The following is a 72,089-nucleotide window of genomic DNA, read 5'->3' on the forward strand; positions in this document are numbered from 1 at the left end:
CCCACTCCACTGAATAGCAGGCTAGTGATTGCTTTGCAACACTTGCAGTTAGCCACTGATTCCTTCCAAACCACTCATTGTTGAATTTGCGATTTCTAACTTGTTGTGTAATGTATATATCCAATGGCCGATGAGCACCGATACGTTTTATCTATCATTTCTCTTCATATGACAAGGATTTAAAAGGATGTGCCAGTAGATTGTCGACTTGATTCATGATGATGACTGCTTGTCTAGCTTGCTAGCTAAGATTTTGAAAGTATGATGTTGACATGATCAGTCCAATCAAAGCTGCGGTAGATATAACATAATTTGACGTCAATTTATCTGTGGCCAATGACCTTGAGCCTTCTTGGATGGGCACTTCTAATGTAACTCTATGGCACACCCAAGGGGCTTGATTTTTCAAGCTCTCCCCGTAGAATTTGCTGTGATGTAGTGTCCCCATGAGTAACAGAACACTGAGCCAATCAAGGCGCAATTAGAGAACATTACCAACCCCAACACTCCGTATTTTCCGCTGGCTGCCCCACCACCACAGAAAGCACTGAGCTAACCTTAAACTGTTTTCATACATTTTTATGATATAGCCAATGTTGACTTTGTGGCTGTGCTATCTAGTGGAAACCTGTAGCAAGGTCAAAACCTTGGATCGCAATTGTCTTAAAGTGGTAGCGTCCTATTTTGAGAAATAAAAAAATATTCTAAAAATTACATACTTTAGAAACAAAACTGAATGTAATTAATACAATTTTTCAAAAAATAGAGTAATGACTTACATTGCTAAATTATATTAAACAGCTAATACATATCATAATAACCAAATATAGCCTATTAATAACTGCATATAGAGAGAATGCATGCCAACCTATAGAGCTTGCCAACCTATAGAGCTCGACAGCTTGTAGTCCTAAAAACCAGAAATGAGTTACCTCTGGTTCGTTCAGCCATCCCTATAGGGAAAATGTATGGGGAAAGAATAGGGTTTTGGCATAAACGCCGAAAAGAATGTCTGAGGTTAACACCTGCTTAAGATATCTTATACCTTTTGTTCTATGAGATAATATCAGTCAGTTAATATGACCTTTATGCATTGTAAAGCCCAGTGGAGGCTGCTGAAGGGAGGACGGCTCCTAATAATGGCTGGAAAGCATCAAATGGAATGGCATCAAACTCACTAGTCATCCCCAAAGCCAACACCTCCTTTGGCCGCCATTCCTTCCAGTTCTCTGCTGCCAATGACTGGAATGAACTGCAAAAATCTCTGAAGCTGGAGACTCTTATCTTCCTCACTAACTTTAAGCATCAGTTGTCAGAGCAGCTTACCGATCACTGCACCTGTACACAGCCCATCTGTAATTAGCCCACCCAACTACCTCATCCCCATATTGTTATTTATTTTGCTCATTTGCACCCCAGTATCGCTATTTGCACATTATCTTCTGCACATCTATATAATATAATATAATATGCCATTTAGCAGACGCTTTTATCCAAAGCGACTTACAGTCGTGCGTGCATACATTTTTGTGTATGGGTGGTCCCGGGGATCGAACCCACTACCTTGGCGTTACAAGCGCCGTGCTCTACCAGCTGAGCTACAGAGGACCACATCTATCACAATCTATCATTCCAGTGTTAATACTAAATTGTAATTATTTTGCACTATGGTCTATTTATTGCCTTACCTCCATAACTTTCTACATTTGCACACACTGTATATAGATTTTCTATTGTGTTATTGACTGTACGTTTTGTTTATCCCATATGTAACTCTGTGTTGTTGTTTTTTTATCGCACTGCTTTGCTTTATCTTGGCCAGGTCGCAGTTGTAAATGAGAACTTATTGTTTTCAATTGGCTTACCTGGTTAAATAAAGGTTAAATAAATAAAATAAAAACACATAGAAACCATTTGTTTGATACCATTCCACAAAATCCGCTCCAGCCATCACCACTAGCCGTCCTCCCCAATTAAGGTGCCCCCAACCTCCTGTGGTAAAGCCTTTATGTGTTTTATGTGCTTTATTTAATTACATAAATGCTTCAAAATTCACATAGCTGATTAAGATGATCACATAGAACAAAACGTATTACCACAGACCTTATTTTTCGGCTTTTATCCAAAAACCCTACAGAAACTCCATTATTTTCCCCATGGGCCTTGGCCAACAAGCCGTGGCAGAGTTAGTGCCTACAAAAAGACGCCATTACTATTGCGCTCTATAGGCCCTTCATGACCCCAATGCATTAAATTAAAAAACAAAAAAAACATGTCAAGGCCAGTAGAAATTGTGTTCGGGCCAATGAGAAAAAAAGTTAACATTGGACCCTGTCATAGCTTATGAATAGAACCCAGAGTTTTACCTGACCAGGTCAAGAGATCAGGAAAAACACCCCGAAAAGACGTATGAATTTTGCCACACCACTTTTGAACCTGTGGTGCCGGCTCTGAGTCGGTTGCTTCAGCCTTACCACACAAACGAGCACATTGATTACTCTTCTTAAAATTGGGTTTTAAAACTAACCCTAACCTCAACCACACTGCTAACCTTATGCCTAACCCTAACCTTAAATTAAGAACAAAAAGCACATTTTTGTTTTCATAAATCTTTACGATATAGCGTATTTGACTTTGTGGCTGTGGTAACTAATGGAAACCATTGGTATTGCCATTGGTATTTTTCTCTGCTCCACACCCACACTGTTTAGCCCAATGAAAAATCTCCAAATCAACCGTAACTATGGCGTTTCCAGGAAGTGATCCTCAACCGGAATTATTCCGACCGCCTCCCCAACATGACATGAGGCCCCATCGCACCATGCGTACTAGCAAGAACAAACCGGCTTGAGTAGATCTCAACAACGTCAGGGCTGACAACAACTAGCTAAATAGCTGTCATTTGAGAGATAAAGTGCAGACCGAACGGCGCTTTGGGGCAAGTACAGTTGCGTGTTTTGGTGTGGTCATTTTTAGGGATTTGGTCCATATGCATCATTATGTTTCTAATCACTTTGACATTATTCAGCAATATTTGAGCAGGTGGACTCTAGGGCCTGAGTAGGATTTAAAAGCCAGAGGATTTTCCAACCGAGACAGGCACACCACCCGGTTGCTTACTAGACCAGTTGGGCCAATATTATCGTCCTTGCTATTGTGGAAATAGTTCGATAATTTTTATGTTGCTATATTTGTCTTGAGCCTTACCACAAGCTGCCCGTGTTAACTCGTTATCGCAGTCCATATTTTCATGCTGCTACTACTACTGTTCCAGGTCCTGAATAGACACAGCGCCAGCGGAAGAAATGGCGGACGACCCCAACGCAGCGGATAGGAACGTGGAGATATGGAAGATAAAGAAGTTGATCAAAAGTCTGGAAGCTGCTCGGGGGTACGTATGGACATGACAAGTGCATGGGGTTGTCAGTGACTTTCTTCATCACATTGAACCACTAAACAAGGGGCTAGCTATTGCTAGCTTAGTAGCTAACTAGCTACTACCTATCTGGAAGCTATTACAAGGCCCGTACAAATTAACATTAGCTAGCTAGCAAGTGGCGTTAATAGTTTTAGTATTTATTTCAACGCATAACTAGCTAGTTAGCTAACCAGCTAGATCACTTGGCATTGATCTACGTTTCGTAACGTTAGCTAGCTTGCTATTAGTTGTGTAATGGCTTCTTTACATTCAGCAACCAAGCTTGCAATACGTACTAGTGGTATCTGACATTCACAGCTAGCTAGCTGATAATACAATCCGAATCTACATTTTAGTCATTTAGCAGACGCTCTTATCCAGAGCGACTTACAGTTAGTACACGTTGTTTTGATATAACAAGCACATAACTGATGCCCAACCATATCTAGCTAGTTTTTATATTACATTTATTTGAGTGACAGTGGACAAACGTTTGCTGCTTTAAAGTAAAATGTGATGTACTTTCGTGGCAGGTTTTCACTGACGGTCTTAACCAGTCAGTGTCGCTTAAATAGGCCTTTAATAGCTGGGAATAGACCTGTCACTCAGCCAGAGTTGCTGATGATGTAGTTCATTTTAGAGCAAAGGGTCAAGCAATACCTAAGCCTTACTTCACCTGCTTGACCCTGCATCAAATTTTCAGGTACTTCACTTAGCTACATTCCACACCTGTCCTGTGCATGAGCACTCTTTCGCCCTGGGTGGTTATCTATATAGTCCAGTGGGTCATATTGTTTAATGAGTTAAGTCAGTGCACAAACTACTGTGACCTTCACCCCCTTGACTAGGAACAGCAACAAGTTTGTATTGTCAACATGATGGTCAAAACAAAAAGGTGGAAATATGAAGACGGGCAAGGTCACACTCCCATTAGGCCTGTAGTAATGTCCTCATCTGAACCTGTCATAAGAGCTTGCCTTAGAGCAGTCGGGTTTGATGCTATAGTTGTATGAAAAGGACATGCTTGGGTAAACAGGTCATGGCCTGTGGTTCCTGTATAGTCCAGTGGGTCAAGTTGTTTAATGAGTTTACTCAGTGCACAAACTACTGTGACTTTAACCCCCTTGACTAGGTACAGCGACAAGTTTGTATTGTCAACATGGTGGTCAAAACCAAAAAAACTTGGAAATACTACTTGGGCAAGGTCACACTCCCACTATAAAAAACTGCCATATTTTCTTATAATCGGGGCCAAGTCTTAATGCCATGTATGGTTTTGTAGGTATGTGTTAGTGCTTTAATACAATACTAACAAGTAATTGTTCAAATACCTTTCATGCCAAAAAATCTCTGCTTGGTAATGGAGTCACAGCCAGTTAACATCTATTTTGGGGTGGGGGGGTATATGCAAACCTGCATAACATGCGGTTCTTTAGTGATAGTCCATTAATGTAACATATCAGCTAATAAAGTACTTAGTTGATGATATCAACACCAATTCTGGTATAATTTAATGCAATATTTCATCATGAAAATACAGATCATCCAAAGATGTCCGGTAACTGAGTTGGCTGGTAACTGAGTTAAAAACGTGCAAAATAGCATATTGCAATAAAGTGATCTCTGGATCCTGATTGGGACTCAAAATGCATCAATCTTATGTAAAGGAAGATATTGTTTCATTTCTGGGCAGCTGTGACTCCATCACCAAGCACAAATATTTTTTTTTGCATGAAATATATTTAAACAATTATTTGTTAGTGTTGCATTAAAGCACTGACAAATACCTACAAAAAGACTACATGACCAAATGTATGTAGACACCTGCTCATCGAACATCTCATTCCAAAATCATAGGAATTAATATGGAGTTGGTCCGCCCTTTGCTGCTATAACAGCCTCCACTCTTCTGGGAAGGCTTTCCACTCGATGTTGGAACATTGCTGCGGGGACTTGCTTCCATTCAGCCACAAGCATTAGTGAGGTCGGACACTGATGTTGGGCGCTTAGGCCTGGTGAAGGTCACAGTAGTTTGTAAACTCATTAAACAACTTGACCCACTGGACTATACAGGAACCACAGACCATGACTTCTCCAGTCAACTGAAGTGCTGTTATTGTGAAGTGGAAATGTCTAGGAGCAACAACAGCTCAGCCGCAAAGTGGTAGGCCACACAAGCTCACAGAACGGGACCGCCGAGTGCTGAAGCTCGTAAAAACCGTCTGTCCTCTGTTGCAACACTCACTACCGAGTTCCAAACTGCCTCTGGAAGCAACGTCAGCACAAGAACTGTTCTTCGGTAGCTTCATGAAATGGGTTTCCACGGCCGAGCAGCCGCACACAAGCCTAAGATCACCATGTGCAATGCCAATCATTGGCTGGAGTGGTGTAAAGCTCGCTGCCATTGGACTCGGGAGCAGTATAAACATGTTCTCTGGAGAGATGAATCATGCTTCACCATCTGGGATCTGATGGACAAATCTGGGTTTGGCGAATGCCAGGAGAACATTACCTGCCCGACTGCACAGTGCCAACTGTTAAGTGTGGTGGAGGAGGAATAATGGTCTGGGGCTGTTTTTCATGTTTCGGGCTAGGCCCCTTAGTTCCAGTGAAGGGAAATCTTAACGCTACAGCATACAATGACATTCTAGACTATTCTGTGCTCCCAACTTTGTGGCAACAGTTTGGGGAAGGCCCTTTCCTGTTTCAGCATGATAATGCCCCTGTGCACAAAGCGAGGTCCATACAGAAATGGTTTGTCGAGATCGATGTGGAAGAACGTGATTGGCCTGCACAGAACCCTGACCTCAACCCCATTGAACACTTTTAGGATGAATTGGAACGCAGACTGCGAGCCAGGCCTAATAGCCCAACATCACTAATGTTGTTGTGGCTGAATGGAAGCAAGTCCCAGCAGCAATGTTCCAACATCGAGTGAAAAGCCTTCCCAGAAGAGTGGAGGCTGCTTATAGCAGCAAAGGGGGACCAACTCCATATTCATGCCCATGATTTTGGAATGAGATGTTTGACAAGCAGATGTCCACATACTTTTGGTCGTGTGTGTATACATACATGGATACATACAGTACCAGTCAAGTTTGGACACACCTACTCATTCAAGGGTTTTTCTTTATTTTGACTATTTTCTACATTGTAGAATAATAGTGAAGACATCAAAACTATGAAATAACACATTTTAGTCATTTAGCAGACACTCTTATCCAGAGCGACTTACAGTTAGTGAGTGCATACATTTTCATACTGGCCCCCTGATTCTTCAAATAGCCACCCTTTGCCTTGATGACAGCGTTGCACACTCTTGGCATTCTCTCAACCAGTTTCACCTGGAATTATTTTCCAACAGTCTTGAAGGAGTTCCCACATTTGCTTAGCACTTGTTGGATGCTTTTCCTTCGATCTGTCATCCGACTAATCCCAAACCAGCTCAATTGGGTTGAGGTCGGGGGATTGTGCAGGCCAGGTCACCTGATGCAGCACTCCATCACTCTCCTTGGTAAAATAGCCCTTACACAGCCTGGAGGTGTGTTTGGTCATTGTCCTGTTGAAAAACAAATGATAGTCCCACTAAGCCCAAACCAGATGGGATGGCGTATCGCTGCAGAATGCTGTGGGAGCCATGCTGGGTAAGTGTGCCTTGAATTCTAAATAAATCACAGACAGTGTCACCAGCAAAGCACCCCCACACCATAACACCTCCTCCATGCTTTACGGTGGGCACTACACATGCAGAGATAATCCATTCACCCACACCGCGTCTCACAAAGACACGGCGGTTGGAACCCAAAATCTCCAATTTGGACTCCAGACCAAAGGACACATTTCCACTGGTCTAATGTCCATTGCTCGTGTTTCTTGGCCCAAGCAGGTCTCTTCTTCTTATTGGTGTCCTTTAGTAGTGGTTTCTTTGCAGCAATTCGACCATGACGTCCAGATTTACACAGTCCCCTCTGAACAGTTGATGTTGAGATGTGTCTGTGACTTGAACTCTGAAGCATTTATTTGGGCTGCAATTTCTGAGGCTGGTAACTCTAATGAATTTATCCTCTGCAGCAGAGGTAACTCTGGGTCTTCCATTTCTGTGGTGGTCCTCATGAGAGCCAGTTTGATCATAGCGCTTGGTTTTTGCGACTGCACTTGAAACTTTCAAAGTTCTTGAAATGTTCTGTATTGACTGACCTTCATGTCTTAAAGTAATGATGGACTGTCATTTCTCTTTGCTTATTTGAGCATTTCTTGCCATAATATGGACTTGGTCTTTTACCAAATAGGGCTATCTTCTGTAAACCCCCCCACCTTGTCACAACACAACTGATTGACTCAAACGCATTAAGAAGGCACAACTGTTAATTGAAATACATTCCAGGTGACTATCTTATGAAACTGGTTGAGAGAATGCCAAGAGTGTGCAAAGCTGTCAAGGCAAAGGGTGGCTATTTGAAGAATCTCAAATAAAAAATATAATTTGATTTGTTTAACACTTTTTTTGGTTACTACATGATTCCATATGTGTTATTTCATAGTTGTGATGTCTTATATTATTCCACAATATAAAAATAAAGAAAAACTCTTGAATGAGTAGGTTTGTCTAAACTTTTGACTCGTAGTGTGTGTGTGTGTGTGTATGCATACATACATCTATCTGGGGGGAGATCGCTGCTGGGCTTAGCTATGTTCCCTGCAAGCTTGATCTGATTGATGTTAATTATCTTGTGTTGAGTGCACTTTCTGTAGACCTACCTGATTTTTAAAAGCGTTTGCAGAAACCAGAATATTAATACTGCTCACATTCTTATGTTGAGAGCATTTGTAACTCCATAAAAATGTTTGTTAATGTAGATGCTAGCCATGGCGTGACCTTCACCTACTGTAGTAATGTCCTCATCTGACAACCTGTCATAACTTGCCTTAGAGCAGTCGGGATTGATGCTATACCTGTATGAGAAGGACATGCTTGGGTAAACAGGACACATCTACATGAAGGGCAGGTTAAGCAAGCCATAACCTGTGGTTCCTGTTTTTACAAAGTTGTCTCAATGTGTGGTGTTTCAATAAATCGCTTGCAGACATCATTTCGCCTGAGTTACTGAGCAACTTAGTTTACAACTCAAAGGAAGTGCTAGAATATGCCTTGTGCTTTTAAAGTGGGTTTAATGCAATTGATCTCCTCTCAGGAATGGCACAAGTATGATCTCCTTGATCATCCCACCTAAGGACCAGATCTCCAGAGTGGCCAAGATGTTGGCTGATGAGTTTGGCACTGCATCCAACATTAAAAGCAGAGTCAACAGGCTCTCTGTGCTTGGAGCCATCACCTCTGTACAGCAGAGACTCAAACTCTACCATAAAGGTGTGTGTGTGAAGTCATTAGTTACACCCTATCTCTCCTGTATTAAGTAATTTGGGGTGGTCCTGGCTGGGTTATTTTACATTTACATTTTAGTCATTTAGCAGACGCTCTTATCCAGAGCGACTTACAGTTAGTGAGGGCATACATTATTTTTTTCATACTGTTAATGGTTATGGCCATTTCTCATTTCATTCTAGTGATCTCTGAGAGCTAACTTCTTTTTTTTACCCTGCAGTGCCTCCCAACGGCTTGGTTGTGTACTGTGGCACCATTGTGACTGACGAGGGCAAAGAGAAAAAAGTCAATATTGACTTTGAGCCTTTTAAACCCATCAACACTTCTCTGTATCTCTGTGACAACAAGTTCCACACAGAGGTAAGGTTGTTCAATACCCCTCTGTCCATTATTTTCCCACCTCACTAGATCTTTCCCCATGGGCTTATTTGACTGGGAAATCCTGAGTTTTGGATTGCATTGCCCTATTGGAACAAAACACTTCTGATGGTATGAAGATTCTGTGTTGCTTGTTTTTGTGTTACTTGCCTTTGTGTGTGTAGCGTGAAGTTAGGCATAGTCAAAATATTGACCACATTTCTAATTAGATAGCATTTTTTTTGTCTCTCTCCCAGGCTCTTACAGCATTGCTCTCAGATGACAGCAAGTTTGGTTTCATTGTGATTGATGGAAGTGGTGCCCTCTTCGGAACTTTACAGGGCAACACCAGGGAGGTGCTGCACAAGTTCACTGTGGACCTACCCAAGAAGCACGGTTAAAAACCTTACATTCTCATACAATATACACTCATGAACAGAATTACAGCCAGCCTGTCCACACACAACCATGTATAACAAACGGTTCTCTTTCAGGCAGAGGAGGACAGTCTGCCTTGCGTTTTGCTCGTTTGAGGATGGAGAAGAGACACAACTACGTGCGAAAGGTGGCAGAGACGGCGGCCACGCTTTTCTTGTGCAACGACAAGGTCAACGTAGCAGGCATGGTCTTAGCTGGTTCAGCTGACTTCAAGACGGAGCTCAGCCAGTCAGACATGTTTGACCCGGTCAGTATCTCCAGACCCACCATTCCAGGTCTTTCTGGTGCCATTGTCAGCATTGCCATTGTAGCGTTATATGGCTTATATGTGATTTGTTTGTTGACTGATTATGTCTGACTCGTGTCCATGCAGAGGCTACAAGCAAAGATCCTGAAGCTGGTTGACATATCATATGGTGGGGAGAATGGGTTCAACCAAGCCATTGAACTGTCCGCAGAAGTGCTTACCAATGTGAAATTCATCCAGGAGAAGAAACTAATAGGTACTTGCATACAGTACAGCTGATCTGTTGTTCATTTGTGTGAATGTCTACTCCGATACAGTGAGGGGAAAAAAGTATTTGATCCCGTGCTGATTTTGTACGTTTTCCCACTGACAAAGAAATGATCAGTCTATAATTTTAATGGTAGGTTTATTTAAACAGTGAGAGACAGAATAACAACAACAAATCCAGTAAACGCATGTCAAAAATGTTATTAATTGATTTGCATTTTAATGAGGGAAATAAGTATTTGACCCCCTCTCAATCAGAAAGATTTCTGGCTCCCAGGTGTCTTTTATACAGGTAACGAGCTGAGATTAGGAGCAGACTCTTAAAGGGAGTGCTCCTAATCTCAGCTTGTTATCTGTATAAAAGACACCTGTCCACAGAAGCGATCAATCAATCAGATTCCAAACTCTCCACCATGGCCAAGACCAAAGAGCTTTCCAAGGATGTCAGGGACAAGATTGTAGACCTACACAAGGCTGGAATGGGCTACAAGACCATCGCCAAGCAGCTTGGTGAGAAGGTGACAACAGTTGGTGCAATTATTCGCAAATGGAAGAAACACAAATGAACTGTCAATCTCCCTTGGCCTGGGGCTCCATGCAAGATCTCACCTCGTGGAGTTGCAATGATCATGAGAACGGTGAGGAATCAGCCCAGAACTACACGGGAGGATCTTGTCAATGATCTCAAGGCAGCTGGGACCATAGTCACCAAGAAAACAATTGGTAACACACTACGCCGTGAAGGACTGAAATCCTGCAGCGCCCGCAAGGTCCCCCTGCTCAAGAAAGCACATATACATACATGCCTGTCTGAAGTTTGCCAATGAACATCTGAATGATTCAGAGGAGAACTGGGTGAAAGTGTTGTGGTCAGATGAGAAGAAAATCGAGCTCTTTGGCATCAACTCAACTCGGCGTGTTTGGAGGAGGAGGAATGCTGCCTATGACCCCAAGAACACCATCCCCACCGTCAAACATGGAGGTGGAAACATTATGCTTTGGGGGTGTTTTTCTGCTAAGGGGACAGGACAACTTCACCGCATCAAAGGGACGATGGACGGGGCCATGTACCGTCAAATCTTGGGTGAGAACCTCCTTCCCTCAGCCAGGGCATTGAAAATGGGTCGTGGATGGGTATTCCAGCATGACAATGACCCAAAACACACGGCCAAGGCAACAAAGGAGTGGCTCAAGAAGAAGCACATTAAGGTCCTGGAGTGGCCTAGCCAGTCTTCAGACCTTAATCCCATAGAAAATCTGTGGAGGGAGCTAAAGGTTCCAGTTGCCAAACGTCAGCCTCGAAACCTTAATGACTTGGAGAAGATCTGCAAAGAGGAGTGGGACAAAATCCCTCCTGAGATGTGTGCAAACCTGGTGGCCAACTACAAGAAACGTTTGACCTCTGTGATTGCCAACAAGGGTTTTGCCACCAAGTACTGAGTCATGTTTTGTAGAGGGGTCAAATACTTATTTCCCTCATTTAAATGCAAATCAATTCATAACATTTTTGACATGCGTTTTTCTGGATTTTTTTTTGTTATTCTGTCTCTCACTGTTCAAATAAACCCACCATTAAAATTATAGACTGATCATTTCTTTGTCAGTGGGCAAACGTACAAAATCTGCAGGGGATCAAATACTTTTTTCCCCTCACTGTATCTGTCGAGTGCTTGAGTGTCATTCTGGGATAGACATTATCCATGCTGTTGTCATATTGGTAACATAGAGGACCTTTTCTCCCAGGACGATACTTTGATGAGATCAGCCAGGATACGGGGAAGTACTGCTTTGGGGTGGAAGACACACTGAAAGCCATGGAAATGGGTGCTGTTGAGATCTTGATTGTCTATGAGAACCTGGATACCATGAGATACATCCTACGATGCCACGGAGCAGAGGGACTTGCTATGGCGGAGAAGGGTACAGGTATGTAAATGTGTGCGGCACACACTATACAAAATGCATCCAGTTGAGGGATGATATGATGGCACTGGAGAAGATGGCTGCCTTTTTACTGCCCTCTAACCAATTGTACTATTATGTGTGTTTTTTCCCGTTATTTGTAATTTATTCTGTACATAATGTTTCTGCCATCGTCTCTTATAACCAAAAAGCGCTTCTGGATATCAGGACAGTGATTACTCACCTCGTATTTGAAGAATATTTTTTTTTCAACGAGGCGGCCGCGAAGGATATCCTACAGACACCCGACAAGGCCCAAATCCCTGTCATTCGCAGGAGAAAGAGACTGATATAACGTGGACGTAGGTCGGGGTGCCTCGTAAGGATCTGACGGCGAGCGAGTAAACTGCCTTTTCCATCAATCCTATTAGCCAATCTTCAGTCATTGTAAAATAAATTAGATGACCTACGATTGCGCTTATCCTACCAACGGGACATTAAAAACTGTAATATCTTATGTTTCACCGAGTCGTGGCTTAACGACTACATGGACAACATACAGCTAGCGGGCTATACGCTACATCGGCAGGATAGAACGGCTGACTCTGGTAAGACAAGGGGTGGCAGTCTGTGTATATTTGTAAACAACAGCTGGTGCACAAAATCAAATACTAAGGAAGTCTCGAGGTTTTGCTCGCCTGAGGTAGAGTACCTTATGATAAGCTGTCGACCACACTATTTATCAAGAGTTTTCATCTATATTTTTCATAGCTGTCTATTTACCACCACAAACCAATGCTGGCATTAAGATTGCACTTAATGAGCTGTATAAGGCCATAACTAAACAGGAAAACGCTCATCCAGAGGCAGTGCTCCTAGTGGCCGGGGACTTTAATGCAGGGAAACTTAAATCCGTTCTACCTAATTTCTACCAGCATGTTAAATGTGCAACCAGAGGGGAAAAAAAAAACTCTAGACCAGCTTTACTCCACACACAAAGATGCATACAAAGCTCTCCCTCGCCCTCCATTTGGCAAATAACTCTATCCTCCTGATTCCTGCTTATAAGCAAAAACCAAAGTAGGAAGCACCAGTGACTCGGTTAATAAGGAAGTGGTCAAATGACGCTGATGCTAAGCTACAGGACTGTTTTGCTAGCACAGACTGGAACATGTTCCGGGATTCTTCAGATAGCATTGAGGAGTACACCATCAGTCACTGGCTTCATCTATAAGTGCATCGATGACGTCGTCCCCACAGTGACCGAACGTACATACCCCAACCAGAAGCCATGGATTACAGGCAACATCCGCACTGAGCTAATGGGTAGAGCTGCCACTTTCAAGGAGTGGGACTCTAACCCGGATGCTTATAAGAAATCCCGCTATGCCCCCCGACGAACCATCAAACAGGCAAAGATTCAATACAGGACTAAGATTGAATCGTACTACACCGGCTCTGACGCTCGTCGGATGTGGCAGGGCTTGAAAACTTTTACAGACTACAAAGGGAAGCACAGCCGCAAGCTGCCCAGTGAGACAAGCCTACCAGACGAGCTAACCCACTTCTATGCTCGCTTCGAGGCAAGCAACACTGAAGTATGCAAGAGAGCACCAGCTGTTCCGGATGACTATCTGATCATGCTCTCCGTAGCTGATGTGAATAAGACTTTTAAGCAGGTCAACATTCACAAGGCCGCAGGGCCAGAAGGATTACCATGACGTGTACTCCGAGCATGTGCTGATCAACTGGCAAGTGTCTTCACGGACATTTTCAACATGTCTGTAATACCAACATGTTTCAAGCAGACCACCATAGTCCCCGTGCCCAAGGACTCTAAGATAACCTGCCTAAATGACTACCGACCCGTAGCACTGACGTCTGTAGCCATGAAGTGCTTTGAAAGGCTGGTCATGGATCACATCAACACCATTATCCCAGAAACCCTAGACCCACCATAATTTGCATACCGCCCCAACAGATCCACAGATGATGCAATCTTTATTGCACTCCACACTGCCCTTTCCCACCTGGACAAGAGGAACACCTACGTGAGAATGCTATTCATTGACTACAGCTCAGCGTTCAACACCATAGTGCCCTCAAAGCTCATCACTAAGCTAAGGATCCTGGGATTAAACACCTCCCTCTGCAACTGGATCCTGGACTTCCTGACGGGCCGCCCACAGGTGGTAAGGGTAGGTAACAACACATCTGCCACGCTGATCCTCAACACGGGGGCCCCTCAGGGGTGCGTGCTCAGTCCCCTCCTGTACTCCCTGTTCACCCATGACTGCATGGCCAGGCACGACTCCAACACCATCATTAAGTTTGCCGACGACAGAACAGTGGTAGGCCTGATCACCGACAACGATGAGACAGCCTATAGGGAGGAGGTCAGAGACCTGGCCGTGTGGTGCCAGGATAACAACCTCTCCCTCAACGTGACCAAGACAAAGGAGATGAATGTGGACTACAGGGGAAAAAAGAGGACTGAACACGCCCCCATTCTCATCGAAGGGGCTGAAGTGGAACAGGTTGAGAGCTTCAAGTTCCTTGGTGTCCACATCACCAACGAACTATCATGGTCCAAACATACCAAGACCGTCGTGAAGAGGGCACGACAAAGCCTGTTCCCCCTCAGGAGACTGAAAAGATTTGGCATGGGTCCTCAGATCCTCAAAGTTCTACAGCTGCACCATCGAGCGCATCCTGACTGGTTGCATCACCGCCTGGTATGGCAACTGCTCGGCCTCCGACCGCAAGGCACTACAGAGGGTAGTGCGTACGGCCCAGTACATCACTGGGGCCAAGCTTCCTGCCATCCAGGACCTCTATACCAGGCGGTGTCAGAGGAAGGCCCTCAAAATTGTCAGACTCCAGCCACCCTAGTCATAGACTGTTCTCCGCACGGCAAGCGGTACCGGAGTGCCAAGTCTAGGTCCAAAAGTCTTCTCAACAGCTTCTACCCCCAAGCCATAAGACTCCTGAACAGCTAATCATGGCTACCCGGACTATTTGCACCCCCACCCCATCTTTTTACGCTGCTGCTACTCTGTTAATTATTTATGCATAGTCACTAACTCCACCCACATGTACATACAGTGGGGAAAAAAAGTATTTAGTCAGCCACCAATTGTGCAAGTTCTCCCACTTAAAAAGATGAGAGAGGCCTGTAATTTTCATCATAGGTACACGTCAACTATGACAGACAAAATGAGGGAAAAAAATCCAGAAAATCACATTGGTGGATTTTTTATGAATTTATTTGCAAATTATGGTGGAAAATAAGTATTTGGTCAATAACAAAAGTTTCTCAACTTTGTTATATACCCTTTGTTGGCAATGAAACGGGTCAAACGTTTTCTGTAAGTCTTCACAAGGTTTTCACACACTGTCGCTGGTATTTTGGCCCATTCCTCTAGAGCAGTGATTTTTTGGGGCTGTCGCTGGGCAACACGGACTTTCAACTCCCTCCAAAGATGTTCTATGGGGTTGAGATCTGTAGTCTGGCTAGGCCACTCCAGGACCTTGAAATGCTTCTTACGAAGCCACTCCTTCGTTGCCCGGGCGGTGTGTTTGGGATCATTGTCATGCTGAAAGACCCAGCCACGTTTCATCTTCAATGCCCTTGCTGATGGAAGGAGGTTTTCACTCAAAATCTCACGATACATGGCCCCATTCATTCTTTCTTTTACACGGATCAGTCGTCCTGGTCCCTTTGCAGAAAAACAGCCCCAAAGCATGATGTTTCCACCCCCATGCTTCACAGTAGGTATGGTGTTCTTTGGATGCAACTCAGCATTCTTTTTCCTCCAAACACGACGAGTTGAGTTTTTACCAAAAAGTTCTATTTTGGTTTCATCTGACCATATGACATTCTCCCAATCCTCTTCTGGATCATCCAAATGCACTCTAGCAAACTTCAGACGGGCCTGGACATGTACTGGCTTAAGCAGGGGGACACGTCTTGCACTGCAGGATTTGAGTCCCTGGCAGCGTAGTGTGTTACTGATGGTAGGCTTTGTTACTTTGGTCCCAGCTCTCTGCAGGTCATTCACTAGGTCCCCCCGTGTGGTTCTGGGATTTTTGCTCACCGTTCTTGTGATCATTTTGACCCCACGGGGTGAGATCTTGCGTGGAGCCCCAGATCGAGGGAGATTATCAGTGGTCTTGTATGTCTTCCATTTCCTAATAATTGCTCCCACAGTTGATTTCTTCAAACCAAGCTGCTTACCTATTGCAGATTCAGTCTTCCCAGCCTGGTGCAGGTCTACAATTTTGTTTCTGGTGTCCTTTGACAGCTCTTTGGTCTTGGCCATAGTGGAGTTTGGAGTGTGACTGTTTGAGGTTGTGGACAGGTGTCTTTTATACTGATAACAAGTTCAAACAGGTGCCATTAATACAGGTAACGAGTGGAGGACAGAGGAACCTCTTAAAGAAGAAGTTACAGGTCTGTGAGAGCCAGAAATCTTGCTTGTGTTTGTAGGTGACCAAATACTTATTTTCCACCATAATTTGCAAATAAATTCACTAAAAATCCTACAATGTGATTTTCTGGATTTTTTCTTCTCAATTTGTCTGTCATAGTTGACGTGTACCTATGATGAAAATTACAGGCCCCTCTTGTCTTTTTAAGTGGGAGAACTTGCACAATTGGTGGCTGACTAAATACTTTTTTCCCCACTGTATTACCTCAACTAGCCGGTGCCCCCGCACATTGACTCTGCACCGGGATCCCCCTGTATATAGCCTCCCTACTGTTGTTTTTCTTTTTTTTCTGCTATCTTTTTTTTCCAACACTTTTTTTGTTTTATTTTACTTTTTTTATTAAGAAATAAATGCATTGTTGATTAAGGGCCGTAAGTAAACATTTCACGGTAATGTCTACACCTGTTGTATTTGGCACATGTGGCAAATAAAATTTGATTTGATTTGTCTTAACACATCTTTATTTCTTGCCCCTCTGTTCTGTTCAACCTCTTCTTCTACTGATCCAGATGAGAAGACTTTGTATTTGACGCCAGAGCAGGAGAAAGACAAGTCTCACTTCACAGACAAAGAGGTCAGTGAGAAGTTATTCTCTTTCCATAACCAACACAAGTGTATGAAGGAATTTCTGTTGTGGTCCCAGATCTTATAAAATGTGATGTAAGCTAAATTTAAGATAAATTATATCTACTTCCTGTGTTCGCATCCTCCACTTTTTTACGTGGGGAATTCTCATCACAAACGGATCTCTTCCAATTTTCCCTGATCAACTTTTTGGGTGTGGGTGTATTTCTACAGACTGGCCAGGACCATGAGCTGATCGAGAGCCTGCCATTACTTGAATGGTTCGCCAACAGCTATAAGAAGTTTGGAGCCTGTCTGGAGATTGTCACTGACAAGAGCCAAGAAGGATCACAGTTTGTCAAAGGCTTTGGTGGAATTGGTGGTAAGGGTTTAATTATACATTCATAACAAAATTATTTTACTATTTTGGGGGCGTTTTATTCTGGTTTCATGTGAATAAATAAAAAATGTCAGTGTAGATTGGCAGTGTAATGCACCTCTGCAGAGTAACTATACTGAACAAAAATATTAATTCAACATGCAATAATTTCAAAGATTTTACTGAGTTAGTTCATATAAGGAAATCAGTCAATTGAAATAAATGTATTAGGCCTTAATCTATGGATTTCACATGGCTGGGAATACAGATATGAATCTGTTGGTCACAGATACCTTTAAAAAAATGGGCCTCACAATAGGCCTCAGGATCTCGTCACAGTATCTCTGTGCATTCAAATGAACATTGGTAAAATGCAGTTTGTTGTCCGTAGCTTATGCCTGCCCATACCATAACCCCACCATGGGGCACTCTGTTTACAACATTGACATCAGCAAACCACTCGCCCACATGATACCATACACATGGTCTGCGGTTGTCAGGCCGGTTGGACGTACTGCAAAATTCTCAAAAACAACGGAGGTGGCTTATAGTAGAGAAATGAACATTCAATTATCTGGCAACCGCTCTGGTGGACATTCCTGCAGTCCACATGCCAATTGTACGCTCCCTCAAAACTTGAGACATCTGTGGCATTTTGTTGTGGGACAAAACTGCACATTTTAGTGGCCTTTTATTGTCCCCAGCACAAGGTGCACCTGTGTAATGATCATGCTGTTTAATCAGCTTATTGATATGCCACATCTGTCAGGTGGATGGATTATCTTGGCAAAGGAGAAATGCTCACTAACAAGGATGTAAACAAATTTGTGCACAACATTTGAGAGAAATAAGCTTTTTGTGCATATGGATTTCTGGGATCTTTTATTTTAGCTCATGAAACAAGGGACCAACACTTTACATGTAATGTTTATATTTTTGTTCAGTGTAAAACTGATTATTCCTTTTATTTACTCTCCACAGGGATCTTGCGGTACAGGGTGGATTTCCAGGCCATAGAGTACCAAGGAGAAGACAATGAGTTATTTGATTTGGATGATTACTAGGTGGTCGAGACTGACGCGAGGAAACAATAAATTAATCAATTAGAAGGCTTTCCCTGATTTGACCGACGAGACTGGTGGAGGGAAAGAAAGTCGTCAGGAGGGAGACCCAGACCTTCAAACAAAAGAGATGGACGTGATACTGTAAATCAATGTATCCCTGACTTGAAGCAGCGACTCCATCTCCTGGTCGGATGGAGCTCGTCTTGGTTTGTTCCTCTCCACTTAATGACTGATTCAAAGTGACTGACAGCAAGGCCACGCTCCTCCTGCCTGCTCGGCCCGCTCTAGGCCACACTGATAGAAACCTGTTTTTCTCATCACGCCCTACTTTCTTCTTCCCAACTAAATTTCCCCATCTTTCTTTTTGTCTTTTTTTTACTGGTATCTGCTGCTGTTGTGTTTTATGAGATTCTGATTATTTTGTTTTCCTTTTTAAAATCAAATGTATGTAGTGGGCAGGGAAATAATAATTAAATTGGAACTGCTTGACTATTCCATACCCTGTCCCAGCCTCCTGTCTCATCCTATCTTTATTTCAGTACCTGCTTTGTTTTGTCCCAGCTTCCCCTCTGGTAATGTATCCACTGTTACAGGTGCTGTACTCTGAGCCTATACTGTTCTCTTGAACCTGTTTTCATTTCAAGGACCTGTGTCCTTTATTACTCATACAGACTGCCCAGAGCTGAGATTTAGGATTGTACAGCTACATCGTCTGTTTTTATATTGCCTTGAATACCACACACCGTCACCACTCTGTCTCCTTCAGCATAATGAACCATGCCCTCAGTGCTGTGCACCACGCATACTTTCATATTCCCCAGAGACATCTGTGTCCAATGTTAACTGTGATTGATTGTCTGAATTGCACAGTGACAGAAACTGACCAATCTGAGAGCCAGTATGGTTGTTGCCTGGCAGTTTTGTGTGGCTTGACTTCCAGGCATATTACTGGTATGAGTACTCATCTGTAGTTCTATCGACATCAATAGAAACCTGTCAGTTTTATTATTTTGAGTATGATTGATTGTACTGGATGTGAACAACTGTACTGGCTCGGATTGCCTGAGTGAGTTTGGTTGATTGGCTATCCTAATTTGAATGTGGATACTGACACTTTACAAAAGTTGAGTGCAGCCCCTCTCCCCCTAAGAAAATCTGAACACTGTCTCTAGTCTTTCCCCTACTATTATATAGGGTTGGAAGACTCCTGCCTAGCTCTGTTTCTCCCTACCTGAAAGAATTAAGTCAGAACATTTTGGTCAGATGTTGATTTGGGGGTCTTTGCGGCCTGCATGGTCTAAAAAAAATATTTTGTCAGCCTGAATGTGAGCTATTAAAAAAACACAACTTAAAGGATTTAACTATTGTCTGAATCTGCCACATAAGAATGGTGTTGTGTGATGGGTGGTTCTCCTTAGTCCCTTTTGGGGCACAGTGAGCAGTTTTATCAAGTAATGAATGTGATGAGTCTACTTTGCAACATCAAACACACATGACATTTTCTGGATTTTATCTATTCATGTCACCTTTTTGTATGAGACACGTATTAAATGTCCTCATTGTTTGCAAATCCGGTGTCAAGACTTTTGGTTGTCCCAATGGATGTCCTATATTTTCAGAAAATCAAGATTGTGGGAGATATTCCTGCATATGACTTTCATGTGTTGACTTCAGGGGTGTTCTGTTTGATTCAGGGCTTATTCATTACACACTAAGTAAATATTTCAATAGGAATTGTTCAGTGTATTGGTACATCCACTGATCTGTGAAAAGTACAATATTCTCTTCACTGATAAAAGGGACATTTGTTAGTTATTATATTAATCATAATGTCCTGTCCTTGCCAACACAACAATAAGTGGCAAGTGGGATGCATTATTATACTACCATAGCTATAAAGAGTTAAGCCAATTTTTGTATTTAATGATCAATGTCTACTTATCGGCACGGCATAGATTCGCTAATCTTTACATCACGAAGAACTGTTGTAACCAGTCTTTTCGAAGTGGAAGTAATTTATAGATCACACAATCTGTGCTCAGCACCTTGCTCAGGTCGACCCTCGAACAAGCACACAACCTCTTTGGTTTAGCAGCAGAAAAGCGCCAACTACGAAATAGCACATGACAACAACACTTTCATTATAATTTTTCGACCTACCAAGTGTATCTATGCTTGAGTGAACCCCTCCCCCAACCCTGTGTTCTGTGACGTCATATCAGCTGCAGGCGGACGCAGGGCTGGGTTTCCATTTTCGCATTGAGCGAGTTTCGGGGAACAAGAATATGGAGCCGGAGATGGAGGACAAAACGTTGGAGCTGATGGTGAGTTTTGAATCGGATGATTACTCGCTGCGTCGGAGGTTGTAATATGGTAGTATCACTCGAGAGAAGTTTAGATCGAAAGGATTTGGAACAAACAGGAGGGCCGAGATGACAGACAAAATAGATGCTAACTAGCGTTAGCTAGCTAGGCTAGCGAGCCGAGCGAGGGCCTAGTGTCCGTGATCGAACATTAACCCGTGGCTCATAATTGTAATTATTCTAGTTAACAGCATAATGTTGTTTTGTGGAATGATTGGGAAGAGAATGATTATCATCCGAATGGTAACTTAGAGGTCGACATGACGAGGATTGAGTCGGCTAGTAATAGTAGAGAAAGGGCCGTATAGTGGGCCCCGTCGTTAAGTTAGATGCTAGCTAGGTACAGTAACCAGTTAAACTAGTTAAGTACCTAGGAAAGTAAACTAGGCGATTGGATCTCACTGCGTCGCCGCTGCGCCATTTGTCCGGCTCAAACAAGTTAACGTTAGCCGCAGCACAAGTTAAACCTAAAGTTAGGCTTCAGATAAATGTATGGGTTCTTGAGCGCCTAACTAACGATTTGTTTTGTTAGGTAACTACCCAGATTGTCAACCAAGCACAGGTATAAATATATTCCTAGCTAACTTTAGCTAAAACAGACACTCTCCACCCGAGCACTGGAGTTTAGTATCTGTCATTGTGATCAGTGGCATTTTAAAGCTGCGTAGAAGGAAGTAGTTAACTGACGTACGCTTTACTGGTAGTTAACCATGTCACTATTGTAGCTGTTATGTTGAAGCAAACAGCCGGAGTTATAGCTACATTTTCTGAGTAGGTAGCTAACTAGCAAGTCAGTATGACAACCTCATCAGGCAAAAATTAACACGGCTAACTAGGTTAGATATTCAGAATGATACAAAGGGTTGTTTGGATCCTGGATATTGATTGTGGGACACAAACTCCCGCAATACCAGCCGACGTGATAATTCCACTGTCCCGCAGCCCAGACAGGAAATTCATAAACTTCATCTTCCTCCGGGAAAAAAGCGTCTACACATTATTTTTTCCATGCTACTATTTGGTTTGCGACAGTTGGGGGTTCTATAAACCTACCGGTCTACCTCTACGACCTGTGCAACAATGTATCGTTTAAAATGTTTACAAACGTGATCTCTCCGGTGCCAGCTAGCCCAAGAATTAACGTGAAACTAATAATTCACCAAGGGCCTGGACACCAGTATCGCTATACTATTTATTATTGTGACAAGAAAACAAAACAGAAGCGGATTTAACTTTAGGAAAACAGCCCTGATGTTGTCATCCAGAGTCACATGTATTTATTTTCCAAACAATAGCACACAATATTTTACATATCGCTGGAGTTTGGTTGCCTCGTGTTTACATTTTAACCCTGGAAAAAATATCGCATTACTGCCATCCCCCTTCCCTTAAGAAACCAAGAGTGGCGATTTTAGCATGTAAATCTTGGTGGGACTAACAAACAGAATTTGGGGGGATGCATGCCAGCTAAGCCACAACACTAAACAATGCATGAATTGCACTATAACGGTGACAAACGGTGCCCACAAACTGTTAGGGCCTACTAAAAGCTGTCCCAACACCTTACCACTGCTACACCTGGCTATCAGCGGAGCCTTGCCTGGCAGTGAAACAGTTCATTCAGCCCCATGTACTGCCTTAAAAAAAAAAACATGGCTGACTTGCTTAAACACATGTGGTTTCTACTGACAATTGAGATGTACATACTGGCATAAGGGGAGGACAAGCGGATAAGTGGCAATCTGTAATTTCGATTAAGACATTACTGAGTGAGCTAGAACGTAGTCAATATAACTATTTGTTCAGCACTTTTGAAATGTACAGCAACAGAATTCAGAACATGGGAAGTTCATCCAGTGTTCTCCCTGTACACCAAGTCAGAACCGTAGGATAAATAAAGGGGGTATATAAGCAGACAATGAAAGCTCTTACAATATTCGATGATTACATTTCTCTAAAACAGGTTATAGGCTACATGTGCATCACCAAGTCAGAACAGTAGGTGAAATTTAAGAGTGGAAAATATACCAAATTATTAGGGTGAGGCACATGGCTACACAACATACACGTAGTATAACTTTCTTAGCTCTCGAGTGGCGCAGTGCTAGCTGTGCCACTAGAGATCCTGGTTCGAATCCAGGCTCTGTCGTAGCCGGCCATCACTGGGAGACCCATGGGGCGGCGCACAATTGGCTCAGCGTCGTCCAGGGTAGGGGAGGGAATGGCCGGCAGGGTTGTAGCTCAGTTGGTAGAGCATGGCATTTGCAACGCCAGGGTTGTGGGTTCGATTCCCTCGGGGGGCCAGTATGAAAAATAAAAAAATTATGTATGCACTCACTAACTGTCCGCTAAATGACGTAAATGTAAAATGTTAGCTACAGTATACCTCCCTGGCATATTATGTCATTTATGCAGCAGCATACATTACATTTTTGGACTCACCTTGTTGTGCTGTACTCACTTGAACAGGAAGGTGGCGTGGCGGTCCTTCGTGGGCAAATTTTGTCTCCAAACTTTCTCATCAAAGTCTGGCATTCTCTGGATTTATTGTACTTTCAAGACAACTGGGAACTCGGGGGGGGAGAAACAATGTCGAATCATGATGACGTCAGTGATCTTCAGGTCGTAGCTCTAGAAAGAGGCCCGAGTTCCCGATTTACAATACAGAGTTGGATGACCGTTCAAAACATATTTTCCCAGTTGGAGCTCGTTTTCCCTGAGTTCCAAGTTTTCTTGAACTCACTGAAGTCAGATTTCCAGTTAACAGTTGTTTTGAGCGTGGCAGAAATCATGCTGGATTGACAGCATGGCCAATGTTGAATGTTTGTCATTAAGCTTGGAAAAGAGACCCTTAAACCCATATTTGGAACCACACAGCTACTCAACTGAATAGCAGGCTAGTGATTGCTTGCAGTTAGCCACTGATTCCTTCCAAACCACTCATTGTTGAATTTGCCATTTCCAACTTGTGTAATGTTTATGTTCAATGGCCGATGAGCACCGATACATTTTATCTATAATTTCTCTTCTTAATTTCTCTTCATATGACAAGGATTAAAAAGGATTTGCCAGTAGATTGTGCACTTGATTCATGATGATGACCGCTAGTTAAGATTTTGAAAGTATGATGATCAGTCCAATCAAAGCTACTGTAGATATAACGTTATTTGACATAATTTTATCTGTGGCCAATGACCTTGAGCCTTCTTGGATGGGCACTTATACTGTAACTCTATGGCAGCACCCAAGGGGCTTGAATTTTCGAGCTCTACCCTTAGATTTGGCGGTGACATAGTGTCCCCATGAGTGACAGAACTGAGCCAATCACGGCGCAACTAGAGAACATTACCAACCCCTACTCTCCGTATTTTCCGCTGGCTGCCCCACCACCACAGAAAGCACTGAGCTAGGCTGAAACACATGCATTTTGGAACTGCCTTACTCAAGAAAGCAAAAAAGACCATGTTTGTATGCAGCTTTTTTTTCATCTTTTATTATTTTTATTTTTTTTTACATTGTTTGCAAACTGATATGTGACACGTATTAATGCCAAAATAATAGGCAACCCCAAAATTATTCTTATTTTTTTGCTAAAAATGTGGGTCTCAAAACAGGTGGGGCTCTGCCCATAAACACTCAGAATTCAATTGATTAATTAACCAGCGCAGTGCAGCCTATGTAGGCCTATTGGATATTTATTCAATCATTATTTATTGAAGTTCTTGTCTCATCGTTGAATCTCTGCTAGCTAGCTATATGCCAATGATTTGTTTAGCATTGCTATGTCAAATGATTAGAATTACTGACTGGGTCAAAATATGAGAAAAGCGCTAACGACCAGCCAGCTTGGATAGCAACTTCAGAATCCAAAATGTATCCGATGCAGGAGGCAAGGGAAAATAATGTCTGTGTGGCCATCTGTGTGAGAGCTCACTCAATAGTTATTGGGAGCCCCTAACATGGAGAACAGAAAGCGGTGGAGTGCCATTGTAGCTGGCAACGATATGAGTGGGACGTCCCATTCTCCACCAAAGAAGAGGCAAGCCCTGGCTGTCACCAACCAGCGCCAGTAACATGGAGAGTTCTTCCACTCTTGTGCAATCAACAGAAATGTCACTAACATCACCAACTAGCTTGGTTAGCTCTGACTCGCCAACAATATTAGTTGGTGCCTATGTAGGCCTATTGGAAATTTATTAAATCATTATATATTGAAGTTCTTGTCTCATCATCATTGAATCTATGATTTGTTTAGCATAGCAATGTCGAATGAATACAATTATTAGAATTAACGACTGGCTCAAAACATGAGAAAATAACTAATGAGCAGCCCACTTGGCTAGCAACTTCAGATTGCAAACACGAATTTGGTGAGCAAATAAATGCCGCCTGCTGGAGAAGACAGATTTTGGGCCCAGTTATCCCTCTCGCTTCACCTCTTCCTCTCTGTAATAGTTTATTTTAGGCCTGCTACGTTAGGTTAGCTAGGCATTAACGTTAGCTAGCTACCTGTAGATGCTATTTTTGATTTAGCCATCCATAGATTGCTGTCACCCACGTATCTTATTATATAGCTAGCTACTGACTGAGTGGTTATGCACCTCCACCGGCGCATTTGTTCCATCCAGTGTTCTCTGTTTTGTCACCTTAGAAAATCTTTGCCCATGTTGATCATTTCTCTGTTTCCACACAATATGTCACTGGCACTATCTTACAAAGTAACGTTAGCAGCCTAGTCCTGTGCTTTTGTATTGGACAGAGCATGCCAGTCTAGCCTTGTGACATGTTAGGCTAGAGTCATATGACACTCACTTAAAGTTGCAATATGTACCTTTTTTGGGGCGACCTGACCAAATGCACATAGAAATGTGTGTTATAGAGCTGTCATTCTCATTGAAAGCAAATCCTAAGAAGCGGTAGATCTGATCTATGTGCATGATTTCTATGCTTTGCATTAAGTTACGTTTTGCAGCTTTTGGTTTTGTACAATAGCTTCAAACAGCTGAAAATACATTTTCCATAACCAAAAATATTGTATTTCACAGCGGTTTAGACGTTACATTGATTATTTACACTATACAGTGCATTCAGAAAGTATTCAGACCCCTTTTTCCACATTTTGTTACATTACAGCCTTATTCTAAAATTGTTTTACATTGTTTTTTCCCCCTCATCAATCTATACACAATACCCCATAATGACAAAACAAAAACAGGTTTGCAGATTTGTAAAAAAAAAAATTAACGGACATCACCTTTACATAAGTATTCAGACCTTGCTCAGTACTTTGTTGAAGCACCTTTGGCAGCGATTACAGCCTCGAGTCTTCTTGGGTATGACGCTACAAGCTTGGCTCACCTGTATTTGGGGAGTTTCTCCCATTCTTCTCTGCAGATCCTCTCAAGATCTGGCAGGTTGGATGGGGCGCGTTGCTGCACAGCTAATTTCAGGTCTCTCCAGAGATGTTTGATCGGGTTCAAGTCCAGGCTATGGCTGGGCCACTCAAGGACATTCAGAGACTTTTTCCGAAGCCACTCCTGCGTTGTCTTGGCTGTGTGCTTAGGGTGGCAGGTAGCTTAGTTGTTAAGAGCATTGTGCCAGTAACCGAAAGGTCGCTGGTTCTAATCCCCGAGCCGACTAGGTGAAAAATCTGTCTGTGCCCTTGAGCAGGGCACTTCACCCTAATTGCTCCTGTAAGTCGCTCTGGATAAGAGCGTCTGCTAAATGACCAATTATTTATTTATTATGTGTTGCCCTGTTGGAAGGTGAACCTTCCCCCCCAGTCTGAGGTCCTGAGCGCTCTGGAGCAGGTTTTTATCAAGGATCTGTCTGTACTTTGCTCCGTGTGTTTTAAACGTTTTAGAAAAAAATTCTGATAACCGGTTTTCACTTTGTCATAATGGGGTATTGTGTGTAGATTGATGAGGGAAATTTTTTATTTAATCCATTTTAGAATAAGGCTGTAATGTAACAATGTGGAAAAAGGGAAGAGGTCTGAATACTTTCTGAATGCACTGTACTTGCTTGTTTTGTCACAAACTGAAATTAGGCGAACTATTTGAATTTTAGCAAGCATGAAATGGTGGGGCGATTTCTGCATAGTGCATCTTTAGTGTGGATACAAGCAGGAGTAATGTCTGCAACATCGACTGCATGTGTTTTGTCTACAAGCATACTTAGTGAGGGGAAAAAAGTATTTGATCCCCTGCTGATTTTGTATGTTTGCCCTCTGACAAAGACATGATCAGTCTATCATTTTAATGGTAGGTTTATTTGAACAGTGAGAGACAGAATAACAACAAAAACATCCAGAAAAACGCATGTCAAAAATGTTATAAATTGATTTGCATTTAAATTAGGGAAATAAGAATTTGACCCCTTTACAAAACATGACTTAGTACTTGTGGCAAAACCCTTGTTGGCAATCACAGAGGTCAAACGTTTCTTGTAGTTGGCCACCAGGTTGCACACATCTCAGGAGGGATTTTGTCCCACTCCTCTTTTCAGATCTTCTCCAAGTCATTAAGGTTTTGAGCCTGACGTTTGGCAACTTGAACCTTCAGCTCCCTCCACAGATTTTCTATGGGATTAAGGTCTGGAGACTGGCTAGGCCACTCCAGGACCTTAATGTGCTTCTTCTTGAGCCACTCCTTTGTTGCCTTGGCCGTGTGTTTTGGGTCATTGTCATGCTGGAATACCCATCCACGACCCATTTTCAATGCCCTGGCTGATTTGACGGTACATGGCCCCGTCCATCGTCCCTTTGATGCGGTGAAGTTGTCCTGTCACCTTAGCAGAAAAACACCCCCAAAGCATAATGTTTCCACCTCCATGTTTGATGGTGGGGATGGTGTTCTTGGGGTCATAGGCAGCATACCTCCTCCTCCAAACACGGCGAGTTAAGTTGATGCCAAAGAGCTCGATTTTGTTCTCATCTGTCCACAACACTTTCACCCAGTTCTCCTCTGAATCATTCAGATGTTCATTGGCAAACTTCAGACGGGCCTGTATATGTGCTTTCTTGAGCAGGGGGACCTTGCGGGCGCTGCAGGATTTCAGTCCTTCACGGCGTAGTGTGTTACCAATTGTTTTCTTGGTGACTATGGTCCCAGCTGCCTTGAGATCATTGACAAGATCCTCCCGTGTAGTTCTGGGCTGATTCCTCACCGTTCTCATGATCATTGCAACTCCACGAGTTGAGATCTTGCATGGAGCCCCAGGCCGAGGGAGATTGACCGGTCTTTTGTGTTTCTTCCATTTGCGAATAATCGCATCAACTGTTGTCACCTTCTCACCAAGCTGCTTGGCGATGGTCTTGTAGCCCATTCCAGCCTTGTGTAGGTCTACAATCTTGTCCCTGACCTCCTTGGAGAGCTCTTTGGTCTTGGCCATGGTGGAGAGTTTGGAATCTGATTGATTGATTGCTTCTGTGGACAGGTGTATTTTATACAGGTAACAAAATGAGATTAGGAGCACTCCCTTTAAGAGTGTGCTCCTAATCTCAGCTCGTTACCTATATAAAAGACACCTGGGAGCCAGAAATCTTTCTGATTGAGAGGGGGTCAAATACTTATTTCCCTCATTAAAATGCAAATCAATGTATAACATTTTTGACATGTGTTTTTCTGGATATTTTTGTTGTTATTCTGTCTCTCACTGTTCAAATAAACCTACCATTAAAATTGTAGACTGATCATTTCTTTGTCAGTGGGCAAACATACAAAATCAGCAGGGGATCAAGTACTTTTTTCCCTCTCTGTAGAGGTTCAGTTGTAGGTAATTTGTCGCTCCAGACAAACACACCCTCACACTTCTAGGAGGACAGTAAGGCTGATAACATTTAGACACAGCCAGGACACGCACACTCACAGCCGGAAGTGTCAAGCACCTGCTGCCCTATAAAAATGGGGTAGCAATGAAACCCCTCAGGATACAACTATTGCCATCTGTAGCATTTCCCAGTTCTCCATATATTTTAATTGTATGTTTTAAATGGAATTATCAGACCATTTTGTTTTATTAGGCGAAATCATAAATTACCTCGCACAGCCAACCTAACAATGTCTGATTTCTTTACCTGATTTGATGTCAATCTTTTGAATACAGATGTCAGATTGACATGGCTTTGCAGGTCTGGAGAAGGGGCAGCTGTTGACCAGCCATGGATTCCCCCCCCCCCCCCCTCAAATCCAACAATCTACCACTAACATAAATTAAACCCAGCCCCCGATGCTCAAACAATTAGTTTACTTTGACTGACAGCTTCTTCAGATGAGAAGTTATGGCAAGCCTCCTAGCCTGGCATTGTAATTTGGTCCCCATGGTAAATTGGATGTTGTGCAGTTTGGACCAGAATATTTGGGCTGGCTGTTAATGAATAGTATGTGTATTTTGATGTACTAATGGCCTGTCTCTCTCTCCTCCCCCTCAGAACACCACTTTCATGGACTCCCAGACAGATGAACTCTCAAAGAAAACCACAGTGTTCAAGGTAGGCCAGCAGTCCACGGCCAGACAGTCAGTCACTGAAGTTTAATGGAAGCTTATTTGCCTAGTCTACCTCAAAGAGCACATACACTAATGGTTTATCTACACTTTCTATGTCTTCATACTTCTCTTAAAAGTGTGCCATCAATCTTGACAATCTAGCCATTGTTTACAGTGTTCAGTGAAACAGTGAGTGTACTAATGCCAGACAACAGTGTAGCCTTTAGTCATAAAAAAAAAAACCTTTCTCATAGCACAATGGCATCTTAGCCAGCGATTTTAAAAGGCAATCCACATTAACCAAAACCAGATTCAACATATAAAGCCAGTTTCCCAGACACAGATTAAGCCTAGTTCTGGACTTAAAAGAATGCTCAATAGAGATTGTCAGGGAAACCGGCCCATAGAGTTCTGTACACCGATTAGCAGGATTAAGGCCCAAAGCCCGTCCCTCATTTGACAAGAGAGCCATGTAGACTGAAGCTCTGATGGTTTATAACCTTTTCTCCTCTGTTCAGACGATCACTAACGGTCCGATGACGGGCTCAAGGAAGAGGCCATCGGAAGGGAACTATGAGAAGGAGAAGGAAGTGTGCATCCAGCTGTTTGACCAGTGGTCTGAGGCTGACCAGGTGGAGTTTGTGGAACACCTGATCTCACGCATGTGCCACTACCAACACGGCCACATCAACTCCTACCTCAAACCAATGCTCCAAAGGGACTTCATCACTGCACTGCCAGGTATGGTACACACTTGCTCTCGAGAACCCATGGTGCCTTATGGGACCATGTAAACTACAATCCCAACGCTCTGTTTTAACGTTTAGAAACGTCAATAATCATTGCTTTCCATACGGTTTTCAAAACGTATTAGTGAGAAATAATCTTTCAAATAAAAAATATACACTTACTGTAGCAGGTTTGCACAGATCCATACGGCTGTGTGTGCCTCCAGCCGACGAACTACACTTCTTCCCCCAGTTACGTTTACACACAGGTGTTCATGCAAGCTGTATAGCTAATTAGCACAGGTTGTCGCCTCTGTCTTCCTTAAACAAGCGCTATAACATGGAGATATGGCTGTGTGGGAACACTAACCCTAACCTTATAAAGGTGTGTGTAGTAATTAGGTCTGACCCCAATTAATTAACTGGTCGATTGTTTGGTCGTTAGGCTGTTGGTCGACCAATATTTTTTTTAGTCGAGCAGTAACCTATATATTCATGCCCATCTTAGTGAACTAATCCATTGCGGAGGCCTAGACTAAAAGCCAATTTATGCTTGATTTGAAAATGTGGTCGGAGGCTCCATATGGAGGGTGTGACACAATTGCAGAGGCCAAATCGAGCTCTGTACCGCATCGCCATGCGCCTCCCAAATGTTGTAACAATGCAGAGGGCTCTGTATAGCTCCGCATTGACATGATTGGTTGATGGTAGGGTGCGGTACATCCAGTATAAACACAAACTCACTTCCTTGACAACAGCTCTGCACTGCTCCACGAAGCGCAAGTATGAATGCCCTGACTTCTACTGAGGCCGTATCACCGTAAATGCTGTGGCCAATGCATACGTCGGATTGACCATGCGCCCAGATGCACAATGCACTTCTCTTTCCAGAATGCCCTCTCTCCCGCCAATTTGTGCACATTCATTGATTCATAACTTCAGTCCCCCACAAGTTCAGTCCCCTGTAGCTCAGTTGGTAGAGCATAGCACTTGCAACGCCAGGGTTGTGGGTTCGTTTCCCACGGGGGCCAGTATGAAAATGTATTCACTCACTAACTGTAAGTCGCTCTGGATAAGAGCATCTGCTAAATGACTAAAATGTAAAAGTAATAACTTCATTGTGTGAATTGTTTGCGTTTAATTGTTAGTGTATATCAATTCCCCATTACATATATCACCAGTAGTACATTTACCATTAATTCCTATAATTTCTAATCTACAATGTTTGTTACTTTGGTTACGGTAATGTATTTTTAATGCATTCAATATTATTATTCCTGTCTTCCTGTTCTTTTTGTCAGAGTAGACACATTGTTTGCAGAGTGCTCAACCTATGCTACACTTGTGAGAAACAAGTTTTGGTTTATTTAATTCCATTTACGAGTTCTGTCAATTTAGTCATTGTCTTTTGTTTGGAGTGCTCCTGTCAATGTTGAGTAAGGACGCGCAAATGTAGGCATATACAGTGCATTCGGAAAGTATTCAGACCCATTGACTTGTTCAAATTTTGTTATGTTACAGCCTTATTCTAAAATGAATTAAATACAAAAAAATCCTCATCAATCTACACACAATACCCCATAATGACAAAGCGAAAGCAGGTTTTTAGAAATGTGTGTAAAAAACAAAACAACAACAAATAAACAAGTATTCAGACCCTTTGCTATGATACTCGAAATTGAGCTCAGGTGCGTCCTGTTTATTGCTTTGTTAGCATGACTATATTATAGCTAGAGCTGTCAAATGATTCAAATAATTGAGTTAATCCCATGGTTTTCTGTAGTCAACTACGATTAATCAAATGTTGTTTTAATTTGACCCTAATTAAAGATGTTTCCATTTAAATCACATTGGTTTGCAGGTATAACCTATTTGGATTATAAGGGAAGGAAACACAAAATAAACTATTCTAAGACAATAACAATAGATCAGCAAGGTTGATGTAAAATATCATACCACTATTAGATCTAGCCTTGGCTACTTCTTATCCATGTTCTTCAACATAAACTAGACAATTTGCTTAAATCTTGACCTGAGAACTACAACTAAAACTGTAGCTAAATGGAATGTAAGTTCTGTTCTGATTTTCATTGTGTAAAATAATAGTTGAATTTCTAGATGCATTCAGCCATGGCATTCTAAACATTCTTGTTTGGTTAGTTCGCTAGCTAGCCAACATTAGCTTAACGAACTAATTACTTCTGTGCAAATGACGTTTTTCCTGTTATCTAAAGAAACGCCTGGGAATGTGTTCATAGTTTAACTTTCTGTAAATTTTCCTTAAAATGTGTTACTCAAGCTGCACGCATAATGGATGTTTTAGCACCACAAGAGAGACAGCAGGCTGTACTGCAGCTGCTGCCGACGAAGAGGACCGAGTGCGTTGTGTTGCGCTCTAAAGGATCCGTGCGGAAACAGACTTTTGGGTGACAAAATTGAGATGGGATTACATGTCAAAAGAAATTACGCCGTAAAGAATTTTAACAGCTAATTGTAATTCACGCATTAACTTTTACAGCCCTAATTATAGCACCAAACTAATGCACTTACACATAATATACACAACCAATATACCACCTAACCACCACTACATGCTCCAAGGGAAACCACTTTACAGGCTCAGTTCATCCACACATTCCCAATATACGCATGAGTACTTCTAATCATTGTGTTAAACTAATGTGTTGCACTGTGTCTCTTCTTGTGCCTATAGCTCAGGGTCTGGACCACATAGCGGAGAACATCCTGTCGTTCTTGGACGCGCGCTCTCTGTGTTCGGCAGAGCTGGTGTGTAAGGAGTGGCAGAGGGTCATCTCAGAGGGCATGCTGTGGAAGAAACTCATAGAGCGTATGGTCCGTACAGACCCCCTCTGGAAAGGCCTGTCAGAGAGGCACCAGTGGTGAGTACGGACTGGGACCACTGGCTGGGCCACCCTGGATCACAATTAGTTTAATTAAAATCACTAGTAGAAGGGATCAAGATCTTTCCATTTGTTGTTGTTGTTATTATTATTCTCAAGAACCTACATGATAGACTGTATTCAAGACTGTTTCCAAAACTGTATCCAAGCGTCCTCACCTTAGAAAAAGACAATTGATGTTGTTGAGATGAATAAATGTGTGCTTTTTTTTAAATGGTGAATGTGTTCTCTCTCCTAGGGAAAAGTACCTGTTCAAGAATCGAACCACAGAAGTCCCACCAAACTCCTACTACCGCTCCCTTTACCCCAAAATCATCCAGGACATAGAGGTGAGTGCTTCTGCTTCTCGCCTTGTCCACTCTCATTCACCTTCCTCTCACTGATCTTTCCTGTTTCCCATTCACCTGACCTGGCTCCACGCCCCCCTCCCTCTCCCTGCAGACGATCGAGGCCAACTGGAGGTGTGGTCGGCACAATCTGCAGCGGATCCAGTGTCGCTCAGAGAACAGTAAGGGGGTTTACTGTCTGCAGTATGACGACGACAAGATCATCAGCGGCCTCAGAGACAACTCCATTAAGGTTGGTGTTCCTGTTTAATGTTGAATGAAGGGGGAAAAACAAGTCTAATGCCTACTGGATATTTTGAATACAAGATCCATATTTTGAACACAAAGTGCCTTACAATGTGTCATTTTAATAAATCATATTTTGGGATAAAAATTTCTCGCTGTCTTGTCTGGTAGATCTGGGATAAGCAGTCTCTGGAGTGTCTGAAGATCCTGACCGGTCATACAGGCTCAGTGTTGTGTCTGCAGTATGATGAGAGGGTCATCGTCACCGGCTCCTCAGACTCCACCGTCAGGTCAGCACCTCTCCCTCTTCTCTGCTGTTGTCCTCTGTCCTCTTACGCATGCTCCAGGAAGCTCCAAAACTAGTTTTATTGAAGAGAAGAGTGGAATCTGCATGTGGTATATTGTGTCTGTGTTTGATATTGATGATCTCTCTCTGTCTCAGGGTGTGGGATGTGAACACTGGGGAGGTGCTGAACACTCTGATCCATCACAATGAGGCGGTCCTCCATTTGCGGTTCTGTAACGGTCTGATGGTGACGTGCTCTAAGGACCGTTCCATCGCCGTGTGGGACATGGCCTCGCCCACCGACATTAGTCTGCGCCGTGTGCTGGTCGGCCACAGAGCAGCGGTCAATGTGGTGGACTTCGATGACAAGTACATCGTGTCAGCGTCCGGTGACCGTACCATCAAGGCAAGTCTGCCCCGAAGATCCAGGGTCAGCTCACTAGAGCCTCGAGCATGTCACCATCTCAACAAGCATATGTTCTAGTACTTTTGCAGTGGCACAAGACTTACTTAGGTCCCACTAGGGACGAAGAAGACTAAGGCCTCAATCTCTGCACTAGTCTTCTTTGTTCTGCCTTCCTTGTATTTTCCAGTTGGTGTCCATCTGAGCGCAACTTTATGGGTCCTTTCTTGAGACATCCTCAGCACATGTCCAACCCAATGGATCCTGTGCATCTTGATCTCAACAGCAATATTTTTACTTCCTGTCTTATATGCGTTAGAGATCTTGTTCGGCCAATAGTTGTTGCAGATCTTGCAAAGACAGCCATTTGGCATCAACCCTGTTCATGTGTCTTAGTGATCCTCTGCTAAAGCATTGTAAAGTCGCTACTTTTGTATGGTTCAGAGTCTACTGAATGCACATCCTGCCTTATATTTAGCCAGGCTTTGATTTCTTGGCTCGTCATATAGTGTTTATGGTACTTCCTGTAAGCTGGATTGATGAGGGGCTTTAGTTCTTTCCCCCTGCTCTATATGAGCATGGCTGTTTTAATCAAATAAAATGGTATTTGTCACATGCGCCGAATACAACAGGTGTAGACCTTACAGTGAAATGCTTACTTACAAGCCCTTAACCAACAATGCAGTTTTCAGAAAAATAAGTGTTAAGTAAAAAATAGATAAGTTAAAAATAAAAAAATAATTAAAGAGCAGCAGTAAAATAACAGTAGCGAGGCTATATATAGGGGGTACCGGTACAGAGTCAATGTGCGGGGGCACAGGTTGGTCAGCCACAGAGCAGCAATCAAAAGCTAGTTATCTTCCCATCACTGCTTGTCATCATTCATTCACAAAAGATACTTGAATTTAAAAAAATACAAGCCAGCCACGCCTATCAAGTGCCCTCTACCCAAACCTAACAAATCCTATTTCTGGTTGAGCTCAGTTGTTCTGTGACGTGTCCAGTAGAGGGCAGTATAGAGCAGGAGTTAGCCCAGCGTGTGATACTTGCTGTGGAAAGCACTGACTGAACCCAGAGTCCAGAGCTGACATCTCTCCTCCTAGGGCCAAACTTTGGGCCTGTCTCCTCACCTCGGCCCCAGATCCAGTCTCAGCCTCAACCCTAGTCTTAGCCCCAGCTCCAGCCCTGTACCTGCTTGCCCCTGTCTTCCAGACAGTGGATATGTGGGCAGCCAGGATTCCAGGAACAAAGAGACCCTGGTTAGCCCACCCATTGCCCTGGGAGACGGGCCAAGGCATTCTGTACCGAGCTGCCTCCCGCACACAACACCCCAGTGCTCTGAAAACATTCCACAATAAATAATTGAGGGAATGCAATATGTGTGCGTTTGGAAGAGTGAGTGTTACTCTACACCCAAAATATGGGTATTACTATTATACCTATATGTGTTTACATTCATGTGTTCACGCAGCTGCACGGTATCATTCTCTCTGACACGTGAGTGTGTGTGTGTGTGAAAGAGAGAGGGATATAGCTCTGGTCCAGACAGTGATTAGTACAGATGCATTCTAATGGAGGAAAACCGGAAGGATGCGGTTTCAAGAGATTAAAAGTAAAGGTTGTCAACTTGAAGGATTATGTAGGCTAAACGGCTGTTTGTGTAGACCTCAGGGGTTGTGTGCATTCGCTCATGTTTTGCCTTGTCGCCCCTGCAGGTGTGGAGCACCAGCACGTGTGAGTTTGTGCGCACGCTGAATGGCCATAAGAGAGGCATCGCCTGTCTGCAGTACAGAGACCGACTAGTGGTCAGCGGCTCATCGGACAACACTATCCGGTGAGTGTGTTTGTTAATGAGGGCGAAAAATCTGTCAGCTATGTGTTTGTTACACTGGTCTATATTTATAGAACTGTAACCTGGAGATGAACATAATTTGTCATGGCTGTTCTCTCAAATGTTACTAAACTAACACTGATTCTCTTTCTCTTCAGGTTATGGGATATTGAGTGTGGGGCATGTTTGCGCGTATTGGAAGGCCATGAAGAGTTGGTCCGCTGCATTCGATTCGACAACAAAAGGATCGTTAGTGGAGCCTACGATGGGTGAGTCTTTATCCCTTTGTGGCAGGTGTTAGCCTGAGCTGATCTCTTACTACTAATGGAGATCTGACCATTAATGGGTTTATTCCCTCACTCTAATCCTGCACTTGGCCACTGCTAATCCTTGTTATTCTCTCACTGCTAATCTGACTCTTGGTCTCCCGATCTCAATCCCAGTCTCGGCCTGTTAATCAGAATAAATCTGCTAGGCTGTTAGTCAAACTTTAATAGGACAGAGTAAGGGATCCTCCAGTTTATCCACTAACATAACGTCGTCCCCAGGCTATTGCGCACAGCTCATATAAGCCTGGGATATCAACCACTCAATATTGGGCTTAGTGGGAGTGACCATAGAATGATATGGGAGTGACCTACTGTGTAAAGTATTTTGTCATTTAATTTTAGCTAATCGTACGACTGCAAGGCGTGGCTCTGTTCTTGTGGTGTGCTAGCGCACGGGGAGAGTTGGGGGGAAAGGTGTTGTGGGAGATGATTGGTTGATAGATTAAGCCAATGCCTATCTCCCGGCTCTCTGTATTGGCTAAAGAAGGCCAAGTTTGACTCATTGGTCCACCAGAGTCTTCGCGTATTTGGGCGGAAGTGTCTGGGAACGAGATTATCCATTGACAAGACTTGGAAGACTGTTTGTTGTTTACGTTATGTTGTTAAGAGGGTGTTTCTGTGATGTTTCTTTGTAGTAAAATCAAAGTATGGGACCTGCAAGCTGCTCTGGACCCTCGTGCCCCTGCCAGCACCCTCTGTCTGCGCACACTGGTGGTAAGTCTTGCCTGGATCTAGAACATGGAGATTGTGGCGACGATTATAAGGGTAGTTATTGTAGATGATACTGATGAATGTTGTTTTTCAGGAGCACTCTGGGCGTGTATTCCGACTACAGTTTGATGAGTTCCAGATCATCAGCAGTTCCCATGACGACACCATCCTCATCTGGGATTTCCTGAACGTGTCGACCAATGGACAGACTGAGGGCCGGTCGCCCTCTCGCACGTATACATACATCTCCAGATAGCAGGTATACACGACTCGCACACATTCAGTAGAGTACACACCTGCATACACTCACTAGATCTAACACACACTAGAGATGAAAACAAAACATTTTAGTGATCTTTTTTATAAACAAGATTTGGATCTGATTCAAAATATGTGGCTTTTTGATAGATAAGACGTATTTCGAGTATGCACGCTTATCTCTTACTATATTTTGCAGGGTAAATTCGGCCCTAGCAACCATCAACTAATCGATTTAGAAAAAGTTGAACTAACACGAATGTTGTCCTGCAGACACGTAAATGAAGTGACACCTATAGGATCAATAGTGCAAATGGGGTGCACACGCAAAAAATACAAGTTGCCTTTTCTGAGTATATTATATTTATTGACACTCATCGATATGCCGTTGTCAGTAGCAGCAGGATGAACTGCACATATTTCAGATGGGTGCGATGTAAAAAAATATCTTGGCATGTGCATGATAGCTGCGGGACCATACCAGCCTCTCGATTCGTATTATTTCCGTAAAAGCCAATTTATGCTTGATCTGAAAATGTGGTAGGAGGCTTTGTTTGGAGGGTGTGACACAATTGCGGAGCTTCCGGAGGCATGCGGAGGCCAAAGCCTTTAAGTCTGCTCGACATTACTGTTTACTTTATGCATCGCTGACTCTACCTTTAAGCCAGCCACCCAATTTCTTCTATTGATCTTCAGTCTACAAAACCTTTTTGGGTAAGCACTGCAGCTCATGTACAACTCCAAAATGTTTTGCTCGGTGGCGCGACTACTGACTTAAATCGAACACACCTACAAGATATCATGAATAGTGTGCTGAGTGTGTGCGTCTCTCTCTGCAGGGCAGGCCTGGTGGAATGTGGTGTGTGTGTGTGTGTGTGTGTGTCCGAGGACAGTCCTGATGGCCAAGTCTCTGTGTCAATGTGTCAGGGTCAGAGATCAAGGAAAGGACCCACCCTCCCTTCCTCATTCCTTCATCATCCTCTTTGCAACATCTCTGTCCTCCTCCTGGTGTTCATGTGGAGGGGTCATCCCTCCCCATTTGCCCTTCAGTGCTCAAACACACTGCCCTTTACCCCCCGAAACGCTCACACTCTCACACAGAGCGAAGTCTATTAGGTCACACTCTAAGACCCACCTCCCCTTACTCTGCTCCCTCAAGACAGAGGCCTGGACATGAAGGAATCTGAACTGAATGGCTGGAGAGGTGGCGAAGGAGGCGGCTGGAGACGGCCTGTTAAAGCTGCCCTGGGGAGGAAAGAAAAGAGGCAGGGCCGGGGCTCAACTCTTCTTATCCAAACTGAGTGACAGATACCTCAGGCCCGCCCCTTTGGGCCCAAGGACTGTATCAATATTGTTCTTTTCTCATTTTGTTTGGTGGAAGAAAGAAAAAAGACTGGAAGAGAGAGCCTACGTGTACATTTCTTCCCTGAAGACTTTACTGCATGGATGAATGATGGGACAACCGTGTGCTAGTGACCTATTTGTTTTTCTAACTTTTATTTTTTATTTGGGACTTTTAATTCATTTAGCTTTCTTTGTTACATTGTACTAAGAATTGTAATTTTCTCTTTCCAAATCCCTCTCAAATTAACCCTCTCTCATCCCTAGTTCTCTACCTTGTGTCCCTTTTTCACTTTCTCTCCCTCTGTCTTGTTCTGTCCTCCTCTTGCTGTCTGCCTGTCTAGGTTCTGAATGACCCCTAACTGAGCGGAAATTAGTTGTAAACAGAATTGTCTCGTCTAAAATTGTGTTGTATATTAAATGATTTTTTTAAAGAAAGAAAAAACATTATTAATACGAATAAAGTACTTGACTGTGAAGGAGTGTAAACCAGCGTGTATGAGCAGTGTTTGTTCACTATAATGTATCTATGCCATTGGTACTGTATGTACAGACCAAACCACTACTCTGTTGAAGCGGACCTCACACTAGTGAATTGAGGATATATTATTAACTCTGAATTGGTGTGTGTAGTATCGAGGGGATGATCAAAGTTGGTCTGCAGACGGAATACTGAAGCACAAAAAGGGTGATCAGGAATGCAGCAATGCACTGGAACCCACATTCCTCTCCACACATATCCAACCCATTCTCTGCCTTGCACACATTGAGGTGGTTCGAATAATCTCGCCCGGGGGTGTGTTTTCACATGCAAAAGTGACTGCTTTTGAGCTTTATCTGCCAATGAAAAGAAATGTATGTTTCTAGACGATGCACCATGCTGACCGAGCGGCACAGATTACTGTTCGATTTGAGAAGAGAGCTCCTCCCTCCCCTCGATGACGTAACAGCCTTAGCCCGGTGCGCAGCATACTCGAATCCACCCATTCTCTCAAGGAAATGTTTTATGGTAGGGAAGGGGTTAACTAGTCAGTTGCATAACTGAATTAATTCAACCAAAATTGGCCTTCCGCATTTAACCCAACCCCTCAGAGATGTGCAGTGGACTGCCTTAATCAAAGAAATGTGGTCCTCTGTAGCTCAATTGGTAGAGCATGGCGCTTCTAACGCCAGGGTAGTGGGTTCGATCCCCGGGACCACCCATATGTAAAAATGTATGCACACATGACTGTAAGTCGCTTTGGATAAAAGCGTCTGCTAAATGGCATATTATTATTAATCAACATCATCGGTGCCCAGGGAGCAGTTGTTGGGGGTTAACTGCTTTGATCAATGGCAGAACGTCGGCGTTTTCCACCTTGGGGATTCGAACCAGTGATACAGGCCCAATGCTCTTAACCGCTAGGCTACCTGACGCAATGAAAGGCTGTACCTCCTGCCCCGCCATCTTCAGTACTACAGGGCAGAGACGGAAGAGAAAGTGAGACATCTTACAGGGAGGTGGAATAAGTAGACCAGAGCCGGCTGTTATTGGGCAGTTTCCCACTGGAAAACAAATCCTGTAAGTGGGTGTTCCCTCTCGTGTCATCATGCCAGAGATTATGGAGGAACTATGAGCTCATGCGAGAGAGGGAACGCCCACTTACACAGACAGGAACCGTGACCATTTATGAAACATCTTCATTTATCCACCACATTTGCTACAGGGCACACATGCCTGTGAGACAGTCCCAGCTGCAGGAAATGACATGTTTATGGGTGTGGCCCTCAATGAGGCCACCATCCAGTTATGGAAGGGCTGCACTGCTCACAGGTAGATACACACTCATATATGTTAGTGTATAGGTACTCAACGTGTGTTTTAGCTCATTTCCCATTTATTAACTCCGTTATCAACTCAAGATTTGAGCTGGTGTGTATTAACCTGATCAGCATTGATTCTATGTATTGGCAGCTGCGTCCCATCCGAGAAGGTCTCCATAAGCTCAGCTCGTTTTCCAATGGAAGAATCAATTGACTTAATCCCGTGGTTTGGCACATATTCTGTGTTCTGTGCAGATGCTCCCATTTCCAGTGACCAACAAATGAAATTTGTACTCTTTTTTTAAATGTATTATTAATTTTTTTATATGGAACACAGCAGCAATGACTGAGAGCATGGTGCCAGCAATGTCAAGGATATGAGTTGCCCATGTACCAATTTTCAATTATTATAAAAAAAAAAAAATGGGAACTCGGGTCGGGGTCTCAACTTACTGAGAGTTAGAATAATAGAATACACAAGGTGCAATTTTGAAATTTGGTTGTGCATCAGCAGTCACTCAATTAGCCCATGTCAGTCTAGCGGCCAGCAATCTAAGCTTGTAGGAAGCTTGGTCAAATTACTGACCAGGATGGGGCCCCTTGATCATCAGTTATCATTAAGAATCATATCATGTGTAGAATTGCAGGAAATTTGCTGTAAAACTGCACATTTTTCTCTCCGACCCATGGCAAAATGAGTAGAATTGCAGGTAATTAGTTATAAAATTGGAAAATGTTCTCTTCGCCTCATGGCAAAATGTGTAGAATTGCAGCGAACTTGCTTTAAACCGGCAACATTTTCTCTAACTTTAAAACTAAAAAAAATGTTCTCTTCGCTGTCAAGAGGTGAGCCATTAAAATGTTTTTCTCGCAAGGTGGGGTGAATGGATGTGGGTACGCAGACACACGAGCCACTGCGGCCCCTCATGAGTTCGATTTTTTTGTGGCCCCCACCCTAATCAAAGTTGCCCATCCCTGACATAGACTGACCAGGTGAATCCAGTTGAAAGCTTTGATCCCATATTGATGTCACCTGTTAAATCCACTTCCATCAGTGTAGATGAAGGGGAGGAGACAGGTTAAGTTAGGATTTTTAGGCCTTGAGACAATTGAGACATGGATTGTGTATGTGTGCCATTCAGAGGGTGAATGGGCAAAACAAAACAAAATATTTAAGTCACAGAAAGCGGCACAGGTCCTAATCCAGGCACTTGTCATCTCCCGTCTGGATTACTGCAACTCGCTGTTGGCTGGGCTCCCTGCCTGTGCCATTAAACCCCTACAACTTATCTAGAACGCTGCAGCCCGTCTGGTGTTCAACCTTCCCAAGTTCTCTCATGTCACCCCGCTCCTCCGCACACTCCACTGGCTTCCAGTTGAAGCTCGCATCTACTACAAAACCATGGTGCTTGCCTACGGAGCTGTGAGAGGAACGGCACCTCCTTACCTTCAGGCTCTGATCAGACCCTACACCCAAACGAGGGCACTACGTTTATCCACCTCTGGCCTGCTAGCCCCCCTACCTCTAGGGAAGCACAGTTCCCGCTCAGCCCAGTCAAAGCTATTCGCTGCTCTGGCAGCCCAATGGTGGAACAAGCTCCCCTACGACGCCAGGACAGCGGAGTCACTGACCACCTTCTGGAGACACTTGAAACCCTACCTCTTTAAGGAATACCTGGAATAGTATAACAGTAATCCTTCTCCTCCACCCCCCCCCCCCCCCCCCCATAAAAAAAAAAAGGTGGTTGTCCCACTGGCTATCCTAAGTTGAATGCACCAATTTGTAAGTCGCTCTGGATAAGAGCGTCTGCTAAATGACTTAAATGTAAATGTAAGTCCCTTTAAACGGGGTATGGTAGTAGGAGCCGGTTTGAGTGTGTAAAGAACTGCAACGCTAATCTGTTTTTCACGCTCAACAGTTTCCCATGTATCAAGAATGGTCCACCACCCAAAGGACATCCAGCCAACTTGACACAACTTTGGGAAGCATTGGAGTCATGGGCCAGCCTCCCTGTGGAACGCTTTCGACACCTTGTTGTCCATGTCCTGACGAATTGATGCTGTTCTGAGTGCAGAAGGGGGTGCAACTCAATATTAGGAAGGTGTTCCTAATGTTTTGTACACTCAGTGTATGTTTGTGTTCAATTAAGGCAATACAATTGGTCTAAAACAGCTATCATGCCATCAAGTTAAATACATTATTTTAATAACGATAACAATTGTAATAAAATCCATTATATAATTTCTCAATTTCTCTTTAAATATTTTCATATGAGACAAACTGAAGATATTCTACTAACTATGTTACAGCAGCTTTCTGTATTGATTGAATAGGCAGCAACAGTAGCTCCTGAATCAAATATGAAGAGAAACATATAAGAAATGTCTTGAGAAACCATGACTGGCCCTCTGAGTTGGCTACACGTTATAGTCCAGTCGTCTGTCGTATCGGGTGAATGGTGGCAATTATTGCTGTCAACAAAGAGTCCGCTTATGCTGCACAATGATTAGAGGCTTTTATTAATATCACAAGGTTACAGCATAAGTTACAGACCCGCGGTGCCTGGAGAACGGCGTCCCAGATTGCAATGGCCGTTCTGCCTTCTCCTTCGGTTTTCCCCCTACTTATAAACAATGCAAAAAGATGCTCCCTCTTCTGGCCAATCACCAGTCTCCCCTGTCTACAACACACTTCCTGTCTGTTGTATGTGACGTTACACTAAAACATTCCCTCTTGATACTAAAATCAACATTCTTTCAGTTCCACTTAAAAAACATTTAACAACGTCATAATCTCAATACACGACATATCCCCCCTTCGAGACGAACAGTCTCGAAAACAAACAGAATAGGATTATGACAAGTAACAATTTATCTTATTGAGTATCTTTAACATTAAACCAAAAACATTCTTCTCTAGAGTGTAAATACCTTTCTATGAAATATGAATAACTGTTTATGAAGTGTGAATACATTACTATGAAATATGAACAAATCTCTATGGAGTGTAAGAGCGAAAAACTGTTTGGCAACCTTCCATCCATCAATCAAGACAGTAAAATTCTCTCACGGTCCCTCTGCCCCAGGCAACCACCTTCGGTACTCCAGATAAACTCATAAACCATGTAAATGCATTTGAAACTATGATGCAATTAAATACACATGTAAGCCCCTGCAAACAAAATCCTATCCAAAAACATCCACTCTAAGGCTGGTCAACCCATTGGACCCTAAAGTGGAACTCTCCCTGCCTAAATTCCCTGTCCCTAAACATCACCGAAATAAACAAAAACATCTAAGATCCTCACATGTATTCAATAACATCAAATATCATTCTACAAAAATTAATACCTAAGAATATGACACAATTATGTATTACACATGTCTATATTTCATTGCAGACACTGGAATGTAGTCCACTACACTTCATCTCCCCGTAGTCTCGACTTCCAATGGATTTGTTGATGATGGAATCGGCCACACCCTCCTTGTTTCATCTCCTCCAGTCATATTGTCCCTTCATATTGTCGTTGTTTGAGTATTTCAATCTCCACATGTCCCCCAAATGCTTCTGGAAGAAAAAGAAAAGACCAAACAGTATCTTTTGCAAAACAAACACTTTCAAATTAAACATCAATATCAACTAAGAATATAAAAATGATATATAAATGATGTATGAATCACATTAACCTCTTCCCCCCTTGATTCATAAAATCATACCAACATCACCCTAATATTGAAAATTTTTTTGTTGAAAAATCATCAAATAATCAAAAAGGATATTTATCTATTCAGTTCTACTTGTCCATCTTCATCCAGATCAGGAACAGTCAACACCGGCATCTGAGTGTTGTCTCCAGGCATCACTCTCCAACCTATCTCAATATCATAGCTTTCTCAAAGGTCAGTAACAAATTACAAACATCACACACAGTGCTATCAAAGCTGCAATTAAATGTAACCCATCACTGCCCCTACTGGCCTACCTGATCTTGCAACCAAGTCTTCTCAGATCTCCCAAACGCATCCCTTATATTCTTCAATGCATATATAACCCTAATGATAATATCTGAACTATCTGGACTCAAAGTATCTACTAATATTATCAATATGATCTTTCCAAATGTTACACCATACCATGGAAAAAGTCCCCCCTTCTCCCTTAGATTTATCCTTCAATGATAGGCTTGAAGACTATGACATGTAGCCATGTCTCTTTTCATCCAATTTCAAATATAGCTTCAGATTTCTGTGTCCGGTGCTACCCCTCTTATAATGGTAAAAACCTCATATGGAAGCTTCAACGTTGACATGTAACAACATCCTGTCCATCCATAATGTAAGAATATATATGCTTTATCACCACAAACCCTCTAAATATCTCTAAAATTCCCCATAGTCACATTGTCAGGCAAAAGCTAATCTTTTAACCATCAAAGTCCTGCTGTTCTTACTACCTGGTACATAAAAAGTAACATATTTCTCATTACTACCCTTAAGGTCATGCATACCCAAAGTTATCATATAACATCACAATCTGATATTCCCATAAACATACCCCTTACCTCATATGTTTTATTAGAACAAAAACAACTTTTAGCCCTCAATGGTTACACCTCAAATGCTTCAGGGTTTGCTGTTACCTGAGTTTCCTTCCCATCTAACAAATGCACACAAGTTAATTCACATAACCCAATAACACCTAACCCTAGGCTTAAACAAATGTTTTGACAATGACATTATTTTATCTGTTACTGACTGTTGCTGATACCACAGTCATGACAACGCATAAGATTGACACATACTTGATAGAGGTCGAGCGACCGTCTCTAACATGTTTGTTGCTGGAATTCTCAACAGACATGGACCCTCAAGATTCCTCACTGATATTACAGAATGAGCTGCTGGAACCTGCCCATCTATCTCTAATTTTCACAACAGAAGAATCAAACCACTCCCTTTAGTTTCTCTCTCCCCTAACGAGCGGTACTGATCAGATACCTCTCCTTGTCTGTCATTAAAATCAAAGACCTCATCCTGTACCTCCATGATGAATCTATATTCTCTCTACTACTATCTGTTCTCCTATTTTAACCCTATTCGTCTTGCTACCCCCTTTAATTTCAGAAAAGTTGTTGTCGGTGTCATACTTCCTACATTTGCTATTGCCATCGTATCATTAATCCCTTCCAAAGTTACCATTAAAGTAGTTGATGTAGTTGATGTATTAACCTTAATTATTTCTAGTGGCAAAGCTACCGATATCCTATGTGTATTATTCACTGTTGGAGTGACTACTGTAACATATTCTTCCTGAACTCCTTTGGTGACTGTGGAGGCTACAACAGACCTCAACTCTTCCATTATAAGCGTTACTTTATGAATTACATAGCCTTTTAACCAATAATTCTTAACCGGAACAAATTTTAATGCTTGCACTAGATAAGTACACATATATTCTCCCTGACCTTTCTCTGTAACATTACGCAACATAAGTGAACAGTCACTCCTAACCCTCTTCCAAACTATACCTCCTTTGATTAGGTGCCACAGCTTCTACTCCTGGTCCTGATAACAATACTTCTTCTCCATAATTATCTCTCCATGTGGGAGGAACGTCCCCATCCTAACCCTAATAAGTATTTTTCCCCTAAAATTGGTGCTGGAGCTATTGGTTCCCTTATAATCAAATGCGATATATTTATGGCTTTAATAACTATCAATGTTGAAAGAGTTAAATTGCTTCTCACTGTTGTTTTAATAGACTGAAGTGTTAATGTCCTTAGTTACTTCATCCATTTTCCAAAGATTTGAAGTCTTTGCTTGTACTTCCATCTATCACCACTAGTGTCACTTTTTCCCAACTCTCAGTCCTATCTCTAATCCCTGACTTTCAAACTTTTGATTATAAAAAATACACCTATAATTACCTTGATCTCCCTACTCTAATGTGTCCTTCACCATTGTTCTCTCTCTTACTACTAACTTTGAAACTTAGCTTACTGTCTTAGAGTTCCTTCAACCTAGTTCTCCTAACTTATTTTAATCTAATCTTTTCTCCTAACCTTTAAAAACCTTTTCCACTGATTTATTCACAAAATCCCTTTACCACCAAATTTTTAGAATATGTGATTGGGAAGGTCCCCACCTGCTTCTGACTTTACACACAGACTTGGCAAACGACTAAACACCTTTTAGCCTAGCCTGAAATCTCTTAGTGTAAGAATGTAACCCAGAATAACAGTCCCCCCTTTTAACTTTATTTTTCAGACAGATTGTCTAATAGGCAGTCTAATAGATTATCATCCTTCCTATGATATTATCTTTTTAAGCAAATATGATTCCCAAAAACCCTACTTTTTAAAATCCTCTACCAGACAGCCGTTTAGTGTACATCTTATTGTACAATTCAATTTAAACAATGCATCTCTTCCCAACAATGCAATAGGTATATTTTTTAATATTAGTATGTCTATTTAAATTTCTCCTTGAGTTTTATAGCAGAGCTCACTTGGTTCCTTAAGAGTAATTAGCTGTTTACTACCTCAAATCCCTATCCTAATTAGTTAATTTTACATAGTGAGATGTTTAACCTCTTTAGGCTCAACACAGATAAGTTTTTACACTATTCACTATCACTTCTCATAGTCCTCTGGTTTTACTTCAATTGTTAGCTATTTTCTCTTCTTCTCTAATCGATGCTATCAGCTGACACCCCCCTTCGTATCTTCTAGGCACTAACAGGTGATCTCGACTGCCCCTGTATCTTCCTTAAAAATGTTCTCTGTGTTTCCTCCTGACTTGTTGCACTCACAGGTAAAGTAACCAATCTGTCCACAATTATAACAGTCTTCTGAAAGTTGCTGGAAGTGTAGCTGAAATCTTCCTCCTCCTTCTAAGCCTTCTCGTCCTCTTCCTCTCCAATTCTGTGTCTGTCCAGAAACTGGCTGTGGATATGGAACATTTGGTATCCCCCTTGGCTGGTACAATTGCATTTGATATTGTTCAGTTGAAGCTGTAACAGTGATTGTTGATTTGGTTCACTCTGATTCTTCATAACCAAAGCTTCTCTTCTCCACCAGTTGTATGATTGAGTTTTCTCAGAGTTTCTTCGTCCTGTTCTTTGTTGTTGACATATCAGGATTCTTCAACAGCTTATATTCTAAGTTCTGTCCTCAAAATATCATCTTCCATCATCTTCTTACTTTTCTTCTGTGATCGTCGTTTCTGCTTGTCCTCTATCTATTATTCGTCTTCATCTCTGATGCAACAATCACCCTCCTGGATGATCACCGGAAGCTGAGGATAAACATCCCTAAGCTCTACTTCCCTTAGCCTTATCTCTATAGCTTTGTTTATCTTATCGCTGGAATCTTTTATCCGTTTTTGTTTGAGAATGAAGGGCAACTTTTGTTTCATTTGCCGGATAACCTAGCAATACTTTAGTTAAAGGATTACCATTTTGTACTATATCAACCGGTGTAATGACTTTTATAGCCTTGATGTCATTTTTCCCCATTGTAACTACTCTTTTATATTCCTTTATTATGAACTATTTTATTTTAGACTATATAGCCTATGGCTTCCCCCCTCTAATTATTAATATAAACCTAACAACTCCAAAAAAAAAAAAAAATCAATTAAAAATCATGAATAATTAAAACCAATTTGTATTCCTATATCCTATGTCACCAATTTATCAATTAGTGTTGGCTATCTTACCACAACCCATCAAATGCAAGTAAATGTAAGTTAGTCAACTTCAAAGCAATCCCAAAAACAAAGCCTGTAACCCCTTGCTCTATAACCCCTAATTATCTTAAATTTACAGAATAATGTCAGTCCTTGATTCCCAACACAACTCCAATCAACCCCAGTGATGCACATAGCCTCCAAAATGCAATTTTTTATGAATCAGTTTGCCAAGCCTATGTGAAATTGTCATCTCAAAACCTTTTTTTTTTTTTTGACTTGATCCTCTGCCGTGTCACGTGATGTTACGTCAGCACTTCCTGTATCTCCTCTCTCCTCTTGCTTATCGTTCCTCTCATATGACAGAAGAACAAAGACACAGAATAACATTTTAGTAGTTAATGCAATCACTGAGTTATCTCAACCATATTCAACATTCCTTCGTTCATATTCGCTCTAAGACTTAATTTAATTCATTACGTATTTTATTTTAATCCGTCATTTAACTCAGGACTAAATAGATCGCTCAAAAACATTTTTTATTTTATTTTAATCCGTCATTTAATTCAATTCATTATACTCCGTCAACATATATTTAATTTATAAATTTACTACATCTCAACAAATAGTTTCATGTTCGAATAACAGTCACTTTAACCTATAAGATTCGTGTTAAAATCTCTCCTCTTTGTTCCCACGTCTGTGTCTCTTCCTGCAGCACGCAGCCCCCCAGAAATATGACACGTTACCCACAATCCCGTTTTTGTAGTTTTAGCAAATAACCGCATGTCGTAGTTTTTTTAGTACCGGAACCCAACGTCTCATAATCTCGTGCCATAAACTACAACTCCCACGTTTTGTAGTGTAGTGTCATAAAATTAAACGCATGCGCAAATGCATTCAATGATACGATTCCCGGACAATAGAACGATAGCATTACGCTACAGCTTCACTATTTTATACCTTATACTCACACAATTACACATAACAGAGCTCACATTTGCGTAAAACTTTGAGTTCCACCCACATACAAACAAGTTTAAGAGGCTTATCCTATCGCAATAGCCCTCTAAGGATATCCGTTAGCGTGTAGCACGCAACACAATTAGCATTTAGCCTTAGCATTTAGCATTAGCCGCTATGTATAATGTAGCCTGAAACACAACCCAGCATTTAGCATTAGCATTAGCATTTAGCCAACCTGTGGCTTGCACCACGCAACAGACATCCTGCACTGCCCTTATTCCTTTTAACATATATTTCTCCTACCGTTTTTGCTACCTTGGATTAATGACCATTTCCCCGAGAAATTAGACCCAATCAGACACCCCGTCGGACGAAAGTCGAACCATAATCACAATCAGATAAACCCCATCAAACCGAGTTTTCTTTAAAAACCCACCGACTGCACATTCTATCGTGTAAGCGGATTTGTCGGCCCATCATTTTCTAAATGGCCCCCCCGGGGTCTTAAGCGGTACAGTGCCCTAATGAATGCGCATATCTGTTTTAATTGTACACCTTCAATACTTAATTCCTACCGTTTTATGCTCTAAACTTCCAATTACCTGCCGTTTACCCATGGAATATATTATAACAGACTCTAGTCGACCGCAATAACGCCACACGAGGCAAGGTCGTATGGTACATCTCTCCAGTGTACACAAGTCGTATCCAATCTAACAAGCTCCAGAGCGGTAAGAAAAACTCACCCTTGTCTGGCCATGCTTCAAAGTGAGTTAGCCTGGCGGCTGAATGAAACAAAGGAGAGGTGCAGACCAGCCCCACGTTGGGCGCCATTTGTCGTATCGGGTGAATGGTGGCAATTATTGCTGTCAACAAAGAGTCCGCTTATGCTGCACAATGATTAGAGGCTTTTATTAATATCACAAGGTTACAGCATAAGTTACAGACCCGCGGTGCCTGGAGAACGGCGTCCCAGATTGCAATGGCCGTTCTGCCTTCTCCTTCGGTTTTCCCCCTACTTATAAACAATGCAAAAAGATGCTCCCTCTTCTGGCCAATCACCAGTCTCCCCTGTCTACAACACACTTCCTGTCTGTTGTATGTGACGTTACACTAAAACATTCCCTCTTGATACTAAAATCAACATTCTTTCAGTTCCACTTAAAAAACATTTAACAACGTCATAATCTCAATACACGACACGTCTTTGGTGGTTCGGGTGTTTGTTACTGAAAGGTTGACCAGTCGTCTGTGGGATGTTCAAAACGTGAATATTTGGTATTGAACGCTATGATTCAGTCGTCTTTGGGATGTTCAAAACATGAATATTTGGTATTGAACGCTATGGTTTAGTCATCTTTGGGATGTTCAAAACATAAATACTTGGTATTGAACTCTATGGTTCAGTTGTCTTTGGTAGCACAACTTTAGCGCCTCTGGTAGCAAACACTGACTTTAGCTGTCTTCTGTGGCCTAACTAGAATGGTTGGCACTGTAAATTGAAATTCAACTGTCTTTGAAACAACAGTGTCTTTGGAATGGGGAGGAAAAAGGCAAGGACATCTTCTCTGGTCACTTCCACAGCACCAACCACTGACGTGGTCAAATTGTTTAACTCCAAGTATTTTCTGTATACATTCTGTATACACCAATAAGCTCTTTACCTGGGTTCAGCCCAGCAAACTCACATTCTATTCACTGGGGGAAGGACAGTTGACTTTGTAGTTGCTGTGGGTCGGGTCCCTCTCAATCTCTTGTTCCTCTTGCTGACTGTGGTAAAGCGGAAGGGCTGCAGGTCGGGTTGCTCCCCGGGGGGCAGGCGCTTCATGAAGTGAACGTCCTGCTGGTTGGGCAGTGTCTGAGGGCCTCTCCTGGGGCGTCCCCTCTTGGTGAAGCCCACGTACCATCCCGTATAGCATGCTGACCTCAGAGCTGTGTAGTGGTTCTCCAATACCATCTCAATGAAGACACAGTCTGCACTGCGATTACTAGCCTTCTGGGAGACACACACATGATAATGTCAATAGAAGATTAAAGTGAATAACTCCGGGTTAAACTCCAAATTAAAAGGAAAGTGTAGCGAGAGTCAGAATAAAAATGGTGTTTGTCTCACCTTCCCCACAAGCTTGCCTCGACGGTTCATGCACAGGTAGAAGTTGGTCTCTTTACCACGGATTCTCACCTGACTTCCAAAGGTATCAGCCTCCACAACAAGCTGGGCTTGGAAAGAGACAGAGGCCCAAAAAGACAGATTGTAAATAGGGCATTGAAATTGAGAATATACTGTAGGACAGGATGGGGGGGATTGTTAAATGCAATTAGATCATTGATGTAGCCCAACAACACAATGCAGAGGTCAAACCCAATCAATAACTTTCCTTCTCTGTCTCCCTCTCACTACCCACCCCAAACCCCCTCGATCCCCCTCCAACAAAGCAACAAAGCAGGGCAAATGGAAAATGTATGACCTCATCGGTGGCGTATACTGGGACTGAGTCTAAACTGTTGCTCCATCTTTTTCCTCTTTCTATTTCTCTCTATGTCTCGTGTTAGGGTCTGTTAATCATGCTGTCATCAGTAGCCAAAGGGCTTGTCTGTCCGTTTGATAGTTTTTTTTAAATGAATTTGAGGGCCATGTACTGTAGGTATGATAACATACAGGGAATTATTGTTTGGTTCTAGGTGATTCTGATTTGTGTTGGAGTGTTCTGTATGTTATGAGCATATTCATGTGAATGTTAAATATGTTTATAGGAAGTACACTCTTAGAAAAAAAGGTGCTATCTAGAACCTAAAAGGGTTATTCGGCTGTCTGCATAGGAGAACCCTTTGAAGAACCCTTTTTGGTTCCATGTAGGACTCTTTCCACAGAGGGTTCTACATGGAACTACTTCTATGGGGACAGCCGAAGAACCCTTTTTTCTAAGAGTCTACTACTATATCTTACCATATGTATCCCCATCGTCTCCCTTGGCACTGATTCTCCTCCCCATCACCTGCACGTGTTTGCTGCTTGTCCTGCTGTACAGCTGGTAGACTCTGTGCTGCCGGCGGCTCATGGCGTCTCGACCTCGTGTCTGATTCTCCACGTATACACTGAAATTACCATTGTCCACAGCTAAGACCTGTACCACCACAAAACAGACAGGCATGTGGTTAGGATGTGAGACTTTATTCAGAATTGGATATTAGAAAACTAAATGGATACAATTCTATACACACATTTACCTGCAGGGGGCTGCAGACCACCAGTAAAGCCTGGACAGATCTGAAAGAAGGGGAGAATGGATCTGCCTTGAGATTACATGTGGTATTTTTCAACCTAAAATAATACAAAAGCAGTCTGGCTGCCACGTTCCTGCCTCTTTTCTGCCTTCACCACCAATATTAAACCAGTCTCTATGCCTCCAAAAAAGGTAATTTTTAGATCAACAACAAGAGACAGTGGCCATGCTGTCTCTCTCTAGGGACAGCTGCTGAGCTCAGCTCACATCTATGATGAGCTAACAGGATATCAATATTCACTAATCCATCCAGCCATCTATCTAAGCACTTCAATCTCATCCCTCTCCGGCACACACAGCACATGCATAGATACAGATTACTGTACAATGCTGAACTCCATCTTAAATAAAGAGGGGGGAGAGCAGGAGAAACGTTACCAGTAGAGTGTTGTTCCATCTCTTCCCAGTACCCCCTGGCTGTGTGCTCATTAGGGGACCCCTATACCTCCTGTGCTGTCCATATGTAGGGATGCCTGGAACACAGCCTACAGCTGGTGCAAACTGCACACAGATGTCTGCTGCTCCACTTCTGCTCTGCCTCTACTTTTGTTCTATATCTGTGTTACCTCTAAAAAACCTGACCTTGTCTCTGTTTGAGAAGTGGAGAATAAGTTTGAGAGATACATGGCCAAAATGGGGTTGACAGGGACATTTTACAGGGGGAAACAGGGTCATGTTTCACAGTAAATTGAATATTTGTTAACAAGTCTGATAGAATTGCTTTATGCTTTGTTAAAGTGGATGGATGCCCCAATTTGGGGAAGAGCCAGTTGCTGATTATCCACTTAACTAATCGCATGATCCTGTCAAACACCCAATCAAAGGCACTAATAAGGTACAGTCATACTGTATTCCTCTTGTTAATTCATAACCCCTTAGCAGACCTTCTGTCAGTGACAAATGGCTGCTCTTTCAGTCTGGGGAGAATAAAAAGAGGTGTCTGGGTCATGGGACATGGTTGAGTGACCAGAGGAGCAATGCTGCAGGAGCTGACATGACCATGTGGAACAGCCTCAGAGGAATTGTACACATAAAAAACACTAGATTCCACAACCACATGGTATTGGAAAAACAGAAGCATACATATGCAATTTCTATACCACAGTTAGCTGTCCAGATAAATCGTTTTTCATTATTCAAATGGCTAAAGGAGAACATGCACCCTATCTGACAACGTGTCTAACACCACACCTGCTACCAGGTGCTGGACTGATGGTCAGAGCATGCATGAAGAGAAACACATATGCACATACACACACACCATTCATGAGACACGGGCTACTTCCACTCGTTTCACTCCAGAAAATCTTAGGTTGCGCATCAAGGGTTACTGCGCATGAAGGGTTACTGCACATTTAACTTACAAGACGACCAGTGTAGAGAGGAGGGAACTCATCTCTCGTCCCGCGCAGTTACCCGGGTCAGGGAAAGTCGGGCACAGTCAGGATTTTTCCACTGGTACTGTCTGTAATCCGTTCGTTGGGGGAATGCAACAATTCCTGCGGGCATCAGCAGAGCACTCCGGGCACATCGGTTAGGATGCTGGCGGAGGAGAATGGTTTTGCTCTGGTATCGTGTGGCCAAAATTTGAGCGAATACGCACTGGGTATGTCCCGTTTGTCCAACACCTCAATTCCCCGAAATCATGACAGGTGTTGTGCAAAATAGAACTGTTCGCAGGTTGACCTTTTTTTTTTTACTTGATCTGTTTCTACAACTAGGTCTACAATGTTAATATCAGAAAATTGTAAAATAGGCTTAATTATTCCCATTGTCCATTAGTTTCCATTGTCTTCTTTAATTTATTCTGTAGGCTTTATCACTTTTCTTTTTCCGATAATCTATGTTCATTGATCAGTCCATTCCCAGTGTCAAGGAAAGTCTGTATTTATAGAGTTGGAGTGGGGCATGAGTGGAGTAGTGGCGGGGAAGGGGTAGGCGACACGCGGCCGGTGTAATCCAAGTGATGATATAGGTGGGTCTCACGGGAGACAAGACCACTTGGCTGGGTCATATACATACCAAGTAGATTAAGGAGTCCACAAGCAACGGCAATGCGACTGTCAGAGAACCCAGTGAGGTAGCAGACTGTCCATTGATAGGGAGGGTGGGGTGAAAAGTGGTTTAGACATCACACTGTGAACTGGACGTCCTTTTCCCCGCTGGACGTCCTTTTTCTCAGTGCTCTGTACTGAAATGTCTGTCAGTGTAGACTGAGAAGACCAGCCCAATACAATGCAGAAACTTTTAATTTAGGTGTTCTACAGGTGAAAATGAGGTACCTGCCTGGTGCCCTTCTAGCCTGGCTGACGCGCGGCCCACGTGACTAAACAGCGCGCTAGAGAGGCTGGTGTTAGCAAGACTAGTGCCCTTCCTCCATATAGTCTGGATGTTGTGTTGGTAGCATACCTGACCAACCTTTCCCTCTCCTATAGACCTTCAAGATTTCCATATGAGTGTAGTGATGACTGGAGAGTAAGCCTCCATTGCATTTGCGCTACACAAACACAATGTGTACATTGAAGAACTGTTTATAGTTTGAGAGGGGGACACATAGTAGCCTATAGTCCTGCCGTTTTATTTCGTTTTAAATTCCATTAAGATTATGAAATACATAATGGAAAAGGAAAGGGAATGGGAACGTTAGAAATGAGGGGGGAAGGTGGGTGTGCATAAGGTATGTAAGCAAAGAGTGGGATCCAAAATGAACATTTCTCAGAGATTTAACAGCACCGCCAGATCCTCATTCACCACAGAACCGCAGACATATGGTCTGCCAACCATACTAACCCCTGAATCTCGCTTGGTTCCTTGATCTGATCTATAGACTATGGATCAAAGTAGCCTATTTTGCATTGATAAGAAAATATAATCTCAACTACTGCTCAAACAATATAATCTCAACTACTGCTCAAACAATAATCCAAACAACATTGTAGCCTTATTAGAATCCCCTTCAAAAATAATGTATTTTTCTTTTAAGTATTAACTAGTGATTCCAGGCTATTGCTCAAATCAGCTGCGCGATACAGTATGTGCTTTTCTCCTTGACAAAAACATGATGATATTCTATTTTTAACTGATATGGGAATGAATACATTCAAGCAGCATATCAAACTGGGATAAAGTTGTAGGTTACACCGGCAAATATAATAATATTTGCCAGGGCATATTAGGCTATTTAATTATAAATCTGATTATTTCACATGGCGATGTGGGAAGTTAATCAACTTCAAAATAACTTCCTGTCATAACGTGGCTAATATGCTAGCGTATCTATTTAAGTAGAAAGCTAAAAACACAGAGCCTAACGTCAGCTAGCTGTCAGCTAGCCTAACGTCAAGTAGCATGCTAAAAAAACACAGAGCCTAACGTCAGCTAGCTGTCAGCTAGCCTAACGTCAAGTAGCAAGCTAAAAACACAGAGCCTAACGTCAGCTAGCTAGCTGACGTTAGGCTCTGTGTTTTTAGCTTGCTACTTAACCTCCTGAGAACCAAGGAAAATATTGTTTTTCCTAATCATATTTTTTGTGATTCAATAACTGTTTAGGGTTTAAAAAAGCATCCTACAATTTCCACATTTTAATTTTAATTTTAATTTTTTATTTTACAGCATGTCCACTGTAGTGGACAACAGGATCATTTGAGTACGAAAAGAGACACATTTGGTAGATACAAATTTTTACAGAGTTCTTACAGATTACAGAGTTTTTATGAACTAAGAATACATACATTTTGGGCTGTAGATTGATTATTATCCAAGAATACAGACATTTTGATTATACAATACACATTAATCATTCTTGAATCCTTTTCCTTACATTTCGCAAGGATAGCTTTACAATTAAAGCTTAACACTTTGTTATGTCCATATCCTTTGATTGGTCCCCTTGAATCCTTTCTGTGTTATTTGAACAATGAACATATAACTAATGTGTAACAGATTTATTTTGGATTTTTTCCTTCTGTCAAACTGAATCCAATCTAGCTTTTTCCTTCACTCTTCATTTTGTTCTTAGTATTTTCTTTGTTAGTGGTGAAAGTCCTGGAAGCAATTTCTCTTTTTGGTAATGCAGAGGAACATCTTGCATTTGGTACATCTCATGTACGTCTTGCTCTTGCAGCCCTTATTTCTGCATCTTTCTGCATGCTTGGTATCCATCATCTCAGGCATGTGCATGGCTCCTAGTCTGCGCACAGATGGCTCTGGTTGTGGGATCCTCATTTTAGATGGTGGCTCATACTCATCCTCACTCTCTTCACAGCTGTTTTCCAGTTCCGGACTCTCCAACAGCTCCTCAGCTAGGAGTAGTTTGAAGTCCAGGTACTGATGTGTGTTCTTGGATGGTCTGTGCAGAGCTTTGCTGTCAGACTGGTATTGTATCCAGGAGTTGGTGATGGCAACATCAAAGAAGTGACTGATCACGCGCGATGTCCACTTCTTGGTCCTGCTTGACATACGATAGAAGCTAAGCATGCGATCACAAAGATCTACGACACCCATGTTATCATTATACTGCTTAATTACTGCTGGTCTTTTAACCTGGACCAGGTGCTTTTCTTTCTGGGACCATCTGGTACAGATGTCTTCTGGGTCTTTCCCATGTACAGTGGATGCCATGAGCACTGGTTTGTTGTCGAACCATTTTGTGATGGCCAGCTCAGGACTCTTTCTGGCCACTGACACTGATGTTCCTCTCCCCTCTTTTTTCAACTGTTTGTCTACTGGCAGCTGGCACAGCTTTGGGACACGGTTCTTCATTATAGTTCCAGTTGCAGGAAGGCCCTTTGCCAGCAATGCATCCAATAGATCTATGGTTGTGAAGTACCTGTCAAAGAATATGTGGCTTCCTGTTGGAACAGATTCAACCATGCGTAGAACTGCTGCAGCTCCAACTCCTAACCTTTGGACTGTAAAGGTATTCTTCCCTTGGTAGACTTCAAAATCAAGCATCAGACCATTTGGGGATGCAAGGACAAAGACCTTTAGGCCAGTAGGGTTTGGCTTGCCGGGAACATATTGCCTGACTGGACAACGGCCTGTGAATGGGATGATTTGCTCATCAATGCAGACCCTTTCTGGCTTTGCAAGGCTGAGACAGCCTTGGCGCACACGATCGAGTATTGGCCTGACTTTCCAAAGAATATCTGCCTTCTTTGTTTCCTCTGTTATAGCCAGGTCATTGACAATCTTGAGGGAATTTCTTATCCTGAAGAATCTATCCCTAGTCATTTTGCTACTTATGACTGGCACTTTAGTTTTGTTGGCCCAAAACATTTTAATTCTGGGATAGCCAAGGCAGGCCATGTGGACTGAAATGCCCAAGAAGATTTTTATTTCTTGTGGCGTGGTGTTCATGCACACTCCTTTGATTTGCAGCTCTCTTTGATTTGTGTATGTTGCCAAATCTTCAAAGACCTTGTTGTCAATGTACTGTAAAAAGTATTCAATTGGACTCCAGTCTGCACGTGTTGTAGGGTCATCTTGACACACAGGAAGCCCAGGTAACACAGGTGCAAATCTGATATGAAGGAAAAAAGAATAATAAATGATAAGTAATAACAGTTTAAATACTCAATGCAGCTGAATTTAAAATTGTGGAACTGCATCAAACATACATGTTACTCCTGGCCCACAGAGGGCGACGAGTTTCCTGTTCATCCCTGTCTGTATCTGTGTCTGTGTCTGCATCTGTCCCTTCAACTGAGCCTTCTGCATTGTCTTCCTCTTCTTCATCACCGTTTTGTATCACTGGTTGAAACTTATCCTCATCTCTCTCATCATCTGACAACTCCAAATCTGAATCTCCCTCGGTAAAGAATTCTTTCTGCTTCAGTTCTGTTTCCTACGACAATGTGGAGTCATTATTTACATGAAGATAGTCCTGATGTCCACTATAATTGACATTCATAAAATGGCAAATCTTTCAAAAGATACATAATTTAGTTGCTATCAGAACTAAATATATGATTCCTAACACCTTCATGAACAAGAAAATATATGATTATCATAGTAACAAAACCATAGACAAACAATATTTGACTTACCTCTCATCTTTCCATAAAATGTGCTTGTTCCTATGCCGTCCATTTTGAAAGGAAAGATAGAGGCGGTTCCCGGCCTCCCAGCCAATCAAATGACATATCACTGAAAAGCCCAGGATGTCCTCTGTACAGTACATCAGGAATTAAGAGACTTGCACAAAAGATTCCAAGAAGAGGGATGAAACTCAAATGTCCACTACAGTGGATATAAGTCAATGGGCTGGGTCTCAGGAGGTTTTAAATAGATACGCTAGCATATTAGCCACGTTATGACAGGAAGTTATTTTGAAGTTGATTAACTTCCCACATCGCCATGTGAAATAATCAGATTTATAATTAAATAGCCTAATATGCCCTGGCAAATATTATTATATTTGCCGGTGTAACCTACAACTTTATCCCAGTTTGATATGCTGCTTGAATGTATTCATTCCCATATCAGTTAAAAATAGAATATCATCATGTCCGAGGGAGGACATCATGTCATTGGAGGAGTGGGTGAGTGACTGACTTTTTCCCTTCGTTTCGTTTTTCGGTGGCTACACAGCTAGAGATGCACGTGTCATTTGGTTAGCTAGCAAGAAATGTGACTCACTTTGCTAGCTAGCTATGCTGAATGACTGTTATCATATCTTTTGCGTTCGCAAATTCACTCTGACTTGCTATCTACTCTGATTTCAGAGCACTCTTGTCTTGTCTGAGTGTGCCAGAGTGCAGAATAACTGATGAATTTACGAACGCGCAAGACCCGCTGAATATGACCAGTGTCAGTAAACGTAGGCAAAAAAAGTAATAGTTAATCATATGAACGCTCTATATAACATGTAAGTGGGGTGTTCTCTCATCTGTGTCTGGAAGTAGCTAGCTAGCAAGCTAGCCCACTTTTGCCAGTTAGCTTGGGTGCTTGGTTGGGACAACGCATGCGTTGGCAGGGAAGCTGCAGAAGGACGAGCAGGCTATTCCCCATCATTTATCAGTGCAATTCTGACAGCCAACTAGCTGAAAAAGTTTGAGAGGGTTTATCTAATGTTCCTTCGTTAGATTTTAGCTAATCTTTCTCTGGCTAGCATTAGTTGTTGATCTGGTTGTTGTTGATGTGTATATAGGGAAAGATAGCCTACCTTTTTTTATGGTTGTTTGATCAATAGGACTGTACAGTTCCCAAATTTAAGAGGCCTCCCATGGTATTTAGCTATATACAGTGAGGGAAAAAAGTATTTGATCCCCTGCTGATTTTGTATGTTTGCCCACTGACAAAGAAATGATCAGTCTATAATTTTAATGGTAGGTTTATTTGAACGGTGAGAGACAGAATAACAACAAAAGAAATCCAGAAAAATGCATGTAAAAAATGTTATGAATTGATTTGCATTTTAATGAGGGAAATAAGTATTTGACCCTTCTGCAAAACATGACTTAGTACTTGGTGGCAAAACCCTTGTTGGCAATCACAGAGGTCAGACGTTTCTTGTAGTTGGCCACCAGGTTTGCACACATCTCAGGAGGGATTTTGTCCCACTCTTCTTTGCAGATCTTCTCCAAGTCATTAAGGTTTTGAGGCTGATGTTTGGAACTCGAACCTTCAGCTCCCTCCACAGATTTTCTATGGGATTAAGGTCTGGAGACTGGCTAGGCCACTCCAGGATCTTAATGTGCTTCTTCTTGAGCCACTCCTTTGTTGCCTTGGCTGTGTGTTTTGGGTCATTGTCATGCAGGAATACCCATCCACAACCCATTTTCAATGCCCTGGCTGAGGGAAGGAGGTTCTCACCCAAGATTTGACGGTACAAGGCCCCGTCCATCGTCCCTTTGATGCGGTGAAGTTGTCCTGTCCCCTTAGCAGAAAAACACCCCCAAAGCATAATGTTTCCACCTCCATGTTTGACGGTGGGGATGGTGTTCTTGAGGTCATAGGCAGCATTCCTCCTCCTCCAAACACGGCGAGTTGAGTTGATGCCAAAGAGCTCCATTTTGGTCTCATCTGACCACAACACTTTCACCCAGTTCTCCACTGAATCATTCAGATATTCATTGGCAAACTTCAGATGGGCATGTATATGTGCTTTCTTGAGCAGGGTGACCTTGCGGGCACTGCAGGATTTCAGTCCTTCACGGCGTAGTGTGTTACCAATTGTTTTCTTGGTGACTATGGTCCCAGCTGCCTTGAGATCATTGACAAGATCCTCCCGTGTAGTTCTAGGCTGATTCCTCACCGTTCTCATGATCATTGCAACTCCACAAGGTGAGATCTTGCATGGAGCCCCAGGCCGAGGGAGATTGACAGTTCTTTTGTGTTTCTTCCATTTGCGAATAATCGCACCAACTGTTGTCACCTTCTCACCAAGCTGCTTGGCGATGGTCTTGTAGCCCATTCCAACCTTGTGTAGGTCTACAATCTTGTCCCTGACATCCTTGGAGAGCTCTTTGGTCTTGGCCATGTTGGAGAGTTTGGAATCTGATTGATTGATTGCTTCTGTGGACAGGTGTCTTTTATACAGCTAACAAGCTGAGATTAGAAGCACTCCTAATCTCAGCTCGTTACCTATATAAAAGACACCTGGGAGCCAGAAATCTTTCTGATTGAGAGGGGGTCAAATACTTATTTCCCTCATGAAAATGAAAATCAATTTATAACATTTTTGACATGCGTTTTTCAGTTTTTTGTTGTTGTTATTCTGTCTCTCACTGTTCAAATAAACCTACCATTAAAATTATAGACTGATAATTTCTTTGTCAGTGGGCGAATGTACAAAATCAGCAGGGGATCAAATACTTTTTTCCCTCACTGTATTTGCAGAAATCCATTCAACTGTATATTGTGGCTTTTGCCGAATGCGTTCTAATGATCTAAAGCCGTGCTGTTGCAACTGCCTGTAAACACACAGTCCAGTTCAAAATGAATGATGGCAGGCCCTTGTGGCAAATTTCTTGTTTGCATATAGGCCTACTGTACCTCTGATAGGCTATGGTGCACTTGTCTGCGTAGACTCCTGTCCTGGAAGAGACAGATGTTTTTATTAGGTTTTATTTACTGCAGTGTCTGTTATTATTTGATAAAAAATTATTTTTGGCCTTACTGTTATTAGCCCATACAAACGCATTGAATAACAGATTCACTACATAAAACAAAAGATAGTCCCCCCCCCAAAAAAAAAAAACAAGTTTGTTCTGAAGTGTCTGTCCTATATCCAAGAGATATAAGAAAGATCAGGAAACCTTAGTTATATATGTATGTATGTATATGTGTGTGTGTGTGTGTGTGTGTGTGTGTGTGTGTGTGTGTGTGTGTGTGTGTATGTATGTATTTAACCCTTTATTTTTGGCACTAAACAGTCTTCATTTATACTTCCATTCATTTTTTCAACTGGTACCGGGGGACCTTCAGACGAGTCTTGTAAGGCCTTTGGGCATCCCAGAGCAAAGCACCATCGTGCTCATGAGAGTCTCACCTTTCCACAGAGGGGTCATATTAGTGTGTAGCACAAACTGTTCGGATGCTACATGCGACTTTGTGAAAAGACCGATTTTCGGGATGTCTCACGGTCTGACAAACACTGCTCTAGCTCTGTCACCTTTCACCGCAGATGCGGAAGTGCGACATCGGCGGATGCGGTAGATTGAGATGCATCCAATGCAAAACAACAAATATCTCTAGTTTAAATTGACCAGATTTTTATAGGATTTTTTATTATTATGCTAATTCAATTTCCGAAATGGGAAAACGACCACAAGGAAATCTCTACTATTGTTCCCTTGTGTATGTTGCTAGGCCTATTAGTCTCCCCCTTGAAATAGCTAGGCTACAATATCGCATCAAATTACTGTTCATTGGGGTAGACCTAAACTGTCAAATTATATTTACTGTGTTTAGATGTTTGGCCTTGGGGCCTTTGTTTGCAAGTTAGTTTGGATGCAGTAGAGATGATTCATGTAGATCAGATGTTCTTCTGACGGTAAACCCCCCAGATGAAACACATAGTTGCATGATTAACAGGGCTTGGTGGCATTAAGCCTATGTTTAGAAACCAATACTACCTACCCAGTACCCACAGACTGAAGGACATCTAGAGGCCTAAGCACAATTAATGTAATAAACCAAAATCAGCTTTAACCGTTTTGTAATTTTAATGTTTCTCTATTAGGTGAACATATGACATTTATTAGCTTATTTGCAGAAACAGTTATTTAGCCTTTTACCTTTGACTTATTAAGAACAAGGTTTACATTTTACATTTTAGTCATTTAGCAGACGCTCTTATCCAGAGCGACTTACAGTTTGTGAATGCATACGTTTATTTAATAAAAAAATAATAATAATCATACTGGCCCCCCGTGGGAAACGAACCCACATCCCTGCCAGCCAAACCCTCCCCTACTTTGGACGACGCTGGACCAATTGTGCGCCACCCATGGGTCTCAATTTCAGATGTAGGATGAGATATGGAATCTGAATAAAAAGCAGAATCAGATATAGACCTCCATCACCACTAGCCATAATATACCAATGAACTAGTGCATCAGTATAAGAGTGCTGTGAGAGACTCATGGTCTTAAAAGGTTCCATATGGGGCTGCTGGGCCTATGTCAGGCTGAGCTGATACTCAGTACTGGGCCTGGCACCACCAACACACTTTCTGTCATCTCTCATTTGGGCTGTTATGCTTTACCTGACACCTGTACTGTGATTGGATAACCTTTTGTCCCGGCCAATAAATGATACTTTTCACCCTTGTCTCGCCCTCCCTATGTCTGTTTCTGTGTATGTTCATTAGTAGTCTCACACTACAAACACTGTTATTTTTGTAAATGTTGAATTATGGATAAAAAAGAACTGGACCCATTTTAAACAATCTCAATCTCCACAGTGCAAGGAAAGATAAATGCTCTTTTTTTCTGTTACAGTGTGTAAGCCATTGTTCTCCACTGTGTTACCTCAGAATACTGTACATTATGCATTAACTGTATGTCAGGCCAAGCACAGTATCTATCTCATAGAAGAGTTTTATGTTTTATATGTGTCTGTTGGTATTACTTTTACATTTTAGTCATTTAGCAGACGCTCTTATCCAGAGCAACTTAGTTAGTGAGTGCATACATTATCATACTGGTATCTAGTAAGATGTCCATCTCATCTCAGTACATGTGTTCAATATCAATATATACTGTATCAGCATACTCAGTAAGTCACTGTGCCATAGAACTGTGTTTCAGGTTATTGTTGGGATACATGGGCAATTTCTCTCTGTCTCTGTCTCACTGTCTCTGTCTCACTCAATGTCTCAGACACGTGCACAAACAAACTTGGCTCATCCTCTGTCTTTCCAGAATTTGAAGGGAGTTCAGACATCTAATATAAGACAGGTCCCCACCACAACAAAATATCTAACTTTGAGTTAGAATGAACAATATCTCTCCCACCCTTTCTGTCTGTCCCCCACTCCCATTTTTCTTTCTGTCCCCCACTCCTATTTCCCTTCTCTGTGTTATTTCGTTCTTGGCTGGAGGAGAAGTATGTGCACTTATTATGCGTTTTCCATGGTAGCCTTCCCTCTGGAATAGATTAGCAGCAGAGAGTGAAAGTGTGAGCTGAAGTGACAGAGAGACATAATGAGGTATAATGAGACTGGGGAGACATTGGGCTGAAAGAGATGACTTATCTTACCTGATTCATCTGGTGGAATACTTCTCTAAATTAACTGCCTAGTTTCAAACACACCTTCCCTGTGCTTAAATGCATCTATTGATTGGCTATCTACTGACAATCTTTTAACATACCTGTCTTCCCTGCGATGTCCAACTCTTTCATTCTAACTGGTTGTCATTATAATACACACACACACACACTGGCACTCCTGGACTAGGGGTGATAAGTCTATCAGCAGCAGATGAATGATACATTGGTTAGTGGTTAGTGTGAGAGATATGAAAGGAGATTATGTTAGGAAATATAAGTGCGTAACCGTGCGTTTGCCTCTGCATGACCATGACAAGAGGAATACGGTGGACTGATCTAAACCAGCCGGTTAGACAGGAACACAACCCAATGTAATGGGAAGATTTGATTTGCTATTTATCTGTTGGAGTGACTTCAAATGAAAGGGAGAAGGAAAATATGCATTTTATGAATTGCTAAAAAAATAAATAGTAGTTTCTTTGAGCTTTGTGGAAAATGTGTTTAACATGCAGACAGGGACGTCTACCGTGGCAGCTTGAATTCCCTGACCCTGTTTGGTCTTGGCATAGAGGCCTTTTGTCAGTCATATCTCATTAGAGCCACAACATGATTGGCTAAGGGCCGCTGGCACCTGCCCAGTAGAGGAAGTAGTGCAGTGCTGCTTGGCTGTGGAGCTGTGTTGTTGAACAGCACTGTGCTCTGGGGTTGTGTTGAAGGCCTGTGTTGTGGCAGAAGGTTGCCCTGTGTGTTCAGTAGGTGGTGTGGGCTTGGTCTACTGGGAAATAGTACAATATTCTGCCGCTGTGTGGTTGGCCTCTAGGGTTGTAGTGTGCTCAGGGAGTTGTGTTGCTGGACTGTGCTGGGCTGTTTTGTTGCCAGTGCTGTGATCTTTGGTAGAACAGAGACATTTATACAGATGTAGGATCTTAATTTGACCTGTATTGGCGCAGCAAAATAATCATGCAGCAACAGGATTTGAACGTTTAGTCCATAATGTTGCTTGATCGATGGTTAGGCTATTAGCTGGTCAAAATGAGGCTACATGAAAAGTGGAATACTGTTAATATAACCAATCTTGTGTTAGTCTGGGTTTTCAGTGAATTTATGTAAATCACTAAGCTCATGTACATTTTGTTGCTGAAAATTCTCAGCAACAAAAGAGTGATAAAATGTAAGATCCTACATCCTGTAGGCCAACATATACAATACACAGAGAGATGTATGCATATAAATAAATAATATTTTTTATATATACACTACCAGTCAAAGGTTTGGACACACCTACTCATTCAAGGGTTTTTCTTTATTTTTACTATTTTTTACATTGCTGTCCTTTAGTAGTGGTTTCTTTGCAGCAATTTGACCATGAAGGCCTGATTCACACAGTCCCCTCTGAACAGTTGATAATGAGATGTGTCTGTGACTTGAACTCTGTGAAGCATTTATTTGGGCTGCAATTTCTGAGGCTGGTAACTCTAATGAATTTATCCTCTGCAGCAGAGGTAACTCTGGGTCTTCCATTCCTGTCACGGTCCTCATGAGAGGCAGTTTCATCATAGCGCTTGATCTCTCTCTCTCTCTCTCGCTCTCTCTCTCTGTCTCTCTGTCTCTGTCTCTGTCTCTCTCTCTCTCGGAAGACTGTAAACCCCCAGCCAACACACACCTACCATTGTTTTTTCAGGATATATTCACAACACTGAATTGTAATTTGTGTCAAAGGTAACATCTAGTTTCTCAGAGTATTGAATATATTCTTACCTGAAATGAGCTCCAAATAGAACAGGAAAAGAGAAGCTGGTTTGGCAGGACCGATGAGATGAATGGAGAGAATAAGGAAATAGACAATACAATATGGGCATATGAAAGAGGATAGAACCATTTCATGTCTCCAGTGACTTATTCCCTGTTGTGTCCAACTTCAGCATGTGTAATAACTATATCATTGCTGTGCAGACACAGTTGAAGTATGAGCCTAGTAGTGAAGGATGATAGTTGAGCTTTTAGGTCACACTCAGACATCGGATGGGCTATTGCATGTAGCCCTTGTTTGAACACAGGACATTGAAAGTTGATCCATGTACATAGATAGAGCATGTTCTCCGATGCACCTTGGGTGTTATTCAATCAAGTAACATTTCACAATCCCCATTTTTCACACACAAACATAGGCTGCTGAAGATATATATGTTTTACATTTTTAGTCATTTAGCAGACGCTCTTATCCAGAGCGACTTACAGGAGCAATTAGGGTTAAGTGCCTTGCTCAAGGGCACGTCGACAGATTTTTCACCTAGTCGGCTCGGGGATTAGAACCAGCGACCTTTCGGTTACTGGTACAACGCTCTTAACCACTAAGCTACCTGCCGCCCTATAAAGTGGGGTGGAAACATGCACACAGCAGTAAGGGGATAGGACACCAGGTGACTGGTGAGAATTTGTCCTTGGATAATAATATCAAATCTGTGGTCTTGAACAGGGTTCATGTGAATGTCTTAGTGTCAAAGAGTACATTTAAGGGCACTACACTGTACTTGCATTGGAGTACCAGGAAGTGATATAAACATGAGCTAATGAACACTGCTGACAAACCACAAGGTGAGACGTATGTAGGCATCAGTGCTACAACTTTGAGGAACATAGTGGAACTGCACATCAAGTAGCCAACCATCCAAAACTACTGTAGTTCTGCAAGCCACACCATCTTACAGTATGTTATGCCAGTCCATTAGAAGTCTGTCCATATTGTATCTAACCCTTCCCATATCTTTATGAACTAACTTTTGGAGTATTGTACCCAGCTGTGTCTGTACTTCACACTGAAAGTGACCTTAGGCCATCTTTTACATAACACATGTTTTAATCCACCACCATACTCTCTGACTACGTGTGCGAGCTTTGTCTCTGTGAAGGGGTGAGACAGTCGCTCAGCATTTCCTATTTATATACAGTATATATCATGTTTCAGTGGGACTCCTCGGGTTTACACAGGTGAGTAACAGGTGCTGTGGCTGCCCCTATTGTCCTCTACCCTATATCCCTTCCTTTCATTCTCTCTCTCTCCCTTCTGTACTCTTTCCCCTTTGTCTTTATCTTCCCCACTGCTTTTGCCATCACCCACTATCCTTCTCTTGCCCTCTGCCTCTCCCTCTCTCCTTACCAAGGTATCTCCTTGAGGTTCTTCTCCTCTTCCCCTCTTCCCATCAGCCACTGTCTCTTGACATGACAGCATACAATGAACATGAGTGTTTGTCATTGAAAAGAAAGGAGCTGCATATTCCTTTGGCATTCCTGATAATCCCTGTCTGTGGCACCATGCTCCATCTCTGCACCCAGAGAGAGAGCGAGAGAGAGCCTCCCATTAACTCAGACTAATGACGCTTATCTAAAGTCTCTGTCTCCCTCTACTGGCCTCCATATGTACTGAAACTAAATACTGTATCATACATTTGTATTTTCCCTTCCTGTAAATTCCTTTGAGCGCTGCTGCCTTCGTCAAAGGTAGGCTGTTGAGGATGACCTCTCACCGGTGAAGAGACACTGAGCTGCATCATATCCTCCTCTACACGCACAGCTGGAATAATGGATTTATTTTTTATTTTTTAATGTTATTTTTTTGTAGTATTTTGAATATACTTTTTGTTCGTTTACTTTAATGGGATATTACTTATTTGATCTTAAAATATATCTTATTTACGTTTTATTCCAATAGTTATAAGGTTTATAGAATTGATTCATTGTAGCCAGTACTTTCATCTTTAAAGGCTATTTCGAATAAAGGTGCTGCAGTAGGCCTAGCCTATGCCTTGCAACCTATTTGAAAAACCGAGGATCAAAGAAACATGATCCATATTTGTAACTCAACTCTAAAATGTGAACGAAACTTTTTGAAATATAAAATAATGCTATTGCAAATGTCACATGGACAATACAGGCTAGTTATCTTATAATCTTCACCAGATATACATCAGTTTGATTAAATTGAACTACGATAGCCTATCATTTTATCTCCCGTCCCGTAGAAATTGGGCTAATTAACGTTTTCGCTGTACTTGATTAGTGCAAAAGATTATGGTGGTGTGGTCCTCAAACTGGAATAAGAGCAGTTGTCGATTGTCCTTATCGCAATACTGGGGTTGAGCCAATTAACACACACATACAGTACCAGTCAAAAGTTGGGACACACCTACTCATTCCAGGGTTTTTCTTATTTTAAAAAAATACTATTTTTCTACATTGTAGAATAATAGTGAAGACATCCAAACTATGAAATAACACATATGGAATCATGTAGTAACCCAAAAAGTGTTAAACAAATCAAAATATATTTAAGATTCTTCAAAGTAGCCACCCTTTGCCTTGATGACAGCTTTGCACACTCTTGGCATTCTCTCAACCAGCTTCATGAGGAAGTCACCTGGAATGCATTTCAATTAACAGGTGTGCATTGTTAAAAGTTAATTTGTGGAATTTATTTCCTTCTTAATGCGTTTGAGCGAATCAGTTGTGTTGTGACAAGGTAGGGTTGGTACACAAAATATAGCCCTATTTGGTAAAAGAACAAGTCCATATTATGGCAAGAACAGCTCAAATAAGCAAAGAGAAACGACAGTCCATCAATATTTAAGGCATGAAGGTCAGTCGATGCGGAACATTTCAAGAACTTTGAAAGTTTCTTCAAGCGCAGTCGCAAAAACCATCAAGCGCTATGATAAAACTAGCTTTCATGAGGACCGCCACATGAAAGGAAGACCCAGAGTTACCTCTGCTGCAGAGGATAAGTTCATTAGAATAACTGCACCTCAGATTGCAGCCAAAATAAATGCTTCACAGAGTTCAAGTAACAGACACATCTCAACATCAACTGTTCAGAGGAGACTGTGTTAATCAGGCCTTTTTTTTAACCTTTAATTAACTAGGCAAGTCAGTTAAGAACAAATTATTATTTTGTGCGCCGCCCTATGGGACTCCCATTCACGGCAGGTTGTGATACAGCATGGAATCGAACCAGGGGGTCTGTAGTGACGCCTCAAGCACTGAGATGCAGTGCCTTAGACAGCTGTGCCACTCGGGAGCCCAAACCAGATGGGATGGCGTATCGCTGCAGAATGCTGCAAAGAAACCACTACTAAAGGACACCAATAATAAGAAGAGACTTGCTTGGGCCAAGAAACATGAGCAATGGACATTAGACAGGTGGAAATCTGTCCTTTGGTATGATGAGTCCAAATTACAGATTTTTGGTTCCAATCGCCGTGTCTTTGTGAGAGGCAGAGTAGGTGAACGGATGATCTCTGCATGTGTGGTTCCCACCGTGAAGCATGGCGGAGGAGGTGTGATGGTGTGGGTGTGCTTAGCTGGTGACACTGTCAGTGATTTATTTAGAATTCAAGGCACACTTAACCAGCATGGCTACCACAGCATTCTGCAGCGATACGCCATCCCATCTGGTTTGCGCTTAGTGGGACTATCATTTGTTTTCAACAGGACAATGACCCAAAACACACCTCCAGGCTGTGTAAGGGCTATTTGACCAAGAAAGAGAGTGATGGAGTGCTGCATCAGATGACCTGGCCTCCACAATCACCTGACCTCAACCCAAATGAGATGGTTTGGGATGAGTTGGACCGCAGAGTGAAGGAAAAGCAAGTGCTCAGCATATACAGTTGAAGTCGGAAGTCTACATGCACCTTAGCCAAATACATTTGAACTCAGATTTTATCCTAGTAAAAATTCCCAGTCTTAGGTCAGTTAGGATCACCACTTTATTTTAAGAATGTGAAATGTCAGAATAATAGTAGAGAGAATTATTTCGTTCAGCTTTTATTTCTTTCATCACATTCCCAGTGGGTCAGAAGTTTACATACACTCAATTAGTATTTGGTAGCATAGCCTTTAAATTGTTTAACTTGGGTCAAACATATCGGGGGGCCTTCCACAAGCTTCCCACAATAAGTTGGGTGAATTTTGGCACATTCCTCCTGACAGAGCTGGTGTAACTGAGTCAGGTTTGTAGTCCTCCTTGCTCGCACACGCTTTTTCAGTTCTGCCCACAAATGTTCTATAGGATTGAGGTCAGGGCTTTGTGATGGCCACTCCAATACCTTGACTTTGTTGTCCTTAAGCCATTTTGCCACAACTTTGGAAGTATGCTTGGGGTCATTGTCCATTTGGAAGACCCATTTGCAACCAAGCTTTAACTCCCTGACTGATGTCTTGAGATGTTGCTTCAATATATCCACATAATTTTCCTTCCTTATGATGCCATCTATTTTGTGAAGTGCACCTCTCCCTCCTGCAGCATGTTGCTGCCACCCCGTGCTTCACGGTTGGGATGGTGTTCTTCGGCTTGCAATCTATCCCCTTTTTCCTCCAAACATAACGATGGTCATTATGGCCAAACAGTTCTATTTTTGTTTCATCAGACCAGAGGACATTTCTCCAAAAAGTACGATCTTTGTCCCCATGTGCAGTTGCAAACCGTAGTCTGGCTTTTTTATGGCGGTTTTGGAGCAGTGGCTTCTTCCTTGCTGAGCGGCCTTTCAGGTTATGTCGATATAGGACTTGATATAGGACACGGTTTTACTGTGGATATAGATACTTTTGTACCTGTGTCCTCCAGCATCTTCGCAAGGTCATTTGCTGCTGTTCTGGGATTGATTTGCACTTTTCGCACCAAAGTACGTTCATCTCTAGGAGACAGAACACGTCTCCTTCCTGAGCGGTATGATGGCTGCGTGGTCCCATGGTGTTTATACTTGCGTACTATTGTTTGTACAGATGAACGTGGTACCGTTTGGAAATTGCTCCCAAGGATGAACCAGACTTGTGGAGGTCTACACTTTTTTCCTGAGGTCTTGGCTGATTTCTTTTGCTTTTCCCATGATGTCAAGCAAAGAGGCACTGAGTTTGAAGGTAGGCCTTGAAATACATCCACAGGTGCATATTAAGGTACACCTCCAATTGACTCAAATGATGTCAATTAGCCTATCAGAAGCTTCTAAAGCCATGACATCATTTTCTGGAATTTTCCAAGCTGTTTAAAGGCACAGTCAACTTAGTGTATGTAAACTTCTGACCCACTGGAATTGTGATACAGTGCATTATAAGTAAAATAATCTGTCTGTAAACAATTGTTGGAAAAATGACTTGTGTGATGCACAAAGTAGATGTTCTAATCAACTTGCCAAAACTATAGTTTAACGGGAAATTTGTGGAGTGGTTGAAAAACGAGTTTTAATGACTCCAACCTAAGTGTGTGTAAACTTCCGACTTCAACTGTAACTCCTTCAAGACTGTTGGAAAAGCATTCCAGGTGAAGCTGGTTGAGAGAATGCCAAGAGTGTGCAAAGCTGTCATCAAGGCAAAGGGTGGCTACTTTGAAGAATCTCAAATATGTTTTGATTTGTTTAACACTTGTTTGGTTACTACATGATTCCATATGTGTTATTTCATAGTTTTGATTTCTTCACTATAGTAAAAATTAAGAAAAACCCTGGAATGAGTAGGTGTGTCCACACTTTTGACTGGTACTGTACGTGCACACACACACAAACACACGCACACACACACACTAGCGAGCATCACAGTGCTAATCAGAGATAGCAACCCCCTCCCCACACCCCTCCCGCTTCTTCTCTCTCTCACACACATTCAAAGACACTTGGCTAGGGCAAACACAACGGCTCTTCTTTGAATAATAATAATAATAATATAATAATATGCCATTTAGCATATTATTATATTATTATTATATTTTATTATATTTTATTTATTATATTTTATTTTCTTTGAGAGGGAAAGAGGACCATTCACAAATGATTATTTACAGAATAATATAGATGTACATTTGGTTATTTTCTAACTGAAACCATTTTGGGTTATGGAGT

General features: G+C 42.2%; 3 protein-coding genes and 1 long non-coding RNA gene across 7 annotated transcripts; 2 read left to right on the forward strand and 2 right to left on the reverse strand.

The window, feature by feature from the left end:
- The first annotated feature begins 2,813 nt into the window (after positions 1–2,813).
- Positions 2,814–19,014, forward strand: LOC311136264 (eukaryotic peptide chain release factor subunit 1-like). The gene is made up of 11 exons (XM_084170395.1): positions 2,814–2,938; positions 3,275–3,391; positions 8,611–8,786; positions 9,022–9,161; positions 9,416–9,554; positions 9,653–9,843; positions 9,970–10,099; positions 11,854–12,036; positions 17,013–17,077; positions 17,302–17,449; positions 18,428–19,014. The coding sequence occupies exons 2-11, from the start codon at positions 3,306–3,308 to the stop codon at positions 18,508–18,510; spliced, it is 1,341 nt and encodes a 446-aa protein (XP_084026521.1). The 5' UTR covers positions 2,814–2,938; positions 3,275–3,305; the 3' UTR covers positions 18,511–19,014.
- Positions 19,015–20,744: 1,730 nt separating this feature from the next.
- Positions 20,745–42,789, forward strand: LOC311136681 (F-box and WD repeat domain-containing 11-B-like). Of its 4 annotated transcripts, none has more exons than XM_084170902.1 (13): positions 20,745–20,834; positions 29,305–29,364; positions 29,879–30,101; positions 32,802–32,988; positions 33,248–33,338; positions 33,451–33,588; positions 33,753–33,871; positions 34,024–34,273; positions 35,986–36,104; positions 36,260–36,370; positions 37,066–37,144; positions 37,236–37,400; positions 38,239–39,219. In XM_084170902.1, exons 1-12 carry the CDS (start codon positions 20,796–20,798, stop codon positions 37,395–37,397), a joined length of 1,578 nt encoding a protein of 525 aa, XP_084027028.1. In that variant the 5' UTR covers positions 20,745–20,795; the 3' UTR covers positions 37,398–37,400; positions 38,239–39,219. The 4 variants fall into 4 exon arrangements, with proteins under 4 accessions (XP_084027028.1, XP_084027027.1, XP_084027026.1 ...); XM_084170901.1 differs by lacking the exon at positions 38,239–39,219 and adding an exon at positions 42,463–42,789 and having other exon boundaries at positions 20,747–20,834; XM_084170900.1 differs by having other exon boundaries at positions 20,748–20,834; positions 38,559–39,219.
- An 8,096-nt stretch (positions 42,790–50,885) lies between these two features.
- LOC311136346 (fibroblast growth factor 18-like) lies at positions 50,886–53,881 on the reverse strand (the record flags this gene model as incomplete). The annotated part of the gene is made up of 5 exons (XM_084170454.1): positions 50,886–51,197; positions 51,315–51,421; positions 52,149–52,326; positions 52,430–52,469; positions 53,850–53,881. The coding sequence occupies 5 exons, from the start codon at positions 53,879–53,881 to the stop codon at positions 50,886–50,888; spliced, it is 669 nt and encodes a 222-aa protein (XP_084026580.1).
- Positions 53,882–57,667: 3,786 nt separating this feature from the next.
- LOC311135901 lies at positions 57,668–58,727 on the reverse strand. The gene is made up of 2 exons (XR_014613823.1): positions 58,533–58,727; positions 57,668–58,006 (listed from the first exon to the last, which is right to left on the reverse strand). It is a non-coding gene; the product is annotated as an uncharacterized lncRNA (long non-coding RNA).
- Positions 58,728–72,089: the final 13,362 nt, after the last annotated feature.

This window comes from Coregonus lavaretus (assembly GCF_964263955.1).
Source record: "Coregonus lavaretus genome assembly, chromosome: 10".
In the NCBI taxonomy this organism is placed as follows: Eukaryota; Metazoa; Chordata; class Actinopteri; order Salmoniformes; family Salmonidae; genus Coregonus; species Coregonus lavaretus.

What these genes read in the sequence shown, in the direction of transcription:
- LOC311136264 (XM_084170395.1), top strand. Translation starts at nt 3,306, where the DNA reads ATGGCGGACGACCCCAACGCAGCGGATAGGAACGTGGAGATATGGAAG. An exon ending in AGTCTGGAAGCTGCTCGGGG is followed by an intron (nt 3,392 to 8,610) that starts GTACGTATGGAC and finishes ATCTCCTCTCAG; the next exon opens with GAATGGCACAAGTATGATCT. An exon ending in CCAGGAGAAGAAACTAATAG is followed by an intron (nt 10,100 to 11,853) that starts GTACTTGCATAC and finishes CTTTTCTCCCAG; the next exon opens with GACGATACTTTGATGAGATC.
- LOC311136681 (XM_084170902.1), top strand. Translation starts at nt 20,796, where the DNA reads ATGGAGCCGGAGATGGAGGACAAAACGTTGGAGCTGATG. An exon ending in CTTCATCACTGCACTGCCAG is followed by an intron (nt 30,102 to 32,801) that starts GTATGGTACACA and finishes TTGTGCCTATAG; the next exon opens with CTCAGGGTCTGGACCACATA. An exon ending in GTTAGTGGAGCCTACGATGG is followed by an intron (nt 36,371 to 37,065) that starts GTGAGTCTTTAT and finishes GTTTCTTTGTAG; the next exon opens with TAAAATCAAAGTATGGGACC.